The 62751-nt window shown below is 40.7% G+C and overlaps 1 protein-coding gene across 2 annotated transcripts; it reads left to right on the top strand.

Moving 5' to 3' along the window:
• The first annotated feature begins 3251 nt into the window (after positions 1 to 3251).
• On the top strand, positions 3252 to 60905 carry LOC117288814 (serine/threonine-protein phosphatase 4 regulatory subunit 1-like). 2 transcript variants are annotated; one of them, XM_033769662.1, is made up of 17 exons: positions 3252 to 3429; positions 15352 to 15478; positions 24028 to 24131; positions 28447 to 28589; positions 32022 to 32168; positions 36313 to 36417; positions 39929 to 39994; positions 40448 to 40606; positions 41610 to 42719; positions 43413 to 43598; positions 44442 to 44603; positions 44869 to 44969; positions 46260 to 46380; positions 46716 to 46831; positions 47931 to 48091; positions 57996 to 58132; positions 59290 to 60905. In XM_033769662.1, exons 1-17 carry the CDS (start codon positions 3372 to 3374, stop codon positions 59302 to 59304), a joined length of 3018 nt encoding a protein of 1005 aa, XP_033625553.1. In that variant the 5' UTR covers positions 3252 to 3371; the 3' UTR covers positions 59305 to 60905. The 2 variants fall into 2 exon arrangements, with proteins under 2 accessions (XP_033625553.1, XP_033625552.1); XM_033769661.1 differs by lacking the exon at positions 3252 to 3429 and adding an exon at positions 3860 to 3968.
• The last annotated feature ends 1846 nt before the right edge of the window (positions 60906 to 62751 follow it).

Here is a 62751-nt window from a genome sequence, read left to right as displayed (position 1 = left end):
CAATCATGATATAAAAGCATGAAGTTCCAGATCCTGTGTTAAAAAAAAAGAAATCACTCTTCAAAAAAATTAAAAATATAAACAAGAATTAGTCCATCACATACAAATTACTCCAACAGCAAAAAAACAAAAACTAACATTTACTCGAAGATAAAACTTAGAAAAACCAAAAAGGTGGGGCAAAACTTTACAGTAGAACTTCAAGTACATGTACATTGCACATAGTTCCCTCAAAAGTTGCTTACGTGTAAGACACCATTTTTTGTTAACTTCAACTGCTTTTGTTATTATACTTGTTAGTTTTGGTACACTTTTCTCTTGTGGTTTCATAGAAAAATACACCACGAAGACAGGAGAAGTTACAAACATATGATGGTATAAATCATCACTATAAATTTGGACCTTTCAATTTTATTTTAGTGAGATACATCGTTGATATTTGTGTTGGTGGGTGGCGGACAAGAAAATGTAACAAATATATGTATAGTGTTAATTATTGAAATTTTCAGGAGGTACTTCTAACAAGTGCTTTTGATCTTATACCAACAGATGTTTGCATATCATTTTAAAGTACTGTTTATAAGCCTAGATAACATTGAAAAGTATTTGCCTCTTATCAAATTAGCAATTAAAACTCACATCCATCAATTTAGCCATTATCTCGGCTATACGAATGAATCACTCTTACGGTGGATATAAATGACCACCACTGCACTAATGGACACCCTGTGTCGCTTAACACGCATGCGTCGGGATAAGATAGTCTGTTGATTAGATTAAAGATTGTCCAATAGGAGAAGTAGACAAGGTGTATGATGCGTGAGAATCCCATGCTGTTATAAGTGCCATATGGTCAGTGTCACACTGTCTTGTAAATTACAATATCATCTTAAAGGATGTTTTATCGGACTGTATCTATTCTCTACAAAAGTCAAAACAATGTATGTATGCCCGCAGTTAAATTCAGTTTTATGTAAAAGTTGTTTTTGAATAGAGAAACTGAGACTGAACATGTATTGTCAAACAATAAATCAGATCTTATTTTAAGACTGAAAGATCACCAGTCAGCATTTCATTTAAGATTTTACTTTTACTTTACTTTTATTTGAACACAAAAATGATAACATCTAAGAAAGAGCAGAGTTGAACTCCAGTCGGCCCACTTCTTGTGTTTTCATCAAAGTAAGATATTTAAATGAAAAACCTTTTTCCAAATATAAAAATTTACAGGCATTGAGCTTCATTCTTGAAGGGGCACAGCAATTTTCCTCTGGCAAGGGGCACTTCAACGAGAAAAAATGTAAATTTGTATTGGAACTTTGCAAAGGGCACCACAGTCAAAAGCATAGGGCACCAGAGCAATTGCTGCGGGTGCAGTGGGTTATTATGTGGCCTGAAATTAATCATAATAACAGTAGTAGGCCTAATTGGAATTTGTCTAAGAAACAAATACCGTACCAACCTTTTCTTCGATGGAGAATAGGGACCAATCGTTTGATTTAAGCCTTCCAAAACAAAACCTGCGCTCGTAGAATCGAGAGTAAAAACTAGATCTTATACAGTTGTAGCGCTAGCCACATGCACTCCGTGTCTGATATCGCGAATGATTTGGGCAATCATTTTATATCGTCTACAAATAATTGCATGACAGCTGAAGAGTTTGGGTAGCTATGGAATTACATTGACTGCATCCGACTGTTGGAGAGATTTCTAGAAGTGTCATGTTGGCCGGGGTATCAGGAGGCAGAGTTCAGTGAAAAACACAGAGGAGGGGAGGATACCGAGGCATTTTCTCTTTGGTAAAGGGCACCCTGTGAGGAAACTAAAAGGGCACCAAGGCAATGACCAGGGCACAATGAGGCAATCACATTCATTGCCTATATATACGTGAAGCGTCATGCCTCACTGTCAGAATTTCTTCAAGATGTCTCCGATATTCATGTTGTAATCTGTCTTATCTAATCATTCAGGGATGAGAAACTTCAGACTTTTATCTGAATTAAGACTTTTTAAAGTCGACCTGGTGAAGAAAATCAGTTTTTATTTTAATCCACCAACAATGTACAAGGAAATCTTTCCCTTTGATCTATTGTTCTGGTGCCGACAACACCATTCCTAAAAACCATGTGAAATGTCAACTGCAAGGGTTACCCAAAGGTGAAAATGTCATCATCAAAACATACCTTCTAAAAGTTGGATCCTAGTTTTAAGCATGTTGTCAGCAATGACTCTCATCCCTGATCATTATAAATTGAAGATTTTGTGCATGTCAATGAGCTTGAGCAGACTAAACATACATGAATGAATTTCATGTTGCCATAAATAACTCGGCACTTTGTCCAAACTCAGTGTGTACACAGATAATACATAGCAAGATCATGTTTGCTATTAGTCCAGTGTACTTCATGTATTATTCATTTCTATAATTTCACACCCCTCCCCTCAACCTTAAACATTTTGAAAGTGAAAATAAAAACATCCTCGCATTCCCTGAAGTAAACATGTAACAAACCATGCATATTTACTGATTCAATTCAAGCAACTACTAGCGCCTGTTAGTATCACAGTAAAAAAGAAACACCCACAGAATTCAATTTGATCAGTCCCACTCCTCTGGAAAAAATTTACTCCGGGGAAGGAAAAAAAAAACCTGGCGTCTGAAATTTGAATGCATAATTAAATGACAAAGATTTAATTATTGGTGTATTAAATCCTATGTAGTTGGACCACCCTATCGTATAAGGTAGCTCCTTGGAGTGGTCTTATCAGCTTGCTTTGCGTTCCACTGAGCACGAGATAGTTTAAAGCCCGGACTTGATTCCCCCGGAGAACGTAAATAAGGATTTTCATCTCCCTGGTGTCATCCTCATGACCAGTCAGTTAAGAGCTACTCTGTGCTACTCTGTGCTACTCTGTGCGCAGTCGGCCAGCATTCCAATGAGGTAAATTGCCTTGTGCTCTGGTGTACTGGAGGTGTATGATCAGACTAACCAAAGAGACGGGCTTGACATTCTGCTAACAAGATGCTTGTGTTTCCTCCGGTTGCGCACACAAACCGGGGCAATTGTCAACTCCTGGTCTCTCAGTGTACTGCAATCAGTTTGAGTCGATTTTCACCTCAATTTTGTTTGATAAGTTAAAATGGTGAGATGGAAACAATTCCAGCCGATTGTGCTGATGAGTTCTCAGTAGTGTTTCCCCACCTTTGAAGTTAATATTATTTTTATGAATACGATTTTGTTGTTGTGGCATTGGATGTCAATTTGGTACATCATCACTACCTACCAGAGAAAGGGACCTACCTACACAGTATAATTGCTTTTACAACTGGGCCTAGTGTATAGTGAGGAGAGACATTCACTGAGTGAAGGATGGATTACGTAGAGGCCTTCAATCAGAAATTGATGGTACTGGCCCACGTCACCATTGGTAAGCTCATAATATCTCCTTGTGATATGGTAACCTCATTTCCTACTTAACATTTTTTTTTTTTTTTTTCTCGAGGCTGGAGTTTTTCTGAACTGTAAAAGCCTAGAGTCTGACTATTTGAGATGGCCTCCATGGTATATTAAGACTGGACCAAGTTCCCAGTTGGTGTTCGTTTCATCCCAAGGCCCTGTTTCTTCCTGTTTTTTACCCTGTGGCCGCTGCAGGGACACGTGAAAAAAAATTCCTGCACGATTTATTGCTTATGGAGGCAATAAGAATGCAATGTGGGAATGTTATGTTGTGTGTGGTGTGGGGACTTTCAGCGGCTCTGTGAATATTCCATCTTGTCTTTCTTACTCGGTGACTTTTGAAGTCTTGAGATTGCGGGCAATGATTTGACAGGAAGTTGATGGGAAATATGGACAAAGAGATGCTGTATAAACCAGTGGATGATTGGAGAAGCACGGGCAAGAATCGAAGGAAAAAGCCACCTCCGTTTCCTCCACAACTGTCGCCCAAGCCCGTGGCTATAGTCCTTGGTAAAGTCTCACATTCTTTTCTCTAAATATTTCATCAAACATGGCTTCTATTTGGTGGCCAGTGGTGAATGTTAATATTAATTTCTAGTAATTAATAACAACTAGAACAGACTGAACATCGGGTTTAAAAAATAGATGATCGATGAACGAATTATAAATCTGTATCCACACTGTGAGAAATGGGAGTGTACATGTGTATTTTACTACTCTTCCCTACCCTGTGAAGGGTTTACTAGTCTCTCTCACATTCTTTTCTCTCCGTTTCACTTCTACCTCTTGGCGGCCAGTGGTAGTAACAAAATAAAAATCAACAGTGAGAAATAGGTGTGTATTTGACTGTACTCCCCCATAGCCTGTGAATAGTTGGTGTCTAGTCTCGCATTCTTTTCTGTGTTTCGAAGATGGCTTCTAACTGGTGGCGCCTGGTATCAATGTAAATTGCTAGTAATAAAATACAAATCTGTATCCTAAGTCAGAAATTGGTATATTTCATTTGACTGTACTCTTCCCTGCCGTATCATGTGAATAGTTACGATTTAGGAATTACTCTTTAGAGGTAATAAAACTGATTTTGATTTGTGTGAGCGAAGCAGACATCCGATGATTTATGAGGGATATTTTAAATGTAAACCTACATAGCGATAAATTGAAATGACATAAGGTGTGAAATGAAATGAAACTGTTTGACTAAATGTCAAAGGTCACGACCTTTATATGCTGAAATATGTGATGTGTTACAGCTGAAAGTGTATGAACTAAATAAACATAAAGTGTTCTATTAATATGTACACTTCTTGATAAGCAAAGTTAGTTTGTTAACATAGAGAGTGGATAGTTTTAATTCATGTTCACTTTAAGAACGTTTTCTAGAAAATAAAAAGTATTATCAACGACAGAAATCAGGTAAAAAGATAATTTTTTATATATATTTTTTTATGTATATTTTTTTTTTGCATTGTCACAAATGGGCTACTGAAAAAACTTGCAGGCGACCCAACATTTGTTCGTTGCCCTAAAATAGTTCAGGGAAACACAGTTTATGTATGTTCACCTCCCTCGACAAAAAATTTCAGTCTTTTTCATTTTTTTTCAGAATCTCATCCCTGATATTTTACCAAATTGGTCATTGTGATTTTGAGCAAAGGAATTTTTTTTAAACAAAAACAATTTTGACATGTTTTTTTTTTCTTTCAATGTGTGTTTTGAAATAAATGAAGAATTGTACAGCATTTGAGAAAGACTGGTTGAAATGTCAGGCCACCATCTATTTTTTCGGAATTTTTTTTTCAAATAAATTGACATTGTCCAATTTATCAAGCGGGTTATATCAGATTGGGAACACCTCCATGGACAGTTGTCATAGCATTACAGGCCTGTAACTACACGGCAACGACGACAGCCATGGCCGTCCATGCCCTTTTAACTGGCCCTGATGCCCCTCGCATGTTTTGCATACCTGAGCAAAGAATGTCGACTGAACGTATTGTGTGCATACTGAATGCTTACATTGAGTAGCAACTGGTAATTTTTGAGTAGTACAATGTAGTTATTGACATAATTTTTGTAGCATTTTGCTACGCTATAGTAGGGAAATCGTTCAGTGATGGTTATTTACTACAAATCACTAGTATTGTTGTCATCTCATCTCACATGTCTCATGTTGCTTTCGTCATCGTATACGGTGTTAGTAAGCGAGTAAATAATGAACTGCTGACGATTGAATATAACATCCATCTTCCCTAATCACCAATAAATCATATCCTCAGTGGTCTGGCACCCCACCTTCCATAACCACCATACATATGCTGAAGTCAATGGATTAACAGTCGGCCTACATGAAATGGGATCTTTCCAAATAAATAAGGCTGTGTGTGATTGGGTGGAGAGTAGTGATTGATATGAAAGGCTGTTTGTGATTGGGTGTTTGAGGTGTAGTGAAGAAGAGAGAGTGATACTGATAGAGTGACCTTTAAATGAGAAATATTTGAAGTACGTCGGTGATAAATTAACTCTGTCATATCCGCGATGGTTGATGCAGTATCATGCCATGCATTGTTTTGGGACTTTCTCTCTAATCAATTCTTTATGATACGTGTACCAAATACAAATTGCAGTTTAGTCAAAGATGTTCTGTATAGGACTTGATGGATTGATTTGTTAGGGAAACAACTACAAACTCTGTAATGTTGTTTTAGTATTATTTGTCAATCATAATCAAGTTTTTTTTTTTTTCTGAATGGAGCCAGTAAATCAATATAAATTCAATAGTCTGTTTTTATTATCACACATACATGTACACACAGTAAAAATCCATTCGGGTTTGTAAGTTTAAAGGAACACGTTGCCTTGGATCGGTCGAGTTGGTCTTTGAAAAGCGTTCTGTAACCGTTTGTTATCAAATCGATATGGTTAGAAAGATGTTGTAAAAGTAGAATACAATGATCTACACAAATATGCCTCGAAATTGCGTAGTTTTCTTTTTACCTCGTCGACTAACACGGTCTGCCATTTTTGGGAGTCAAATTTTTGACTCCCATAAATGGCCGACCGTGTTAGTTTGCGACCTAAAATGAAAACCGTGCAATTTTGAGTGATACTTGTGTGGATCATTATATCTACTTTTATTAAAACATCTTTCTAACCATATGCATTTCATAACAACGGTTTCAAACGCTCTTTATAGACCAACTAGACCAACACATACTACAACCACGTGATACACAGTAACAATTTGATCTTGAGGCACGCATTCAGAAAACACTGTCATTCACTAACTGAATATGCCATTCCTTCAGAATATGATTGGGTTTTCTACTTGAATCAAGATTCATGTTAACATGATGTTTCTTATTAGAATATTCATACTGATAATCATGATACACCTGTTCAGATGATTATCAATAATTGATTGATTTTCATTCAATTAAATATTGCAACTCCATTGTTGATGTTAGAAATTAAAACACTATAACACCCTGGCTTTTTGCATGATGTGATACAACAGCCGTATTACTTGTATGCTGTGAATCCCAAGTATGGCTTCCGGATTGAAAGAAGGGAATAATGAGTTTGTTTTATGAGATTACCAAGTTACCAAAGTCCACGTGTACAATCTATGTGTAGTGTACTGTATGGGTAGTGAGTACCAGGGACTGTAGTTTGTACACATGGGTGTAATGCAGCATTGCAGGCCCAGCACTACTCAGGGGTCAGTTAGGTCACATTGGGGTCAAAGAGTTATTTTCCTGTAGACTGTTCACACACACATGCAGAGGGGCATGTTAGGTCTCCTGTGAGTTGTGATGTGGCAAACCACATGGCATTATTTCACTCTACTACATCAGAATCTCACACAGTTTTTTTTTGACTGACCTCGCCGAAAAATAGACTGGAATTTGGTGAATTTTCAGTGGTTTTGGGTTGACCTTGGTCTGGAGTGGTTGAGCACTGGTGGAAGAGATCATGGATTGGACTATAACAGGTGTTGTCCATAGTAGTTTGTGTCCTGAGCTGAGGACAGGTTTTAATTAGGTAGTGTTGTTCATCAGAAAGCACAGTGGGGGTGTTGGGGTGGCTTGATGGTGGGTAGCCCACTCTCTCTCTGTGGCTGGTGGTCTGAGTTGCATCAATATGGTCAAGAGATGATCCAATGTGGCAGTGCTAACTTGGTGTTCATGACAATCTCTTGTTTTCCGCTAATTAACTGGTAAGTACTTGTATTAACACTATTATACTGTACTCCATAGATTTAGCCAGGATTTGGTCAAAGGGAGCCAGGGTTTGGTAAAAGGGTGTAACATTGAGAACATTTTTAAAAACTGAGTGTCCAAGTTGTTCTTTATGTTCATGTAAATGGCAGAAAAAACAGGGTGTCCGAATTTAAAACAGGGTGACCAAAAGACACCCGGACATCCCTCTAGCTAACACTATGCTGTACTCATGAGAGTTGCTTAATTACTGATATCTGATATGCTGTTATACTCTACTGGAGAAAGAAACGGGTGCTGATTTCTGATTTTGTTCCAAAGTTCCAAAATCTATATTTTTCTCGTAGAGTGCCCCTCGCCAGAGGGAAAAAATGCCATCCCTTCAAGAGTGAAGTTCAAGGCCTGTCCATGACCCTCCCATGAACATTCAATGATTTAACTGGACTGTTTTCAAAAAAGATATTTAAAACCACAGCATGAATTTCACTGCACCATTTTATAACAAGTTTGACATTCAAGTACCAACTATATGCACCCAAGTACTCATTATTCCGATGGCTTGCAGAGAGAGAGAGAGAGAGAGAGAGAGTCGAACCGCTCAAATCTGGAGCTACCTCAAAGAAATCACTAAGTGCACGTAGACCTGTCTATGTTGAGTTGACCCACATGAAATATAATATTCTCAATTGGACGGTCTCTTGTCATATTCAATTGGGCTCCCGTTGGATTTCTAATCAACTTAGACAAGAACATTCATTGCATGGGAATGAAAAAATTTGTAAGTCGTTTTGTGGTTTGATTTGTTACACAAGTTTGGGAGTGAGTGCAGCCAGTCTTGGGGATGGTGGTGTTACATTTCAGACTTATAATGTATTCGGGGCATTGAAGTGAAAGCAAGATACCTGGAAAGTGGAGCAAAGTCTGAAAACATATTCTATTTAAAGAGGGCATCTTTATTCATCAGGCATGGAACTTGTCAGCTGATCAGCTGATTTTTCTCTTTTTCTTTTTAAAACAGTGCCATAGAAAACTGAAAAACACTTTATGAAGTGTCTTCAGATTTTTAAAAGGTGAACAAAAATACGAACGTTTCTCAGCGTTTTTATTTTGTCATCTGATCGTTTTTATGAATTGAATGTGTACATCAGAAAGGGAGTGTTTTAAATGAAGCTGCATTTACTTGATTTGCACTCCCAATTAGTAAATTTAGACGGCTTAAATCAGGAATGTAGTGAATTAAGTTTAGAATTGCCCTTTAAGTCTAAATGTAATATTAACTGAAAATATTGTTCTATTTCTGAAGCGTAAAGGTCATAACGTGTGTGCAATTCAGCATGGCATGGTTCTGGCTTAACTGTTCCTGATGAATGGTCATTATCGGGAATTATCTCCTTAACTATCAAATGATAGAAAACCCAATTTTTGGCGGGTATCAAAGTTCATGGGAACACAGGCACCTGGTGTTCCCTCTATTGAAAAGCTGGATCCCTCACAATAGGAACATACCTAGCTGCCCGGGCTATGGCATTTTGTTGTCAAATATATCGCCTTTCTCTCTTGTTTTACTTGAATTCCAGCGGCTGTTATCGCTGATCAAGACTCTATTACCGACGACAGGGGTATACCACATTGGTATTTAGTTGGCTGAGACGTTATAGGTGTGTGCTTTTGACTCCATGCCGAGAGCCTCAGCCATCTAAGCTGTCCTGGGGGCTGGTATGGTAGGTTTCATCTACGATATCCACCAGCATTGACTACTCTTTTTTTTGCCTCAATTAATTGTAAGAAAACAGGGTCACGTTCCACCCACTGGGCGTCGATCGTACACGTATTACCTCCTTGTCTCCACCTACTTTCTTTGCAATGGCTGATGGGAAAGCGAGTCGCTGCACAGTGGTGGCGGAATGCTCAACGAAGGAAGTACCGGCGTGGTGGCTTATAAACGGGGCGACTCATCGTGTCTGTTAGACACAATGTGGATTGGATTGAGCAGGAAACAGACGAAGAGGTGTGTGGTTACAGGGTGTAGAGGGTCTTGTAAACAGGTGTATTGGTACAGGTGTTGATAGGAGACGAGTAGAGGGGAGTGTGTGTGTACAACAGAGACATCTTTTTTACCCAAGGAGATATTCAAGATGTTGGATATTGCGTGTAGGAGAGCCGATCCAGAGGAAATGAGAAATTGTTGTGTTTCGGCTGAGGCGGCGACCACTGCTACTAGTGCTGTGATTTGTTTCATAATGGTATGTATTTTTTGGATGGGTTGAAAATGCTTAACTTCAAGGAGACTGTCATGATTGAGTGAATTTTATCCATAAAGCAGCCAAAATTGTATCTGTAGTAGTTTTTTTTTAGTGAACAACCATGATCAGTGTAACGTACAATGTATACATACATTGTACATCACAAAGAACATGATAAGACTACTATTTTGTTAAACTACATTCCTCCCCCTTAAGACTGTAGCGGTTACCGTTTGTGGTCTTGCAGCTTTTCCAAAATTTATGACACTAATTTATAGCAAATGATCTTTGTGTGTGTGTTACTGGTAGTTTATATTTTAGTTGAAAATCCATGAGCAGTGTATGCGATGTACATCACAATGAACATCTTAAGGCCTTCTCAAGACTGACTGTTAGTCTTTCATGTAGGCCCAGACTGTTGCTATTATTGTGGTCCTGCAGCTTTGCAAAATTTGATGCCAGTGATTATAGCAAATCATCTTTGTGCATTGCACTGTGTCCATGTTTTGCAGAGATTTCATTTCATTGTAAACTTTAGTCCAAACTATCATCCCTTCTCTCTCATGAGCACTGTATCAAAATCGGATTCCTAATTGGTAGCAGTAACAGAAAACCTTGATTATTTTTCACACAAGAGCAATTAAGCAGGGGTCCCTTGCTAAATTGGAGCATGGCTGTACAATTTTACAAAAGTGTACTCGTGTGAAAGGGCATCAATTTTTTTCTGCTGTCCAAGTTCTCGTGCAAAATCTTGTCAAACATTGCTATATTTTACAACCATGCTAAAATGAAGCAAGGGACCTCAGTTAAATTGCTGTGGTGTGAATCAGGATCATGTCATACTTCTCCATGTTACCTTCATTCATTCAGTCATCTGTTGTAAACCATCATCTCTAGCTCAGCCGACATGACATTCCAAACCACACCACTTCCTCCAGCCATTGCCACATTCCGATCATGTATATTTATCCGCTTTCTTCGTGCCAATTTTTTCCGAGCCACAATGTGTGTGATTCTGAGGACCTGGTATTGATACGGGACACACAGGTGCGTAGGAGAAAGGTTGCTTCAAGTCAAAAATATTTATTTTATTACCCGTTGTTTAAGGTTGATGGTTATTCAAAGAAGACAGTGTGAAGTTTTCCATCATGTGGGATTTTTATTGAAAGGCAGTGGACACTATTGGTAATTACTCAAAATAATTATTGGCATAAAACCTTTCTTGGTGACGCGTAATGGGGAGAGGTTGATGGTATAAAACATTGTGAGAAACTGCTCCCTCTGAAGTGCCATAGTTTTCGAGAAAGAAGTAATTTTCCACGAATTTGATTTTGAGACCTCAAGTTTAGAACTTGAGGTCTCTAAATCAACCATCTAAACGCACACAACTTCGTGTGACAAGGGTTATTTTTTTTTCATTGTTATCTCGCAACTTCGATGACCGATTGAGCTCAAATTTTCACATGTTTGTTATTTTATGCATATGTTGAGATACACCAACTGTCTAGGCTAGTCTTTGACAATTACCAATAGTGTCCACTGCCTTTAAAAGAGTTGCAAAGTTCAGGGAAAAAAGAGACTCAATGATGGAAAGTAGTTGATGTGGGGTTGAACCATAGAGTTATATATAAGAACTAGAGGGCGCACTGGCCTATATATGCGACCCGGCATGCGCGCAGGCGGCCATTTTCTAAGTTGACAAAGCAGGCATTGCACAGCGTGTGTTAGTGCGGCCATTTTGTAAGTTGACAAAACAGCATCGCGTAGCATTCAATAAACACAAACTCCAGCGTGTGTTTCATATTCAACACGCGTACAGAATGGGCCGCTTTCTAAGGGCACCAAGGCAATGGAGACAAATGTAAAAGTACCGTCTTTTGCTCCTACAAAGAGTGCCATCATCAAATACATTTCATTGCAAGTTCACCGAGGGGGGTGGCAGCTTAAAGTAATCATTTTTAGCAGACCATGACTGAAGATGAGACTTAATTACCAAACGGTTACATCTTGGTTTTATGTGCGAGCCAAGAAATCTAAGATGTTTGTCGGACTCCATCATTAGGATACATTATTCCATTATTCAATGCTGTGTGTACTTTTAAGAAATGCATCTTAATAATATGCAATGACCATCTGAAAAGAGCAAGCTATTTTTGTGCGACCATTTTCTTGAATGTTGATATTGAAACAACAGCTGCTTCACTGTGAGGGATCTTGGACGTCTCTACAGAGACTAAAGTCTTTTTCTTGTAAATCGTTGAGATGGCGGTGGCTTGTCATTTCATTGAGAGAGGCATAGTTGGTAATGTGTACAATGTGTGTGGTACTGTACTGTCAATATCCTTGGACGATCGAATTCATATCAAGGATTGAACTACAGTACATGTAAACAGTTGTACCATACCGGAAATTAGTTTCTCTTGAATTCATTTGAGCATGAAAAGATATGTAAATATGCGTAGAGAAAAGGATCTGTGTCTAAATATATGCGTACCATTGAAACCTAAAAACTCCTTGATACAAATATTGTAATAATACGTCGTATTTCCTTGTGGAGATCTAGTGTACATGTCATGCATGAACAAGCTGAGTTTGTAGCAAAGAGCAGACTCGGGGCCTCAAATTAACCAATGGCACCAAGGGCAATTGCTGTGGTGCCCTGTGCTTTTGCTGCATTGCCCTTTGCAAAGTTTTGAAACATAATTTGTCCTCATACACTGTAGAAGTGCCCCTTACTAGAGAAAAATTGCTATGCCCCGGCAATAACCAATGGCACCAAGGGCAATTGCTGTGGTGCTCTGTGCTTTTGCTGCATTGCCCTTTGCAAAGTTTTGAAACATAAGTTGTCCTCATACACTGTACAAGTGCCCCTTACTAGAGAAAAATTGCTATGCTCCGGCAATAACCAATGGCACCAAGGGCAATTGATGTGGTGCTCTGTGCTTTTGCTGCATTGCCCTTTGCAAAGTTTTGAAACATAAGTTGTCCTCATACACTGTAGAAGTACCCCCTACTAGAGAAAAATTGCTATGCCCCGGCAAGAGTGAAGTTGAAGGCCTGCTGACTTTAATTTGAATTTATAGTAAATAGACTAACTTACAGCAGTGCATTTGTATTGCCCAAGCCGGTATGCTTCATATTTGAAAGGGCAAGGGCACCAAGGCATTTTCTCCTTGGTATGGTAAAGGGCACCCTATGAAGACATTTCTACTGGAGCATTTTAATGGCACTAAGGCAATGACCAGGGTGCATGGAGGCAATTGCCTTCCTTGCCTCCGTGAAGTATCAGGCCTTTAGTATCAGGCCTTTAGTATCAGGCCTTTAGTATCAGGCCTTTAGTATCAGGCCTTTAGTATCAGGCCTTTAGTATCAGGCCTTTAGTATCAGGCCTTTAGTATCAGGCCTTTAGTATCAGGCCTTTAGTATCAGGCCTTTAGAAATGTATGTGGACATGGTACTCTAAGACTTGTCACTGAAACTAAATGACTCATCTGTCTTTATGCAAGGAATTTTGCTGGACTGTAATTAGTGGCTAATATATTCATAAACAAGTTGAGTGAAGTGCTCATTGAGCTTAGATCTATCCAGCATTTATCCACTTGAGTCTTGACTTGAGTTCAACAACTTTGAAGCGATACGACTGTATTCAATTATTGAGGTTCAATTCTAAGCTATTCGTCCCTTGAGTTGACGAAGCGAACTGATAGTATTTCTCCCATGTGAGTTTTATAATTAAGTCAATCCTTCATGTGGTGTAATCTCAACCGCTCGGCATTCTATATCTTGTCTCATTGTTTTTTGTACTGATGTACACAACGCAGCGGGCGATGGAGAAAACTCAGATCTTGAATTTCAGTCTTGAATTTTTTTCTTGAGAAGGGCCAGCGATTTTACTCTGGTAAGGGGCACTTCTATGAGGTAAGCGGGCCTGATACTTCACGGAGGCAATGAAGGTGATTGCCTCCATGTCCCCTAGTCATTGCCTTGGTGCCCTTGAAATGCTCCAGTACAAAATTGCAATTTCATCATAGGGTGCCCTTTACCAAGGAGAAAATGCCATGGTGCCCTTGCCCTTTCAAAAACGAAGCAGACCAGCCTGAGAATGTCAACTTGTATTGAAACTTTGTGAAGGGCACTGCAGCAAAAGCTCAGGGCACAACAGCAAAAGCACAGGGCACCATGGCAAGTGCTGTGGGTGCCGTGGGTCATTTCACGGACATTGGTTTATGTTACCTTACAAAACCATACAACAGTTTGTGTTGTCTAGCGATTTCAAACTGTTGGCCTTAAATGCCTACTATGTATTCCACACAACAGAAATTTATCTGGTTTTTTTTGTTTTTTTTTAAGAAAGAAACAAATGAGATTTTGTTTTTTTTCCATTTCATAACATATGTATCTGTACAAATGATGTGTACAGTATGCATGTACCTGCATGGTCCATGCATTAATAATTCACTGTTATATTATCATTCAAAACCATCTGTTTATCAAATGAAACGTGTTGTACAAAGCTAGATGTACATTGGATCTTGGAGTGCTAGGGCAACACTTTGACCTCAAGGTTTTAGTGTCTGTAGGACACATCTTGGAATGGTAATAATTGGAATACAGCAACAGACGTCGTTGCATTCAAGTCGAATTCATAGTACTAAAAATAGACTGGTATGAGGTAGAAAATAGTCTGGCCCATTTCATGTACCGAGAAGTAGTGCATTAACTCTTGTCGGTGTATTCAGGGGACTAGATCCAGACTTATTCTTTGATCTGTTTACATACAGCATCTAAGGTGGATTTGAAACTTTGCATGGTGGGGAGTATAATTAGGTGAAATTTGTGCATGTGTAAAATTCGCTTCTGAGAAGAACCAGTGGTTGCCAACTCAACGTTTTGATCGGTATGCTCTGATCGTCTTGAGGAGAATGCTGGACTCTGTTGCTGAAGTACTTACTGCCTTGGAGATTTACTTGGAGTTGGGCTTCGCCCAATGCTGCTTGAAGGCTTCTCTAACCCTAGTCAGGGCTCGATTTAGACACTAGCCCGGTGTGCAATCACTAGTCAAGAGTGCTGCGAGCTAGTTAAGGAAAAGTGAACGCAAGGCCTGCCTGTTGGACAGGCTTCAAGTACAGGCCTCAAACTTCACAATTTTAAGGGAATACTCTGTTCCGGCGACCGGCGTGTGCTGTTAACCACCAAAATAAAAATAATTAATTTTGATCTAAAAAAAGGGCAATGGAGGTCAACAGAAAAAAAGGCCAAGGCATTTTTGGCCGTAAGAACGTAAGATTTTCTCGAAGTACCACAGCTAGTTAGAAGAGCACCAGCGGCCCTGGCCGTCATGGCCACAGGGAACTTTGAAGCCTTCAAGCAACTCCAAACATATTTATGAAATTTACAACTAACTTCTCTCTTTCATTTCTTTTCTTTTTGCAGTTGGAGATGAAGCTACCGATGATTTTCAGATGTTATCATCTGCCTTGGACTGTCAGATAGCAGATGAACTCCTGACTTCACTGGGAAGATTGCAGAAATACGCCTCTAATGACAATGGCTTCAATAGGTTAGTATACCAAAACAATAGCATTGCCTAATATACATTGTAAAACTTAAATGTTGGGAATGCTATGAACAAAACGCTCCGCCTGCGTACTGTGACAAAATTTAGGCAAGCAGAAAACCTGTGTACTGTGGCCAGTTCACTATGTGGGCAGGCACTGCAAGTCTGTGATGGTTTAAAAACAAAATCAAATTTCTGTTTAGTAAAGAAGTATATAAAAAAATTTGGCAGGCGTTTTTGCTGTGATTATTATCACTGTATTATATTACTCCATTTTTTGGGGGTTAAACAATCGAGTAAATTCAGGGTTCGAAATTAGCGGTTGCCCGGTCGCCAACTGTGAGCTGCGGGCGAGTCAAATCCCATCTTTACTAGTCTGCCAGGTCAAAAAAGTGTTCCTTGTCACCTAAAATGCGGGCTACGGTGGTGAAATCCAACATAGAGATTGGTTTTAAGTTTGTAAAATAGTTGGACTACTCTGGATTGTGCTAGATTTAAAGACACTGGACACTATTGGTAATTGTCAAAGACCAGTCTTTTCACTTGGTGTATCTCAACATATGTATAAAATAACAAACATGTGAAAATTTGAGCTCAAATGGTCGTTGAAGTTGCGAGATAATAATGAAGGGAAAAACACCCTTGTCACACAAAGTTGTGTGCTTTCAGATGCTTGATTTCGAGACCTCAAATTCTAAATCTGAGGTCTCAAAATCAAATTCGTGGAAAATTACTTCTTTCTCGAAAACTACGTCACTTCAGAGGAAGCCATTTCTCACAATGTTTCATGCTATCAACCTCTCCCCGTTACTCGTAATCAAGAAAGGTTTTATGATAATAATTATTTTGAGTAATTAACAATAGTGTCCACCGCCTTTAATGTGGCCTCGATTGCAATTGTGATCGTTATTTTCAGTATACAAACTTCAAAACATGCAAACTTCAAAACATGCATACAAATATAATTAGTCTGTCTCTCTTCTCTATGTTTCATACAGCGATATGTTTCATACAAACACACAAATTGTTTCAGGGATTAAACAAAAACTGAACAGTCATTGCTTTCTGCTACTAGAGCTTCTTCCATTTTTTATGGCCACAGATCTTTTTCTTACGCCGCACCGTTTCTTTGGAATAGTCTTCCTGTGCATATTTGCCAAGCTAATACTTTACAATGTTTTAAGTCCCTGTTGAAAACTCATTTGTTTAAAGCTTCTTTTTTGTAATTTGCCTATTTGTATCTTGTATCTTTCTCAAATTTTTTATTTTATTGTTTCTTTTATGCGCTTAGAGGCTTTTGCATTAGGCGCTTGTTTGTTTAAATTGAGCGAAATAGCTTGAGTATGACGTTGATCTTTGAGGAGGGTGTAGACATTGGTTTCAGGTCGGCTCTCTAACTAACAGACTCGGGCAAATTGATTGAAAACAAAAGCAATATCTAACCCGAATAAATGCGATGTCATGGCCATTGGGCTCATTTATATTGGTACTCCCATACTCCCCTCCACTGGGAACCTGCCCTCAGATAGCCCTAGAAAAACAACCCATTCAACATTGCTAGCCTTGTTACTACTATCTTATGTCAGGCTAGGTCAAAGGTCACAAGGTCAGATTTGGGCGGTAGGAGATGTTATTAGTTGCGGAGTGGCGGGTTTCATGACGTTTTGACTGGCGGGCATGCAGGTGCCAGATGTTGTGAATTGGATCACAAGATATCATTTGTGTGTGATATTATACAAAAGTCAAGCATGGAATGCACACATATGTTAACACCCATAGATATAAGATCGTGGTTGAGTTGTGGATGAGGGGGACATGTATGTATTAAAGTACTTCATTGATTGTGTGGAAACTTTCCTGGGATGATTATTTCGGTTGAGACAAGGGAGTTGGTAAATCGGGTCTGTGTAAGATACTCAAGTTGGTTAGAATGTGGACAAGGTGAGTATTTAATGTAATGTGTAATCAATCATTGCGGTTTGTCAGTCATTTCAAGGCACTGGACAGTATTCTCACCCCAATATATGCATAGAGTAACAAATCTGTGGAAATATGGGCTTAATTGATCATTGAAGTTGCAAGAGAATATTTCAGGGGAAAAAAAAAACACCCTTGTTGCACAACTTTGTTGTGCTTTCAGATGCCTTAAGAAAGCTTCAGGCCCGAAGTCTTCTTTATTTGAGTGAGTCATTGTACCTTTTCTTAAAAACTACATTATTTCAGAGGGAGCCTTTTCTCACCATGTTTTAAACTATCAACAGCTCTCCCTTGCTCATTACCAAGTAAGTTTTTATGCTAACAATTATTTTGACTAATTACACCAATAGGCCAGTGCCTTTAGAGATATTAATGAAAGAAAAAGACACCCATGTCGCACCATGGTCACACGAAGTTGTGTGCTTTCAGATGCTTGATTTCGAGACCTCAAATTCTAATTCTGAGGTCTCGAAATCAAATTCTTGGAAAATTACTTGTTTCTCGAAAACAGCGTCACTTCAGAGGGAGCTGTTTCTCACAATGTTTTATACTACCAACCTCTCCCCATTGCTTGTTACCAAGTAAGTTTTTATGCTAACAATTATTTTGCGTAATTACACCAATAGTGTCCGGTGTCTTTAAGCGAAAGGAAGTGGTGTGTGGACATTGGATTTGTTTTGAGTGTCCTGCTTAGCTGCAGATGGACCCGATGTGTTCACTACACCATGAGCTAAAAATGGTTAGAATGTCCACAAAGGAAGCAAAGCAGACATTACATCGTGGGAGTCTGTAGTAGGACTTCACACTGACTGACCTATCAGTTGCAATTATGAGAAAGATATCTTTATGGACACTATCTTTCATCTAGAAATTCTTAATTGATGAAGTTATTTTTATAGATCAGTGGTCCTTGAACAGCCAATCTGCCTCGCACAAAGTATTGCTTGTAAAGTCATTAATATCAGTTTGTTTGGTCACTTCATTCTATTACTTAAGCAAGATCTATCTTTGCTTTGTTCATTTGTGTGATGGGCAACTTAAAAAAGTGGAGTCTGGCTCTGCAAATGAGGCACTGGACACTTTCCTCAAAAAAAATTATTAACACAAAAACTTACTTGGTAACGAGCAATGGAGAGCTGTTGATAGTATAAAACATTGTGAGAAACGGCTCCCCCTGAGGTAACGTTAGTTAACCAGTCTCCAGCTGAAGCCTTTTAGTATGCATCTGAAAGCACCAAAAGTATTACAACAAGGATGTTTTTTTCTTTCATTAATCTCTTGCAAATTTTGATGAGCAATTGAGTCCAATTTTTCACAGGTTTGTAATTCTATGCATATGTTGGGATATACCAAGTGAGACTACTGGTCTTTGACAGTTACCAAACATGGCCAGTGGATTTTTAAAAAGCATTAAGCTGGGGTTGTTTGAAGTTGTTATTTTGTAATACTATGGAGCTACCAGCATGGTTTCGTCATGAAGGAGTCCAAGGGGGACCACGCTACCCCTACAGAGGGTTCACACTCGTCACACAAGGTCTTGGATATTAAGTCTTTGATGACCCTAGACAGGTGGCCTGACAAACATGGCCCAGTGCCCCTCCATTTCCCTCCCTTCCTCCCTCCCTGCGTGGCCAGCTAGTACTTTCCCATGGCCTGCTCTCTAAACCGAATACCGAGACGTACTGAGCAAATTTGAGTGTGAGACTTGTCGGAACAGGGGGGTGTCTGTCATGGGTGGTTGTTTGTCCATGTTTCGTCCTGGTACCCCATGGGTATTGGATTATAATGGACAGTATGAAAAAGTGCAGGCAACCAAGTTGACTGGGCGTTGATGTTGGAAGAGTCTGGTTGAGCAATACAGCAAATTTTGCTTAATGTGAATTTTGAAAATGATGAAAATGTACTGACCATTTTTGAGATTTTACTCTATTTTTGTTTTTTAAAGCCACAACTCTTTAAAAAAGATGGTGTTGCTAACCTCTCTAGATAGAGAGCCATTCCACCACAAACTCTTGAGGTATTTTTCATGGTGGTGCACAAATCTTACAGACCTGTAGCCGATTTCACAAATTTTACGCAACTGTGTAAGTCCACTTGCGCTATGTTTGTTGCATGAAATCGGCTGCTCAAATGGTTTTTATGCAAGAGAAGCAAAATGGTTGCAAGAAATGGCATGACAGGAAGATTTAGAACTATGAAATAAAATGTAGTAATCTTTAACTTGTATCTTTGTGGAGCTCATCAGGTTTCATAGAGTATGTTTTTATGCTATAATTGTCAATATTCATCTGAATTTAAATGACAAAATAGCATTTGCCAACCTTCAGTTTTGTTACGAAACCAAATACTATTTAGAGTATAGACGATGTGACCCATGTTTACATTTAAACCGCCCTCTGTTGGAAAAACACTGTATACGTCACGTTTCGCCGGGCAAAAAGACCCGTAGTCGTGGTAAGATTGCATACACTTTCTAGCTGGCTGCCAAAACACAAAGGTTTTGCCCGGCGGTATGCGCGCGAATCATGTTATCGTTTTTGTGTGACGTCAGAGGTCACATCGTCTTTAAGGTATAAAATTACCATCTGTACTTCCACCATGCAAAGTTTCAAATCCTACGTATAAAATCTAGTTGTGAAGAAAGTATTGCAGAACAAATTGTGGTTTTGGTGGAAGTAATTGCTGCATGTAAACTCAATTAAAAGGTGACTCATCTCTTGAAATTAATAAGCAAAGTGCAGTAAAAGTTCTGTGTGGCATTCTGTAAAAGAAAAAAAATTGAAATTTGTCCAAAGGCAGTGAATTGAAACAAGGTCTGCAGAATGTTTTCTACTCGTGCTTATCTTGCTTTTAAATGCCCCTATGTGCCATTATAGTTGGTTTTATCTTGATGTTTTTTGTAATATAAATTAATTTTAATTTTTTTTTGCCTATCAACCAAAATGTGCACGTTTCGGCACACAATTCTTGAGTATCAGCACAATACGTTTGCTTGTGCATGGTGAGAAAAGTGGCAATTTATACAAAAATATCACTCCAAAGAATACATTTTGCAATTGTTTATAGGATAATTTAGTTTACAAAATTAACTTTGTAAATCTATGCTACTTTAGGTTTATTAACCCCCTGCACTTGTAATTTTTCATTAAATTGTTATGAACATGTAAACCAAAGGTTGGCTGGATTAATTAATGAATTATAAACCCACGTCCGCTATAAAAACGTCCTGCTCATGAAATTAATATTTGAAAATCCGTCTCCAAAAATGGGAAAACAAAATATTTAAGGCACTTTTCTATATGGGTGTATATGACATGCATTATTTGCGCGATTCAGTTTGGTTAATTTATGACGGCAAGAAAGCTGAACATTTCAACCAAACAGTGCACACATCTTCACTTGTTTCTGAAATGTTTAATAATTAATCTCACCATAGTGCTTGTTTTGATTAAATTTTTCAGTAGGAAAGGAAATATTTGTATGTTGAAAGGGCTTTCTCCGTCGACGCTCAAATTTTAAAATGATTTTATTTTTACTGTATGTGTTTGCGTCAAACATGGGGCATTGCAAGGGATGTCTAATTAATAAGGGCTATTGGTTGATACATGACTCAAAAATAAATCCACTATGAACTGTCGTAGATCCAATACCAACATAACGCCCAGAGCACATCAGCAAAAAGTCATTTCAGACTCCCTTCTTTCACCCCAAGCTCACCCCAAGAGAAAAAAAAACTTAAGACTCATTTTTAATTTTTAATATCAAGGAGGGAGGAATATCTTTACATTGTGTTTTTTCCCTGAAGCTGAAATAGCTTGGCTGAATCATGGTAATATCGATAGCCGGAATAACAAAGCATCTGTTGGGGATTTTATTGCGTTTTACAGCGGCGTGTCTGGTTGGGATCGTTTTGTATACACACAATATGGACAATTAATATTCGGATTGTTTTGGGTAGATTTAGGGATAGATCTGTCATAGAAGAAGGTTGATGGACGGAGGTTGATAGTGGGAGGGTATGGAGGCAAGACCGGAGGGGTAAATAACAGCTACTTCACCAGCCCTTTATTAGCAAATCATGTAAGCTTTCTTAAAGTCATCGGCTAAATGTCCAATCAGTAAGAGAATCTACTTTGTTCAATGTTAGGATGACAGCATTTCATGTACATCTGAGGCAGGATTGGTTATGGCAGAGATTGGTCGGGGGAATTCAATTTTCTAGATTTCTTATAATACATGAACCAGAATTAAAAGGCTATATTTTGTTGCCTTTTTCCTTTTAACAATCTGGAAATGATACTTTTGTGTTATCTGTATAAAGTAGAACTTTGTGATCGCAGTCTAACTCTGAAGGCACTCAGGCCTGTTACTTCACGGAGGCAATGGAGGGCGATTGCCTCCATGCCCCCTGGTCATTGCCTTGGTGCCCTTGAAATGCTCCAGTAGAAACTTACAATTTTCCTCGTACATAGGGTGCCCTTTACCAAGAAAAAAAAATGCCTTACTGTCCTTGCCGTTTCAAACACGAAGAATACAGGCCTGGAAATGTTGCAAAACAAGCATTGAAGTTGTTTTATAGAGCATTAATAACGTCATGTATTGGAAGTGACAGATATGCCCAGACAACACTGTTCAGTCAGGCAGTTTAATTTCCTCTATTTTGTTTAGTATTACCCGTCCAGCTTCTTGCCTTTATAGGCCCTTTTCGAATCCACAGTTTCTGTGCCAGATTTGGCTCAGGCTAGCTTGGCCCCGCTGTTGTTTTGACAATTGCAAGTGCTTTGTGTACGTGCTTAGGGCTTCAGACGAGAGGACGGAGCCAGAAGCCAAAGCCGTGGTTTCGAAAAGGGCCATAGAGAGTTATACATTGTACACTGTTTCTTCAGTTGAGCTGCTGATATTATTAAACCTTGGGGGTTGAGGGTTAGGAGTGACTGGGAGAGGAAGTGGAGTAAGTGTCCGAGGGTTGACACAAACTTTGTATCATCTTTCATCTTGTCATCTCTGGCTTGTACTTCTGCTTGGATTCTGCTTGTATTTCTGTTTGCTAATGTCTCAGCTTGTAGGAAGAAACTATAAACAAATAGTAAACTTGCGGGTACAACCACGTGTATAAAATATCTCTTTAAAGGATTTGGGTACTTTTTGTTACACAAAACACAATGTCCACAGATTTACATTAAACTTGCACTTTTTGAAGATAATGATAGTGGAAAGCATACCTTAAAAATATTATTTGCTGAGGTGCTGTAGTATTTTAGAAATGAGTAAAACAATGTCATAAAATAAGAATGGACTTGCCCTCTCTAAGATGAAAATCCAGGCCTGTGCAGAGAATTAGCATGGAGAGCCTGGTGGCTGTTTTCATATAAAAGTCAACAAAGACGAAATTGTAGGACTGTTCTAAAAAAAATGTATTTCAGTTGTCTTTCCGATTGGAATCGAACTGAGTTGAATTGAATTGAGAAACTCATTCATCCTAACAAGCGATTTGAGAAAAAAAAAAAAAAAAAAAAAAAAAAACTGCGAGAGTTTGTCGTTGTGCGCACAATCCTGTGTGAGTCTTCTCACACTGAGGGCGACTATAGTGGAGTACAAAGGTTAACCCACACTCTGCTACCATAGCTCATGGTTGATTCCAACACCAGGACTAGCTAATATACTCTATGTTAAGTCGACAAATGCCTCCAGAGTGAGCCACTCTATTGAATTATGGAGTAATTTAATTGAAGAGTGGGCCAAGTGTGTATGAGGCTGACTGTAGTACTCTGACTACACCATAAATAAAGATGGATAAAGTATGGATTGGGCTGGAGATTTTTTTTTTTTTTTTGGCGGAGATTTTTTTAAGTTGGACTCGGATTAGGTTGCTCTTGATGTAGTGCTGTCAAAATGATACTTGTATCGGAATGTTGAGTATTTATGAAAGTTTGGAAATCAAACTCGTGTTGTTTTATAGGCAGAGATGGACATTGTGGTGTAATGGTGGATAGTAGATCTTGCTGGCCGCGCAAATGGGACAGAGTGACCAGTCAACCATTGTCATGGAACTACATGCATGACTTGGTCTAGCCCACCTTGTTGGGCTGTCTTTTAATTTGTCTTATTGCGACTTTGATAAGACCGATGTTAAAAAGAGAACCAGTAAGCCCGGTTTATACTTCCTGCGAATGCAATACAAATTGTTTCTGTTTTCGCAGCCGAAAGTTTTGCAGGAGTTGAGCACAAGTCAACTGACTCGAATTATTCATTGCGAATTTGTGACGTCAAAATTTGTTTCGCCTTCACATTCAAATTCGCGGGAAGTATGAACTGGGCAATAACAGCTCAACAAGGTAAGCTACACTGTTCCAAGTTCATGTTTCTTACACAGTGTATGAGCTATGAGCTGCGATTACCTTACATTGACCAACTTTCTAAACTTGAATTCGGGGATTGAATATCCCACCTCCATCTCAACAGTAATTACACTTTCCCAGGTGCACATTAATAACCCATTTCCTGCCACTGACCCCTATAATTTCGCTTCTCTGTTTTCATATTTAGCAATATTTTGTTTTGTTTGTTTGACCCAGGCAAATGGCAGCAAGGGGTCTACTGGACTCGTTGCGGACAATCTGTGACCCGGAGGACCGTGACATGGGGTTGGAGGTCATGCTTCGGCTATCGGAGGACCAGGGTAAGATATTTTTTAAGACATCGTACAACAAATTAATCTTGGTGTTACCTTTTTATTCTTGATATAATTTTTCATTGAGTTGACTAACCGTTTAAAACCATTCAACTACACTGTGTGGACGAAATCACGTCATGATATCACAATGCAGGCTGGCTAAATTTATCTCTCATTTAAAACCACAGTGGGTGGTATGGAGAGGGTCAAACAGTAGGAGGGTTGACTGTGTTATTGAATGGTCGAACAGTAGGAGGGTTTACTGTGTACTGTGTGGATGAATTCACCACATGATACTTTGTATTGCACGCTGACTGAGTTTACCTATCATTCATCGATATTGAATGGTCAGACAGTAAGAGGGTTAACTGTGTAGTGTGCAGGGATGTGATTCCTACGTTTTAAAACGGAATTCCATTTTTTTTTTTTTTTTTTTTTTTTTGAAAGATCAAAATCTTAAAAAAAAAAAAAAATTGAGATATAACCATAAATATAACGCCACAGATTGCAGAGTAAAGCTTTTAAAAATAAAGATAAATGTTATCAATTGGACTTTATGCCTGCAAGTTTTTGAGTTCGCATGCTTTGCGCTCAGTGTTCAGTTTTTTTCTTTCTCAATAGCCTATCATATCCGTGACGGTGTGGATGAATTCACCGCATGATATCCTATTGCAGGCTGGCTAAATTTATCTATCATTTAAAACAACAGTGAAATTGAATGGTCAGACATTATTATTAATTTTTTTTTTTTTTTTAACGTAAGGTTTTTAATCTCCACTTGAAGTTATCGATATCCAATACTGAAACCAATACAGTCTCAATCAAATTACAGTAACTCCGGTTCAAGTTTCAAGAATGTCTTTTTTTTGGGACCAAGAGAGAAATGTGTATTTTACGTTGCTATGTAAATGACAAGAGAGAGAGAGTCTCGCACAGAAATGCCCTGTGGGTGTCTTGCACATGGAGCGTCCTGAACTGCTCATAATTAAATAAAGGTTTGCTGTCGGCGTGGCGAGGTGTGCATTTTATGAGACGGAACAGCAGCTTATCTGTCTCTTTTATCTTGGTAGAGAGTACTCGGGCCCCTATTGTACCACGCTTCAGGGTTTAATTAGTGACTTACTACAGTTGCTGGTGGTAACGATGGAGTGCGTAGATGCACGCCTCCTGCTTCTTCTTTTTTGTCGCTGATCTCAAAAAACTTGTCCAATCAATTATGATCTGGAGGGATTGCTTTGTTTAGAAGGTTTTGATATTTTCTGCCCAATCGGTTGTTTTCACCAAGAAGTATTGTCATTGATGCTACTCATGAAATGTCTTTCTTTTTCATTAGAGCTCCCCGAAAGTATTTTTCTTAACATTTAATAATAAAAAAAAAGAAGGAGTTTATTGAAATTTTAAAATAGTTTGAAGGCAAAATTCTAGTTGATGAAATGGGCAGATTATTTTGTAGGGCAAGCTTCGAAATAAGCTCTGGCTCCCATAACTATTTCCGTGGTGCCCTTAGCTTTTGCTTTGTGCCCCCAGCAAGGTTCCAATACATTCCAACCAGAGGAATTACAGTCAAAGTTGTAACAGAACTACTGTAATCTATGGCCCTTTACGAATCCACGACTTTGGCTTTGGATTCCACTTCAGGCTCAATTGTCTGGTCTGAAGCCCTGAGCCCGTACGCAATGCCCGCGCACTTGCAAAAACAACTGCAAGCGCCAAGCTAGCCTGAGCCGTATTTTAAGCCGAAGCCGTGGTTTTAGATGAAAACGGCCTAGATGAAAACACTTAGATAAAAGGTATGGTTCCCTACTCATGTTGTCACTTATTGTCAATGCATGAGTGAAGGGAACCAGACAAGCCAGGTTTAACCTTTCCATTTATAACAATCTACTCAATGACCTGCAAGGTACGTACACTCCGCATCTCATTCAACCTGTGAAAACAACAACCCAAGGCCGATCAATTAATAAGACATTTGATAGTTTTCTTTTTTTGAAATAATGAGGTGAATCTGTTCTTTAATGAGGACCAATTCTCAGCCGAAAATACAACTCTACATACGTAGTTAAAGTTTGAACCACCTACATGTACGTATATATGTACAAATGATGCTTTCTGTGTGGCCTGAAGGCCTTCAGTTGTCTTAATTTGTCTTTATTGTAAGTTTGAATCTTCAAGAAGGGGGTATTGTTGTAGAGCTAGCACGAGTTTATACTTGGAAGTTACTTTGTAAGTTTGTGTGTTATGTATGTTTAATGTATGACGTCTCAGCAGTTGTACAGTGTAAGCCTGTTTCATTCTTCCTGCGAACGCAATACGAATTTCCACGCCACATGGCTGTTTTCGCAGCGAATGTCATTTCAACTGTTGCAAATTATTTTTTGTGAATTCGTGAAATTATTATTTGCTTATACCATAACCTGTCCTTTTGGTTGGAAAGAAGCCTGCGATGGATACCTATTAAATTCAAATGTCTTAGTGAGAAATTACCTCTTTCTCAAAAACGACATTACTTCAGAGGGAGCCGTTTTCTCACAATGTTTTATACTATCAACAGCTCTCCATCATTGCTTGTTACCAAGTAGGTTTTTATGCTAACAACTATGTTGAGTAATAGGGCCTATTTACCAATAGTGTCCAGTGCCTTTAACATCACATCACCCTGTACAGGATGACTGGGGCCTAAAGTTTCACAAAGAGTTGCTGTCAACATTCATGGGATTGGGTTCTAAGACGTCCTCAAAGAACTTGCTCCCTATGACCCGTTGAGGGCAACATACATGTTCGTCTTGCCAAATTATCCTTGGTACCCGGCATACATAGCACAAATAGGTAGTCACCAGTTTGAGTTGGGGGAGGGAGCAATAAAAGTAATTCCTGTGGATGAATCACGATTGATCGTCTGGAAGAGCGTCTTATAAGTTTCCCAAATTCATCCATTAATGTTTTAAGACGTACAAAGAGTTCTACTCTACTCCAGATGGATACAACGCTTACATATCTTGGTAAAAAAGTTCCTTCAAATTTCTTATTATTATTTTGGGGTTAGTTTCAGTTATGAGAAGTTACTTATAATTTCCAAATGATTATTTACAAGTACATGTAAAAAGAGATAAATGCGTCAGCCTTCTTGTCCCCTTTAAAGTTGTCTGAAGTTCTCGAATGTGTTTTGACTTCCTTAGTAGTTTAAGTCTCAAGTTAATACATAATGCATGTGGCATGACCTTTAAAGGCAGTGGACACTATTGGTAATCACTCAAAATAATTATTAGCATACAACCTTTCTTGGTGACCAGTAATGGGGAGAGGTTGATGGTATAAAACATTGTGAGAAATGGCTTCCTCTGAAGTGCCATAGTTTTCGAAAAAGAAGTAATTTTCCACGAATTTGATTGCGAGATCTCAGATTTAGAATTTGAGGTCTCGACATCAACCATCTAAATGCATACAACTTTGTGTGACAAGGGTGTTTTTTCTTTCATTATTATCTCGCAACTTAGTTGACCAATTGAGCTCAAATGTGCACAGGTTTGTTATTTTATGCATATACATGTATGTTGAGATATTGTACACCAAGTGAGAGCACTGGTCTTTGAAAATTACCGATAGTGTCCTCTGTCTTTAAGTTATGTAAGGATTTTAGGATGTTCATAACATTCATTAAGGGCCCTGACAAATCTGCGCTCCAAAAATATGATTTGTTGAATTCCTTCATCGTTCTGTTGTCTACACAAGAAGCTTCAAACCAGGCCCTGATTTAGACACTAGCCTGGCATGCAACACTAGCCTGGCATGCAAACACTAGTCATAGAGTTATACATAAGAACTAGAGGGCGCACTGGCCTATATACGCGCCCCGTATGCGCGCAGGCGGCCATTTTCTAAGTTGAACAAACAGGCATTGCTTAGCGTGTGTTTGTGCGGCCATTTTGTAAGTTGACAAAACAGCATCGCGTCAGCGTTCAATAAACACAAACTCCAATGTGTTCGTCATATTCAACGCGCGTGCAGAATGGCGCGCGTGTCTCCTTGCGGTCCCATCGCGTTTGTGCAAGACGCATCAACGGTGCGCCCTCTAGTTCTTATATACATTGTATATATATAACTCTATTTATATAACTCTATGACACTAGTCAAGATTGGTGAGGGCTAGTCAAATACTGTACTTGTCAGACATTAGTAACTTACACAATGTACCTGTATTAATATACTGTAAATGCTAGTCGAAATTTGATTGGGCTACTCAAATATACAGCTGACTAGTCTGGGCGTGCCAGACAAAAAGTAAGCGCATTTTCTTATTTTCTTTTCTATTTTTTCTTTTCAGAGCCTATGGTCCGAGCCGAGCTGATGGAACAAATACCCCACATAGCCATGTTATGTCAGGAGAATCGCAACTTCTTCCCCAACACTGTGCAGGATTACATCCTACCTACCGTGGTGCGCTACCTCACCGACTCCAATAATCAGGTAAAAATAAGCATCACTTTTTGATCCACTGTCTGGCTAGGCACACAAATCAAAAAGTTCAGGGCACAATTTCCCTGAGTGGCTCTGCTTACCACCGTATTCTGCGCTTATTATTACCATAATTTCTGCACTAGCTGTTGAGCATAGAAAGCCTAGTAATATGTACACACGCGCACAAGCCAAAATTCCCTGCTTACCCTGCGAAATACGCTTGAATTAAGCACAGAACTCTCTGCTTTTACAAGCGCCGATTCTTTGCTTGTGTTAAGCAGAGCCATGAAATTGGGCCCTGCTTAAGCACAAGAAGTATCTATGCACAACAAAATTGTGCTTAGCAGAATAAGGTTACCAAGAATATGGTTACTGGTTGCGAAACAATCTATGCTAATCTAAGCAGAATATAAAGCAGAATATCTAATCTAAGCAGAATATAAAGCACTTTCTGTTGAGAAACAGATCTTTATAATTACATTGTGTATAATTAACTGAATGGTTTCTTGAAGAATTCATGCAACACTCTTACTTTGCTTTATAATCTTAGAAGAGATGATTTACGTCAGACTTTAAAACGCCAAGATTTAACACAACGGTCTTCATAATGATGTCTTTGTTTGTCCGTGTCATCCGTTCTCGTTTCAATCATTCAATCATTGTTTGCTATCATCTGTTGAGTGGCATGATATTGTTTCCTTTTCTAAACAATAGCCGTCATTGTTACGGATGTCTATTGTTTTTAGCAGCAGCTGTTCCCGTGACCCTATTTCAGGGGGGCCTCAGATTATTTCATAAAAACAACATCGAGAGTCAAGTTTAAATAATTGAATAATCTTTTTCTCAATGGAGATATATTTTTGGGTGGATTGGGGAGGTTTCTTTTCTTGATGAGTCAGCTTGTTCTCACAGCTGGGTAGTCGAGACCCCAGGGTGGTAGCTCTGGTTGTTGGAATGTAGCATGGTGCACCTGTGACTTGTTGTTTAACAAGACCATCCATTGAGCACTATCTCAAACTTCTGGTGTTTTGGGATAACTTGGAGGGGAGTTTTAAAGCAATAGTGCATCAAGCGAGAGATGTCGTCATCAAAATGATTGAAAACGTCATCTTAAAGGCTCATCCTTTCGTTTTCATTCTTTCCTCTTAAAGGCAGTGGACACTATTGGTAATTGTCAAAGACCAGTCTTCTCACTTGGTGTATCTCAACCTATGCATAAACTAACAAACCTGTGAAAATTTGAGCTCGATTGGTCGTCAGAGTTGCAAGATAACTATAAAAGAAGAAAAAACACCCTTGTCACACGAAGTTGTGTGCTTTCAGATGCTTGATTTCGAGACCTCAAATTCTAAAAACTTCAAGGTCTCGAAATCAAATTTGTGGAAAATTACTTCTTTCTCGAAAACTATGTTACTTCAGAGGGAGCCGTTTCTCACAATGTCTTATACTATCAACCTCTCCCCGTTACTCGTTACCAAGTATGGTTTTATGCTAATAGTTATTTTGAGTAATTACCAATAGTGTCCACTGCCTTTAATAGAATCTACATTTTTGTAGCAAAAGAGTCCCGCATACTCCTGAAGACTATCTGAGGGCACTACTCGAAAGAGATTTACACATGGTGCTACCGCAAACCTCGCCATAGAACATGAAGAAAAAATGGTTCAAATATTCTCCATTTCAGTTCGCTTGAGTAAAACGCTTTTCAATTTACATCTGTAAAAGTCGAGAATTAGCCAACGTGTGCGGTATGAGTGAGTTAATCACTTGCTTAAAGGCAGTGGACACTATTGGTAATTGTCAAAGACTAGCCTTCACAGTTGGTGTATCTCAACATATGCATAATATAACAAACCTGTGAAAATTTTAATTTAATTGGTCGTCAAAGTTACAAGATAATAATGAAAGAAGAAAACACCCTTGTCAGACGAAGTTGTGTGCGTTAAGATGGTTGATTTCGAGACCTCAAGTTCTAAACTTGGGGTCTCGAAATCAAATTCGTGGAAAATTACTTCTTTCTCGAAAACTATGGTACTTCAGAGGGAGCTGTTTCTCACAATGTTTTATACCACCAACCTCTCCCCATTACTTGTCACCAAGAAAGGTTTTATGCTAATAGTTATTTTGAGTAATTACCAATAGTGTCCACTGCCTTTAAAGGCAGTCAGTCCGTCAAACAGTATCAGTTATATCATAGTCCAGAACTTTTTATGTTGAGATGTAATCAGTTCTGTTGGATAGTTCAATTTGAGATACATGTGGAGTAAGTTCCTTGTAGAGAAACAACAACTTTCCAAAAACCCAGGACAAATTGTAATACATGTCTTCTTTTCATTTGGAAGTAGGTCGATCAAAACGTAATATTTAGACAGAATTGTAATCGTTTTTTACATCCAAGTAGTTCACAAATAGCTGTCTTTAATTTGCACACCAGGAACCGTGTAGTTAAAGTGCATTCTAAGATTCTGTTTCTCATATCCTGCTCATATCCGCTGATTTCATGCAAATGTCTCTTGGTTTCCTACTGAGTCTATACTTAAACCATCTCTGTACGTATGCTGTATGCATACTACAATGTACATTAAAGGGGAATGTCAGGGGTTTTCCCTTTTTTTCTGAGAGAACTGTCTTGCTATATTAATTCTACTACCGTGGAGTAGATTTTTCGGGAGACTTCTCAGTTCTGAAAAGAACTGTCCTGCTTTTTAACTACTACCTTGGCGGAAGGTAGAAAATCGGTACAGTACTTTAGCTTATAGGATCGTTTTTAACTGCTCTACCATCGAGTGAGCTCTTAATTGGTTTGACTAGCTTGCTCTTATCATCGCAGGAGACTGAAGAGATATGAGAGAAGTGGGCCTATTTATAGGGATTCAAATGTTTTACTCGCTAATCAAAATGTTGGGTTTAGGCCTGGAATTACTTGCAGTCCACGGAGGCCATGGCCTCTGTTGCCCCTGGTTTTGGCCTTGGTGCCCCTTCATAAGTTTCCCATTGACTGGAAGATTTTCCAATGGAGGTGCCCTTTTCAAAATGACAAATTTAATTCCAGGCCTGTGGGTTGCTCTTACGTCTTTGTAAAATAACAAACCTGTGAAAATTTGAGCCCAATCGGTCGTCGAAGTTGCGAGATATTAATGAAAGAGAAAACACCCTTGTCACACCATGGTCACACGAAGTTGTGTGCTTTCAGATGCTTGATCTCGAGACCTCAAATTCTAAATCTGAGGTCTCGAAATCAAATGCATGGAAAATTACTTCTTTCTCGAAAAGTACGTCTCTTCAGAGGGAGCCGTTTCTCACAATGTTTTATACTATCAACCTCTCCCATTACTCGTAATCAAGAAAGCTTTTATGATAATAATTATTTTGAGTAACTACCAATAGTGTCCACTGCCTTTTTAAAACAACATCTTGGTATTTTATTTCCTTATTGTTTAGGTGCGCAAGACCAGCCAGGCAGCTCTACTGGTTCTCCTAGAACAAGATCTCCTAGATAAGAGAGACATTGAAGAGCAAGTCTGCCCCATCCTCATCCAATTATCTGGACAAGGAAGCTCGGAAGATTACCGAAATGAAGCTGTTGCTGTAAGTTTATCTTCATAATACTTCTAATAATAACAGCAATAATAACATAACAAGTCTCTGTGGTGGTTGATTAAAGACAGTGGACACTATTGGTAGTTGTCAAAGACCAGTCTTTTCACTGGGTGTATCTCAACATATATACATAAAATAACAAACCTGTGAAAATGTGAGCTCAATCGGTCGTCGAAGTTGTGAGATAATAATGACAGAAAAAACACCCTTGTCACACGAAGTTGTGTGCTTTCAGATGCTTGATTTCGAGACCTCAAATTCTAAACTTGAGGTCTCGAAATCAAATTCGTTGAAAATCACTTCTTTCTCGAAAACTATGTTACTTTAGAGGGAGCCATTTCTCACAGTGTTTTTTATACTATCAACCTCTCCCCATTACTCGTTACCAAGTAAGGTTTTATGCTTATAATTATTTTGAGTGTTCAGTAAATTACCAATAGTGTCCACTACCTTTAAATGACAGATTGAAAAGGTAAGTCTGGAGGTGTGCCCCTCAACTCGTCTGGCAAGGACTTCCAGAGACGCGGTGCACAGCTGGTAACGGCACGGTCATTGTAGCTTGCCAGGCGAGTTTTGGGAACATAGAGTATATTGTGTGATGTGTGTCTTTTATGTCACATCTCCATCCTCCTTCTCGCACACTAGAATCATCTTAGAGCTGCTCACTCTATAATTAATTATCTTGGTGATGGTCGCACTACACTTAAACTTTAACTATCATATTATTTTCTGTCAGTGGTTTATCTATCAAATGCTGTAGTGCATAGTACATGTTCGCCAGTGTCTCTGTTATGCGAAAAGGTACCACATGGTAATAATTTTATATTTGACCGGGTTTTTCTGTTTCCTTCCAAGATGAAAACACTGCAAACATAAACCAGCTGATAATAGTCACCTTTATTGTTCCACTGAAGAAATGGAACACATGTAGTAGGTTAATAACTACTCTACGAAAAGGCTTGGTCGGCAAAGCACAGTCCCTCAAAAACTTGTTTACTAAAAACTACGCAATGTGTATGATATTTTAAATGAAATTAATTGGTACTGTTTTGTGTACAGTGTGCTGAAATAATTGTATGTGGTGCACGTAGCATATTCCAAGTTCAATTAATGATTAACACTCTATTTCTATTCTTTTCCATTTTTCAATGGTCTATTTACAGGCCTAGTGATTATTTCTACCCTTAAAAGTTCCTAACAATTGAAGACTTATAAACATTTCATTGGTAGAGACTCTCCAACAAGTCTAGCGGCCTTCTTCATTGGTGGAAATAACGCTCTTACTCATCCTCAATGGTAAAAGGGCTTTCATTGAACCGGCCGATATTTCATCCAGCTACAATGGGAATACCTGTAATCCCATGTGATATTATTAACCAATCACGTCGCCAATCAAGCTGACTCCCAGATCACATGATCAGATTGTGATTTTGAGTGACGGCGCGTGATTACCATGGAATCTCACACGAATATAGTCCCTGTTGTCGACGCTAAGAGTCAAAGGTGCATACGAAATGTAATGAGCCTGAGGCGAATGAAATTAAGATGATTTCAAAATGAAAGGAAAGCAGAGGGTAATGTAGTTACCTGGAAGTGGATGTTGATCCCTTATCTTTGGCTAAAAGGTACACCAAGTCTAAATCAACCTACATGTAGAAATTATGGGAAACAATTAAAAGAACTTTGAAGGAATAAATATATATTTGTTGTTACCATTTGTTTGTTTGTTTTAATCCTATAAAAACGTAGATACAACAAAAATGTGAATCTGAAAAAAAAGTTGCACCCCCGCTTCCCAGGTTGTATCGTAATTTTGGGTGTGATCCCTGGCTACACGGCAGTTTGTATGGCTTCTGACTGGCAACGCCGAACAAAAATATTGACAAAATAAGGACACCGCCAATATAGGGCTAGATAGCTCAGTTGCTAGAGCGCCGGCACGTTAGTCCAGGGGTCGATTTCACAAAGAGTTAGGACTAGTCCTAGGAGGTATACAAATTGCATAGATAGTCCTAAGTTAGGACGAGTAACTGGTCCTAACTCGAGATAAGACTAGTCCTAACTCTTTGTGAAATCCACCCCAGAGGTCGTTGGTTCGAATCCCACTCTAGTCAGTTCAACCCCAAAACTCATTTAAAAAATAACCCAGTCAGTTTCCCTTGTGGTTTATATTGAATCTGACAGTTACGTTTCTCATGTTTGGGGGATGAAAACTGATAACCACATTTCTCAAGATGAAATTATTCTCAAATTGCATTATACTGTTACTGTCCAAAGCTGCTGCACTTCTTAATGAGTGAGTTTTGTTTGCCATTAATTTAAAGGGAAGGTACACAATTGTCAAAGACCTGTCCTCTCACTTGGTGTATCTCAACATATGCATCAAATAACAAACTTGTGAAAATTTGAGCTCAATTGGTCATCGGAGTTGGGAGAAAATGATGAAAGAAAAAAACACCCTAGTTGGACGAATTTGTGTGCTTTCAGATGGGAATAAAAGACTTCTAGCAAGAAGTCTTTTTTTATTTTAGTGAGAAATTACCGCTATTTCAAAATCTATGCTACTTCAGAGGGAGCCGTTTTTACAATGTGTTATACTATTAACAGCTCTCCAATGCTCGTTCCCAAGTCCGTTTTTTTAGTAAATATTTGTTTTGAGTTAGTATTTACCAAACGTGTACCTTCCCTTTAAGGAGTGATTAACAAACGTAAACTTCCCTTTAGGCTGCTTGCTAATGATATGCCTTCACATTTACCAATGTTCTATTGGTACAAATCAAATCTATGTTAAAATTAAATCTTTTAACCACCATAACGATGTGTTTAATAACACGTTGCAAACAAGGGAAAACTAACATTCTTCTAACAGTGTTAAAGCTATCTTCTATCTGTGTGCTTCCTAAGATGGCGTGGTGCCGATGTGCTTTCTCTCTCTCTCATGCAGTGTACTTTGTGAAAGACATGGGTAGTGAGATTGTAACGTTATAAGACTATCCCGCTACTCTGTCTCTCACCAAGGTATACTTGCTCCTTCTTCTACGGGATGCAAGATGGTTGCGCTAACAAGACTTCAAGATGTTGTGTGTATTTATAACATTATTTCAGATCCGAGACTTCAGTGGATTTTAAAGTATTGTGTGAACAATGTCCTTGCCACCCCAACAGTCAGTCCCAAGGTATACTTGCTCCTTCTAGGGGACGCAAGGTGGTTGCTCTAACATCCAAGACGTCAAGACTTTGTGTGTATTTAACATTATTTCAGATCTGAGACGATTTCTGGCATGGAGAGTTGAATCAATCAAAATCTAGGGTAGATCGAGAGGTGGATTTTAGAGTATTGTATGAATAATGTCCTCGACCATACATTATTATCAAAAATCATCTTTCACAGAAATCAACTAACTTTGTTAAAGCCATTATACACTTTTGGTAAACAGTATTGTCCAAGTCCCACACTTCGTGTAGCACAATTTATATATAAAATAACAAACCTGTGATAATTTAGGCTCAATCGGTCATCGGAGTCTGGAGAAAATAACGGGAAACCTACCCTTGTTTCTGCACGTTTTGCCGTGTCATTACATGTGTTTAAAATAAATCCGTAATTCTCGCTATCGAGAATTGATATTGTTTTAATGTTTTCTCAAAAAGTAAAGCATTTCATGGAATAATATTTCAAGAGAAGTCTTTCACCATTACCTTCTGTAAACCCTGTAAATTATTTGTAAATCTGTGAACTTTTTTTTTTTTTTTTTTTCCTGTACCGAAAGTGTATAATGGCTTTAATGCTTCACTTTTGTTATTTTAAGTTATTCTCACCTCCGTGTTTTACATAATCAGGCGTGATGTTCTTCCTACTTTGGTCTGATTTTTGAAGGAAAAAATTGCCCTTGGAAAAATGAGAAGAACTGATTTAAAAATAACATGAAAAGTCTATTAGAGCCTACAACCATGTGTACATGTAGAGCAGCCCTTGTACTTGTGATGAAATGTTCCTACCTTTTTTTGGAAGGGCCAAATTAATATCATACCTGCATAATAGACACCATTCATTCAGTCGATGCGGAGCATCGGATGATGGCCCTCCAAACACTCATCTATAAATTCTATTTGTTGTCCTTTTTCTTTACAGCTGATGAGTAAAGTTGCCCCATTGGTTGGACGAGACATTACATTAAAACTTGTGCTTCCACAGTTCTCGGAGCTGTGTTCGGACAGTATGTTCCATATACGCAAGGTTAGTCGGACTGCACTGGGGATCAATTATTCAAATGAAGATCAAATATTTACTGTGTTCCGTTGAGTTTGATGTTTAGTTTTAGTTTTAGTTTAAATTAGACTTTACACTGGCAGCCCTGATACTACGGCTTTTAAGGGGGACGGCAGTTTTGCCTTGACTTTTTGTAAAAATTTAGGGCACCAAGGCAATTTTCAAAAATTTGGAAGGGCATCACGGCAATCATAAAAAGTTGCGAAGGGCACGACGGCAGTTTGAGAAAAAACCTCTGAGAATGCCTGTAAAAAATAGTTCTTCCAATTTTTCCATTTTTTAACTGTGAAAAAAGAAAGTATTCATCTAACTCAACAAAATAAAGAACAACTACTTACAATACACAATAAATAATTTTTGTTCATACGTAATCCTACTATTGGTCATGCACGTTGTGTAGTTTTTCGTAGAGACGCTAAAATTCCCACGTAACTGCTCCATTTTGACACGATGTTGACAGAATAAATGCATGCGGTGCGCGACGACTATGCTGTACATGATGGTACATCACATGTACCAAGCATGGGGAAAACCACTATCCCAGCATGCAAAGACACGTCGAGTCTTTTTCTCAAGGCGTTTAGCGTTGGTTCGCGAATTTTACCACTAGAGGGCGTTTAATCTCACGCTATCGCTCTGTTCCGAAACGCCCTCTAGCGTTCGATGTTTCGAGTATTTTTTTGTCGCACGCAAAGAACAACGACTAACGGGCCTGAAATCTGCTGTTATGCCTTACGTGCGTGAAATTGGGGTCTATTGCGTTGCGTGAAACTTACACAGACAGCGGGACTTTTTGGCTTATTTTCGAACTTTGACAACGTTGAATATAATTTGTTTTCGGGAGGAAGGGCACGGCGGCAATGATGAGAAAAGGGCACGGCAACCATTGCCGTGAAAAATTGGGTTTTTGAAGGGCATTGCGGCAATCGGTAGGGGCAACGACGGCAATTGCTGTCGTTGCCGTCGTGAAGTATCAGGGCTGCACTGGCATAAAAATATAAATATACAAATCGATACATAAAGAAACAAAGAATCAAAATAGCTTAAAAATACCAAGCCAGTGAGTGGCGAGGAGGAACAGGTGACCAGCACCTCTACAAAGCCGTCCTGCCACAAAGAATGTCCCCTAAAACCCACCCCACAGTTAAAAACCACCCATCCCACTAAAAAAAAAAAAAAAAAAAAAAAGGGGGGGGGGGGGCGCTTGAAGGCGGGATTGACAATTGCAGACGACAACAAAAGCAGTGGCAATGCGACACAATGTACTTCTGTTAGCTCACGTAGTAATAATCTAAGTCATGATTTCACATCCTTTTGGACAATCAAATAACTCTAGGAATTGACATCTATGGTGTTCATGGCATGCCTGGAATTTCGTCTTTGAGAGGGCAAGGCAAGTTTCATATCGCAAGGGCACTTCCGTTGGAAAAATCTCAAAGTCTATGGGAAACTTTGGAAGGGGCACCAGGGGCCACGGAGGCCATGGCCAACGTCACGCCTGCATGTAATTTCAGGCCTGCACCGCTATTAGAGGCTGGGCCCAATTTCATAGAGCTGCTTTAGCAAAAAAAAATTTGCTTAAGCAAAAAAAATCATTGCCTAGTGAAATCAGACTACCAGCCAAGACTCCACTCAATTGTTATGCTAAGTAAACAACAGCTAAATACCCTGTCACAAGCAATGTATATGTGGCATGAAATTTTGGCCAGTAACATGTGTAAAATGAGCGAGCTATTTTCGTGCTTAAGTGAATTTTTTGCTTAAGCAGCTCTATGAAATTGGCCCCAGGTCACCAGCAGGTCATACATGTATAGCTGTGTACATGTAGGTCATTTATTGCAGTGAAAGGAATTTTGTTCAAAGTAATTGAAATACAAGCCAATAAAGTTCACTGCATTCCGATACTTGAAAGTATTCCAATCACAACAGGCAGGATCTAGTGTACAGTCTCTTTCATGTCAAAACTTCGTGTAAACTTGAACAGGCCTGATGTACTTCATGAAGGCAATGAAGGCGACTGCCTCGACACCCCCTGGTTATCGGCTTGGTGTCCTAACAATTTCCTCATAGGGTGCCCTTAACCACAGGAGGAGAAAACGCCTTGGTGCTCTTGCCCTTTCAAAAACGAAGCGTACTGGTCTGATTGTAAATATTGCTACCAACAATAATATCTAGCTCGGTGTCCGATTAATAGAGGTGAAAGTTGTGTGTCTACAAAGCCTGCGCCAATAATTGAGTTTTCATCTCTTTACCTTCCCCCCCCCCTTTCTCTTCTCACAAATTACTTCTTCACCTTCTGTATCCCAAGGCAGACATCGATATGAAATCACATTATCCACTGCGCTAATGACCTAATTCACATGCCACGAAAGCTGCTAATCTAATGGTTGCGTGGCGAAAGGGACTGAGCCGCAAAAGGCTACAAGCTGAGGTTGAGTCACACCGCGGCCTGTCGGGGTCTGTCGGGCCTGGGTCCGGGGTAGCCAAATATCCCCTGGCTATCTCAGAAATGGTACTGACCACGGGGCAATGTGTGCTTGAAAAACCTTAAAAAAAAAAAAAAAAACGAGAGCATCTGACCTGAAGAAGGGGTTGTGTTAGAGTGTGTGAAACATTGACATGGCTCCGGGGTATACTGGTTTAAAGAAATCGCTGTAGGGTAGTAATTCAACCTTTACCAGTCCCAGCTGTATTGCAAGACGCTGAATTAGTAATCGCAGTCGGCAAAATTGATGCAGATTTGCAGAAGTGGAGCAGCACAATGAAAATAAGCTTACAGTGATATGCATGAGATAGTTCAAGATACATCCATCTTAATCTTACATTTGTTAGTAAACCAAAATACCAAACAAGTTATTGGTCAATGAGTAAGGTAGAAGGCCTTTAGCTTTAGCTTTCGATTCAAACCTTTTTCCGAGGAATAAGAAAAAGTACAAACAAGTGATTGTTTCATGTAAAGGTATCCCAGGCCTGATACTTCATGGGGCAACGAAGGCGATTGCCTCCTTGCTTCCTTGCCGTGTTCTTGAAAAATGCTCCAGTAGAAATGTACAATTTCCTCATAGGGTGCCCTTTAGTAAGGAGGAAACGCCTTCTTTGTGCCCTTGCCCTTTCAAAAACGAAGGGATACAGGCCTGCAGCTGATTTCACGAAACTTTACGCAACTGCGTAGGTCCACTTGCGCAACGTTTATGATGCAAGTTGCTCCATAAACGTTGTGCAAGTGGACTTACGCAGTTGCGTAAAGTTACGTGAAATCGACTGCTGGTATCCTAGCGTTTTACCAGAGAAAATTACACTAATGTCAGGTCGTACTTTCAAGCACTAAAGAATTCATGTGAAAAAAATACCCACAAGATACGAGCTGTGTTGGTGTCAGTCACTTTCCTATAACTATGGTTCTACATAAGTTCTTGTAATTAAGGGTACAAAGAGTACTACTATATAACAGCTATGGATATTTGTTATCTCTTAACAGGTTTGTGCTGCTAACTTTGGGGATATATGTAATGTGGTTGGAGAAGAGCCGACAGAAAAATTATTGGTGAGTGCAAATAACTTAGCGATTATTTAAAGGCTATGAACAAGATATATCTATGATATTAGTATCATTTGAATCCTGGTCCCAGTTCCATAGAGCTGCTTAAGGACAAAAAGTATCTTAGCACAACAAAATTATGCTTACCAGAATACGGTTACCAGCTAAAGTACCTTGCACATGTACAATTTGTGATTGGTATCCTGCTAATTTTGGCTAAGCACAAAATTTGTAAGCAAATTGAAAGCCAAAAAAAAAAAAAAAAAAAAAAAAAAAAAAGGGACAAATTTCTGCTTAGCAGATATGAGCAGTATACCAGTGACAGATTGTAGTTTGTTGATAACATTATTCTGGTAAGCATATTGTTTTAGTGCTTAGCTTCTTTTTTTGCTAAAGCAGCTGTATGAAGTTGGGCCCTGTTCCACTAAATAATAACAAGTACTTTCATTTCATCTACAGCTACCTAAATTTGAAGACCTATGTGAGGATAGTGTTTGGGGAGTACGTAAAGCATGCGCGGAGTGCTTCATGGCGGTATCGTGGGCAGTGTCGAGGACTGTACGCAAGGATAACCTCTCACCTCTCTTTGTCAAACTCTTATGTGATCCATCAAGATGGGTAGGTTATCTTAAAGACATAATGTGTCAATCTGTGATTGGTCGAACTGTAATTGGTCGATCTGTGATTGGTCGATCTGTGATTGGTCGATCTTTGATTGGTCAATCTGTGATTGGTCGATCTGTGATTGGTTGATCTGTGATTGGTCAATCTGTGATTGGTCAATCTGTGATTGGTCGATCTGTGGTTGGTCTATCTGTGATTGGTCGATCTGTGATTGGTTAAGCTGTAATTGGTCAATAGGTAATTGGTCAATCTGTGGTTGGTCAATCTGTAATTGGTCAATCTGTGATTGGTCAATCTGTATTTGGTCCATCTATAGTTTGAATAAAGGTTGTACAAAGTATGTTGACAGCAGGTCTTGAACTTTGTTCTTGAAGGGGCACAGTAATTTTCCTCTGGCAAGGGGCACTTCTATGTGAATTTGTATTGGAATTTTCCAGAGGGCACAACAGCCAAAGATTGGGGCACCACAGCAATTGCTGTGGGTGCCGTGGGTAATTTTGAGGCGTGCGACAGCATAAGTGAACTAGGTACCTACTGGTGTCTCATAGTGAGTAACTTGACCATGTGAGTTATAACTCAGTACAGTTACGTAATTGATGAACCATCATTCTAGTGTCTCAGAATGGTGAACTCAACTACATTTGACAAGTAGTGAGGAAATGACAAGAATTTTTAGTATTTAAAGATAAGCGCATAATGGGTGCGTTCGATTAGCTTCCCTGTGTCGACCCCGTGTTACTCACTCGGGTGAGTCCCTGCCAAGAGCTAATCGCTCGATCACACTGGCCCTCGTGGTGACGTCATGCACCTCGGGTCACCCTCAAGTGACCCACTCCACAAGCAGGGCACTGGGGGCTGACCCGGTTGAGCCCCTGGAATGACGTCAAAGCTATTCGAACGCACCGGGGGCAGCAGACCGGGGTCGACCCAGGGAAGCTAAACGAACGCACCCAATGTCTAACTTACATCTTGTGTTTATTTGTTGTTTATCCTGTAGGTACGAATGGCTGCTTTCCAAACTTTAGGCCCTTTCATCTCAACCTTTGCTGATCCAGCCGTCTCAGGTGTTCAAGTCGTTTACAATCCCGACGGATCGGTTCAAATCGCGAGTGTAGTCGATAACAATGATTCAGAATCTGACGAAATCCCTTCCTTAGTTTTCTCGGAATCGTCAAATCAGTCTTCCTCAACAACAGAGCAATCCGGAGCCGAACAAAGAACTCATTATACGAGCGAAACCGTCGCTATGGAGGTTGATGAAACCCTCGGAGCCTCGGGAACGATCATTCTCGGCCAAGGAGCAGGCCCTCTAGAGGCCGATTCAAACCAGGCATCGCATGCCTCTAGTAACATTCACCAGGGTATCGGACATGTAGAATTCACAATGGATGCAAGGGCTGTTGAATATAAGCCTGAAATCTCATCAGATTTTAACTCGTTCCTGTTCTGGCGGAACCCGATCCCGGTGATAGACGCTCGACCGAAATGCACCGAGGACGATGAGGAATCGTCATCAACGGAACGATTCACAACGATGGCTGAGCTTACCTTAGAGACCAACAATCCACCCAATGAGAATAGCCAACAACAAGAATCACCCGACTCGGGTATCAATAGTCCAGCGGGGGCTCCCGGATCCCCTGCCGGTAGCGACGGCGAAGGTCCCTCATCAGATGGTGAACAGAGTAAAGAGATTAAAGATGACACACAGAATGTCACGGAAGACATCAGCGGGCAGATGTCTGACGTACATCTAGAGGAAGCAACAAATCCCGAGCCGGAAGAAATTGACAATAATGCAAATGTAAACACGTCTAGTGAGAGTAAAGGGGAATCCCCACCCCAGGGGGAATCCCCTGCCCAAGGTGAATCATCAGGTGGTATGGAGCTCCATAAAGCTAATCTGACAGAAGCCGATCAGGTCTTAGAGACAGTGTCTAACATCTGCAGCACGCATGTGATTGGTCAGCGTTTAAACGAGAAGACGTTGACGTTTGTCAATGGGATTGTGGAAGAGGAGGTTGTTCCTGAATGGTCCGACTCGGATCCGTCTGCGAATACATCCACCGAGGCGCGTACACCGGAACGTATTCCAAGACAAATGCAGGTCAGTTGAAGATACACTCTGTCTCAAGTAATATTACACGCATTAAGGGAAGACTTTTACAGGGATAAGATTTTTTAGTTTTTAACCGGCAATCAGGTTATAGGACGCCCCAGAATGTACAGTAGGACTTTCAAAATCAAAGATCAATGTATATAAGCAGGGTTTGCGCTCACAGTTCAGTTTGTTTTTTCCAACAGCCTACCACATCCCTGCTTTAAGTATAAGGAGGTTTTGTTTGAACACTTTCCTTTTCAAGACTACAGGAGCCAATTTCATAGAGCTGCTTAAGCAAAAAATGTAGCTCGCTTATTTTACACATGTTACTGGCCGTAATTTCATGCCACAACATTGCTTGTGACTAGTATCAAGCTGTTGTTTACTTTAGCATAACAATTCAGTGGAGTCTTGGCCAGTAATCTGATTTTACTAAGCAATGATTTTTTGCTTAAGCAAAATTTTGTGCTTAAGCAGCTCTATGAAATTGGGCCCAGGTCTTTGCATCTTTCAAAAAGTGCTTATCTTTTTAGCATTTTCGAAAAATGCAAATATTTTAAAGTTTAACTTAAAATTAAGATACGTCTTGCTGATTGTATCAGGAATTTGTAACCAATCTTCAGAAATTCAATCAAGAAGACGATTTTCAATGAGAGTGATTTAATTTTGTTTAAACCTTTTTTTTTTTTTTTTTGACAGGATGTGATTCCAGCTGAGTTACTAGATCTCTACCTCTCCATGACGGACTCGAGTCGAGCCCAAACTGTAGATACTGAGATAGCGAGGCACTGTGCTTTCAGTCTGCCTGGCGTGGCGTTAACAATGGGACGTAAGAATTGGATGTGCCTCAAGGAAGTCTATGAGATACTGGCATCAGACATGCAGGTACAAAATAAATACACTGTAGTACACCAAAGGGAAAGAAGACTTTGTGCGCCTCCCTAAAGCCCGGTTCATACTTCCTGCGAATGCGAATGCGATACAGACGTTGACGTCACAAATTCACAACGAATAATTCGCAGCAGTTCAACTCTGCTCAACTCACTTGTGAATATCGCTGCGAAAGGAGGGTTGTGACGTCAAATTCACGTCAAATTCGCTTTGCATTCCCATTCGCACGAAGTATGAACCGGGCTTTAGTCTCGGCTCAAGAATAGCTTTTTAGTAAAGTGCCCTCTCTTGGTGGCATGGGACGATGCCAAGTAAAATGGGACATAACGCTTACGAAAAATGAACAACAACGGCTTTAGATCAAAGACTAACGCGAAGCTTTTTACTAGGTCTAGGCCCCGTCTCATGTGTCAAAATCAAATCTAAATTGCTTCCAGATGGCTGGTATTTAGATGCACAGCTATTTGATGATCGATGTTGGACAGGGAACTTTTTTTGCCAGTAACGGCAGAGACAGGCAAAAAGCGGAGCCCGCAGTTTCGCAACTAAATTATTATGTTGTTGAATAGCCGTGTTTGACACAATAGGTTCACCAAGCAGGTAGTCGCGACTTTTTTTGTAGTAGTCTTGGCAGCACGATTAACTGAGTAGTTGAAAAACGGTAGTCGCGACTCGACTATACTATCAATAGTTGCGAACACTGGTCCCACTAGCCGCCCAGCACCATTACTGAGTGACGAATATGAGCATTCTTATTAAGCACACTTGATCTTGAAACAATTCGATCCAGTCAACCTAGCCTGACCCTTTCTCTTCTATTCTTCTCCTCTCCCCTAGTGGAAGGTTCGTCGTACCCTGGCGTTCTCAATCCATGAGATGGCCCTCATCCTCGGTGATGAGGTCACTACAGTCGACCTGGTACCCATCTTCAATGGGTTCCTTCGAGATTTGGATGAAGTACGCATCGGAGTACTCAAACATTTTGCCGACTTTGTTAAGGTAAGTTTTTCTCAAGATCAAATCGAGAGAAGACGTTTCAGTTCATTTAACTTTAAGACGTTTATTTCCATTCCAACAAATAATCATTCTGAAAAATAGAACAGTAATTTTTTTAACAACGTCTTACAACCCAAGAAGAAAATGTGTCCATCCAAATGAGAATTCCTGTTTCTTCTTAGCAATCGCCTGGAACTGTTGCCTGTAAATTGCCTTGTGTGTCAAAACTTTGTACTAATAATCTTTAAATCTGATTGTTTTTCTGTAGTTATTGAAGCCAGACCTTCGTAGACAGTATCTGAGCAGAATGACTGATTTCTTGACAACGGATAACACTCGCAACTGGAGGTTTCGTCTTGAACTTGCTGAGTAAGTTGGACTGGTGTACTCTATCTAAGCTCATAGATGAAAATTCCAGAATAGTGTTAATGCTGAGCATATCTTTGTGGCGTGTCGTGGCCGAGCGGTCTAAATCCAAGCTCTGCTGTAGTCAGCAACAGAGTGTGGTTCCTAAGTGTGTCTTTGTGGTGTGTCGTGGCCGAGCGGTCTAAATCCAAGCTCTGCTATAGTCAGCAACAGAGCATGGTTTCTAAGCGTGTCTTTGTGGCCTGTCATGGCCGAGCGGTGTAGTTCACAGGACCAAAGTGTTGTCAGCAGCAGAGTGTGGGTTCCAATCCCGGTCATGACACTTGCGCCGTTGAGCAAGGCACTTAACCAAAATAAGGGAATAAAAGGGTAGCGACAAGCTCTTAAACGGCCGTTTAAAATCGGTAGGGTTGTTGCCGTGTGATAAAGGACATGCCGAAGGCGAGGGCTTTTGTCACACGGCAACGACACGGCAAGGTTTTAAACGGCCACTAAAGAACGAGTCACTACTCTTTTATTCCCATTCATGAATGCCTTTTTGGTTAAAAGGCGTATTAAAGTAAGAAACTCTGTAAAACTTATCCATTTCCGACGTGCTTGAGCTCTGTACGTCCATGTGTTGCATTGTTATGACTGAGACGACAGTTTCCGGATCCGTTCGTGAGCGCATAGTCTTGGTGCAAGACAATCTCATTTTCCTTCCACACACGGCGCGGCCAACTCACCGACAGCGCCCGCATCGCCCGTAACAAGAAATGTCTCGCACCAAGACTAGCGCGCAGTATCCAAAAACACCCGGTTGTAAACAGTCCAGCTGGTCATTATCAACCTTTTTAATACCCCATGTGACGCGCTCTCCACCAATAGGACTAGCGAAACTGTCTGAGGTATTTATGAATGGTTCGTTAAGCATTGGGAAGGTAGTGCATTCTGCTCTACTAACCAAGCTCCTGGTGGATGATACCCATGCCTAAATCCTTATGGACTGTGGCGTGTCGTGGTCAAGCGTTCAAGTTCACCTAACCCAAGCTTTGGTGTTTTCAGCAGCAGAGTATGGGTTCGAATCCTAACTATGGCACATCTTAAATACTTTCTGCTAAGATGTTGTTAAATTGATCTAGTTAATATTCAGCATATTTTTGTTTGTGTGTAATTTATATGTATCCTAGGAAATTTTCCTCCATGGTAGAATCATTTCACTGAATTGATTTGAATTGAATCTGCAGGAATCTGATTGGTTAAAGTAGGTCACCAATCTAAAGTCTTATTCCTCTGTTTCATTTCCCCATACAGACAACTGATCTTACTGTGTGATATGTACGACCCCGGAGATGTTTGTGAACATCTGTTCCCGATCGCGTTATCGTTGGCTGGAGATAGAGTTGCTGATGTAAGATTCACTGCTTATAGATTGGTAAGTCTCTCTGACTGGTTAGATTCACTGCTTAGTGATTGGTGAGTCTCTCTGACTGGTTAGATTCACTGCTTAGTGATTGGTGAGTCTCTCTGATTGGTTAGATTCACTGCTTCGTGATTGGTAAGTCTCTCTGATTGGTGAAAGCTAGTAACAAGCACTATGCAACAAATGGAACTTTGGCTGGTAGTCCTGTTTTTATCAAGGAAGAAACTTCATGCTTAGCAAATTGTTGTGCTTAGCAGCTCTATGAAATTGGATTGAATGATATAGTTCACTGGTAATATAGAAAGTAGTCTGATTTAATCTCCTCTAATCCCATCTTAATATTTTAGCTTGGTGTGATCATGAAGAGGATTAACATGTCCGGTAATCCTGTGTTGCGTCAAAATTCCATCGATGGTATCATCAATAAATACGCCAAGAGTGATCGCTGGTTTGGACGACAAACGTAAGTCAATTCTTACAGCTCGTCAATAGACCGAATCCATTAGGCTCCGCCCACTCCTCTCCAATGCCATCCTACACAACTCTGCCACACGGGCCAAGCATACATGCATGTACGTCGGACCTTAATTTGTCGGAACTTTTGGCTGCGATATGGGTTGTGATTGGTCAATACGTAATGGGGCAGGGCTCCTTGGATCGGTCTTTTAGTTGTTGTATTATAACAAGTATGAAGCCCGGTATGTACTTTCGCGAATGTGAATGCGAAGAGAATTGTGACGTCACATGGCTGTGTTAGCAGCGAATGTTTCGCTCGAGTTGAACACAGTTCAACTTTGGCGAATTGTTTGTTGCAAATTTGTGATGTCTACATTTGTATTACATTAGCAGGATGTATGAGTTGGGCTTTACTATGCATAGCAATAGATCGATCCATTAGGCTCTGCCCATGACGCACGTGCGAGCAAGAACACGCGAGCCTCGCCAATGCCTTTCTGCACAACTCTGCCGCGCACGCCAAGCATATGCGCGCACGCATGTCGGATCTTATTTTGTCGGACCTTCGTGTGAGTGGTCAATACGCAGTGGGGCGACGCTTAATGGATCGGTCTATAGCCAGAGGGGTGTGTAGGTGTCACACCCACCTTGTTATAAAAGTTGACAACCTTTTTTATCTGTCATTTACAATACATGTAAATGTTTAGTAAGTAACAAATTTGGCCACCCAGTTCTTAAATTTCGAGACCTCAGATTTTAAATTTGAGGTCTCGAAATCAACCATCTAAACACACACAACTTCGTGTGACAAGGGTTTTTTTTTCTTTCTTTATTATCTCGCAACTTCAACGACCGATTGAGCTCAAATTTTCACAGGTTTGTTATTTTATGCATATTTTGAGATACACCAAGTGAGAAGACTGGTCTTTGACAATTACCAATAGTGTCCAGTGTCTTTAAAAACAGAAGGCTAGTCTCACTCGTCCTAACTCGAGATAAGACTAGTCTTAACCCGTTGTGAAATCCACCCAAGTTCCTTTATGAAGACTGTTTTAAATTTTCTAAAGGTTTTAAATATCTGTATCTGTCTGTTTATTTTCCCTTAGGTTTGCTCATCTGTGTCAGAGCCTGATAGACGTACAGTCGATAGACAACGAGCAATTCGCTCGTGATTTATTACCGAGTCTACTCCTCCTAGCAAACGACTCTGTACCTAATGTCCGTATCACGCTAGCAAGATTATTAACTCAATATGTACTGCCTATAGGTAAGTTAAGTCAGTTAGTGGCCAACTTTAAAGGGTTTTGGACACAAAAAAAACAATTTCACAGATTTACACTAAACTTGCACGGTGTGAAGAAAATAATGGTAGAAAGCTTCCTTTAAAATATTACTTGCTGAGGTGCTGTAGTTTTTGAGATACCAGTAAAACAAGTCGGGCCATTATTTTAGCATGTGAAAGGATACGTTTTACATGCTAAAACTGAGAAGAAAATTAATTTTGTGACATTGTTTTGTTCATTTCTCATAAACTATATCACCTCAGCAAGATATATTTTAAGGGAAGCTTTCTACAGAAAAAGAACCCAAAGCCTCTAAAGGGTTCTGGTTCCTTTTGTGGATCAAGTTTTTTTCCTTTCTTTTTTCCCTTTTTTCTATGCAAGTCGCCTGACACACAAGGCCTGAAGGCCACTTCGAGGTGTGGGCTACAATTATTTTTTTCCAGAGGCTGTTGCCACCTACTCCTAGGATGAAACAGGGTTACCCCTTTCACAGTCCATACGAATGTAGGCTTGGGTATCATCAGTCCGAAGCCTGGTCGGTAGAGCAGAAAGCACTACCTTCCTCAATTTTATGTAGCAAGCGTCACGACCGGGATTCGAACCCACACTCTGCTGATCAAACACCAGTGCTTGAATCCGTTGCTCTTAAACCCTCGGCCATGACACTGCCACACCAGCATGAAGATGTGTGTCATATAATTTACCTAGAATTTAGAAGTTTCAGCCTCATTAGTAAATTATTTGCACCGCTGTGTTCGTCCCGGGCTCCGGTCTCTACATGGATTGAGGACTGGGTAGAAAAGGTTCTAAACGTAGAAACCAGACCCGGGCGCGAAAAGGGGTAGGGTGGGTGGGGTAAAAAGGAACTCCCAAAACCCCAAAACCCAAAATACAAAAAGGGAGGGGGGGGCCCCGCCGGACAGTCCCACCGCTATTGACGCCCTCACCTTAGCCCAGCCAGAATCGCGACTGACAAGGAGTCAGTCGCCCTCAACGCCCACAGCGGTGCAAATAGTAAATTATTTGCACCGCTGTGTTCGTCCCGGGCTCCGGTCTCTACATGGATTGAGGACTGGGTAGAAAAGGTTCCTCACCCGCACCCAGGATCCGCACGCCACTGTCCCCCACTGTCCACCCATATCTCATCCAACTCTCACACCGTCGCTGCCTGTCCTGCTGGAGATTTAAAGGCCTTCTCAGCCTTGAAGCCGGAGTTTAGGGCACGATAGAACTCCCCAGCCTGGTCTGCTGGAGATGGCCGCCCCTCTCCTTCATCCTCAACGGCCTTCCTTATCAAAAGAACCGTGGTGCGGCGCCTGGTTACTCTTTCCATCTGAGTGTAGTGTCTGTACGTCCGCTGTGTCGCCCATCCGCAGTGATCCATCACTTCTTGGTCCGTGGCTCCCAGCAACCGCAGAGTGGCTGCTACTCCCGCCCTTCCACCGTGGGGTCTTAAGACGCGGTCACCCGGATCTGACGAAGCTGAGAAATATAGTTTAAGGCGATTCGTCGGGCCGTTTCCTGTGAACGGCTTGTTAATCAACGACCTGTGATCCGGCGAAGAGGGACGAAAGAGATAACCATCTTCTAAATCGTGTCCGTTTTCCCGTGCGAACCTGACCATGTCTTCCAAAGCCCCTGCCGGGTCCATTTCACTGCTATCTAATTTGGGGATTACAACGAGAGACGAGCCACCTTGCCGCACAGTTTTACCAATAGTGTGGTTGAGAAGAAGATCTCTGCCATCAATCATAGTGACTTCACTGGTCTTCGATCGCCCTAGGTCTGCCGACCTATCTCCTGCCCACCATAGACACAAGAAGAAAGCCAAGTCCCTGTACAAAATGAACTGCCCCACGAAGTGCACATGGTCGGTCTGCTGAAGCTTTGTTATTCGCTTCCTGATTTCGTTTGCGAGCCACCTGATCTTGTCCGAGAAAATGGGGACTGCTTGTCTGGGCGTCACCCGGGCTTCAGCTTGCTCAAGCCTCGTTGCCTTTAAATATTTCTGCACTCGGAAGGAAATACAAGGGTTACCCCATTGTGAGTTCTGCCGCCAAGGGAGTGTCTTTCCACATGTGTTGAAATAGGCCCTGAGCTGACCAATGTATGAATCGACTGTTCCGGCTGAAAGATGTCGCTCACACCCACAGTCAAAAGGCCCACTTTTCCCAAAATGTTTGCAACCCAAGACATGAACCTGTGTTCGCCCCTTGGAGTCTCGATCCACTAAAAACTTAGCCACATCCTCTGGTGTCGCTGAATCGAGCTCTCCGCCGTCAGTGTAATAGCCTGAGTTATGATTGCTCCGAAGGAAAGTCGACAAGCTGCTTACCAAACTGCTTTTCTGCTTATTGTATGCCAACTTGTCAAAACGATTGTCCAACTCTTTAAGCCTTGCCTTGACCCGGTCGAGCTTGAGAGACAAGGAAAGAAAACAATAAGGTTACCAAAACTTGCTGAGGGTAAAAGGAACCTGAGCTAAATGTCTAAGTCCACGTGCACTCCGGTACGCAAGACCAAAACTGACCTGAGTAGCCTTTGCAGTCGTCTCTGTAATTTCATACTCCCCCAAACCGTTAAATGAACCTGATCTCCTAGGTCTGACTGAGTTATACAATCGTTGGAGAGGAAAAACCAGCCAAACTCTTTGCACATGTCACGCAAAGCTGTGTTAGCAAGCGCCACCGACCGGTTCATCACGCCGCTCTTGGTCTGACAGATCCCCGAAAATACAAACTTCACCCCCTGACACTGGTTTTGCAAACGTTTACCCGCCGAGGCAAAAACTCTCAGCAACTCCTCTACTCCTGCATCGCCAGCCTTGCTGATGTCGTTTACACCCCCGTGTAGAACCGCCACCTCCGGCTTCTCTGCTCGACAGGACTGTGCCAAAACGCTGCACAAGGCTCCTAATCTTGCTCCGCCATTTACGCTCAACCTGACGCCCAGCGACGCTGGCCAACCAAAACCCCTCATACCCTTGAACATCGAATCAGATACTAGAAGCACTGGGTGCTGAGCGGGCAAACAAACCTCCCTCGAAATCCGACTATCTGCAGGAAAACGACACTCGCATGCCCAAAGCTCGAATCGAAGGCCCTCTGAGCTTTTTCCATATCCTCGCCTCGTCGGAAATTCCAGGACGCCTGTCTGACCGAGTTCCGCTAGGCGCAAAGACCGTGTCGCAAAAGACACTAACCGTGGCCACCAGGACCTTGGATGGTGGTGCTTCGGCACTACTATTGTCACCGACACATTTCCCCATTCGATGAATAGCTTGATCAGAGCTGGAATTAGCACAAAGGGAGGGAAAACATACAGCTTCTCACCCCGAGGGCATGACTGTGCAAACACGTTCACCCCTGACGAGCCTGGAACTGGGAATCTTGAGAAGAACTTTAAGGTTTTTCCATCACGGCCTTTCGGAACGTTGGAGGGTAGTGCCATGAGATCCCATGAAAACCCCGAACTTCCACCCAGCTCCCTTTGCAGGAAATGCCACATCGATGCTGTAAGACGAGCGTCCGCTCTAGAAAGCTCCCTGGACGGAAAATCTGCCTGGTTCTCCCCACTTGGGACCCACTCCAACTTTAGGTCGAAATTAGCTTCTAGGGTGAGAGCAAAAATCATCTTTAATACCTCTGCGAGAGCTCGGGACCTTGCTCTCAACTTTGACCACGCATGGAAGAGACTTTGCGAATCCACCTGCACGTCGACTCTTCTGTCCCAGAGTGTATCTATTACTGACAGCAAAACAAAATACAAAGCCAGGGCCTCTTTGTAACAGATGTCTGTTATAACTTGCACATTGGATGACCAATAATCGCCGAAGGTGATGGCGTCTTGACCGGGAAGTGACAAAACCCCACCCCATTTATGACCAGAGGCATCCGACGCCAACCTTACTGTCAAGTGCCGCTCTTTCCTCCATGGGATAGGCTCTGAAAATGAGTCGACAAAACGCCAAAAGAGCACTTCATCGCGTACCGGTTGAGTTAAAACAACAGGTGTGACCTCATCCAACTTGACCATAAAGGAGCAACACTCCCGGACAAAAAGGGAAGCCGCAGGGAACACTAAAATGAAGCTTTGGCATTTCCCTACAAAGCGCTGCATCTCTTTCAGAAGCACCGAGCCCGCTTTCAACATGTCCTCCCTAACCCGGGCGAATGAGCACTTCTTCTTATCCGGTATCCAAAAAGATAGGGAGTCTGAGCAAACCCCTAGACCCAAATGCACCATCCGTGAAACCGGCTGCAATTGGCTCTTCCTCAGGTTGATGAAGTATCCAAGGCGTGACTGCATGTAACAGACTACATACAACGCTCTAGCAGCCCTTGTACAAGCCATTTGACTCGAATCGTTGATCGAGCCCTGCAAACAAACAAAAACAAACATTCTGCTTTTAGGAACAAGACTTCCCCTCTCCACCACACTCTCCAATGAAACGGTCATCGATCCAAACTTCTGTGTGAATGCCCCTGTTTTTTAACCAGGTTGAGAGACAAAACCCAAGTGAGGAATATATGTAGGCACTGTTTTTGAAACCGAAAGGGAGAGTAGTGTCAACAAAATAGAATCCCGCCCATTCAAAACCACAGAAGGTCCTAGACCTCTCATTTAGAAGGATTTGTTTGTATCCCTGAGCGTCGTCGGTTCCCGAGAACTTTCCACCCCGACCAATCGATTTCACAATTTCCCCCAATGGAACTAATTTGAAAGGTGTATCCTTACACCAGAGGTTTGGCCCCTTCATCGACAAAACTAATCTGGGTTTGTTGGGTTCGATGGTGAGCGCATTGACACACCTCGGCGGTCTTGTACTTTTTACCGCCCCAATAAGCTCCACTGACCCCTCTACAAGGCGCTTCAAAATTGTCTCATTAATGAAAGGGATGAATTCCTTGCAAATAGGGGCGTTAGAAAAGTACATGGGTGGCGGGATAGCCGAGTCAAAGGTTCTACCCCGGTATTCTCCTCTAAAGTGTTGGAAAAACTCAAACAAGTCTACGCCTTGACGCAACCATTGCCCTATCTGCTGACCGGCGTGAGGGCACTCAGCCAATATGTCATCCCACGCCTGGGGATGATCGTGGAGACCTCCAGCTACAAATACATCTGGGTCTCGAAAACGCAGGGCTTGAAAATTAGGCCGGCAAACACCTGAAAGAACTTCAGCCGGAGTTGGCTCTGATCCATCGGGGGGCCCTGCAGCAGCTCCGGATATATCTACCCAGATACACGAACCTTGGCGCCGCCTGGCCGCCTGAGCTGCAACAGGATCAAAGGGGTAGCAAGATGAGCTCTCCCACACATGGGTTCCCAATATCTTCAAGTACCGCCTATACTCCTAGGTTTAATCAAGAGAGAAACCGTTTAAAGCACAGCTTGTAAAACATTTCCAACGGCCAATGAACGGTCTATAAAATATATAAAAGGGAAAAGAAAACTCGGACAATAAGTCATGAATACAACTCACTCACAAATGTAATTTCTTAGCGTCAAACTGCCAACCGCTCATATCGTTTTATTTGAGCCACTAAACCACAACACCATAAACGATACAGTACTCTACGTGATATTTTTTATTTTTTTATTTTTTTTTTTTTTTTTTTTTTTTTTTTTTTTTTTTTTTTTTTTTTTTTTTTTTTTTTTTTTTTTTTTTTTTGGAAGTAGGGCGAGGCATTCCTCGAACAAACCTGAATATCTTATGATCCCCCCCTAGAGCATGCACATATAAACCCGAGATATCACCCCGAGGCCCCTTTCCCCCGCCGTACGTTGACTAAAAGTCCACCATGGCAAACCGATTCGGGAGAACTTAAAGTATTTCCTTGCAGTCTCGAGAAAAATGACCCCTTTTACGGCATCGGAAACAGACATCCCTGTCTCTCGGCACACCCGGCTGACGGAATTGTCTGAAACCCTGTCGCTGAGGCTGCCCGGCTCTGAAGGCTGTGCCACTCTGGGCCGCTGAGCGAGGTTTGACATCACCAGGAGGGACGATGTGACCAAGATGCTTTCTTGCAAAGCGCAGACGCTTGTCCGAATCTTCCCCAGTAATTGACTTATAGATGTACATTGCTATGCCAGGCGTCTTGGCCTCAACGTGCTTGTTGCAATCAGACAGAAGGTTGACATACAACTGTTTCTCTTTGATGTCCTCGGGTGATAGAGGAACGAACTCGGAGACGTACTTACGAAGGAGAGCCATGACATAGGCTACGTTACGATCGTAACCGGTCTCGGTGCAAGCCTTGAGTAACTGAAGCCTGCCAGGTTTATGGACTTCCAGAGCCGATTTTGCCTGCGGTGAACAAATATAACGTGATACGAGTGCAAACAAACTGCTAACCCTTCTTTAAGGAGCTAATTTTATTGAGCTCTAGTCTTATATAGCAACCCCTTGTAACGGGCAAAATACGTCTATACGTAGGGGATGCACTCCCCACATTTCCTTAACTTCCAAGGCCCAAGCAAAACGGGGGACGCCCCAGTGCCGACCAAGACCACAAGAGAGGGGCACTCCCCTTCTAGAAACACCCATTTTCTGGGTTCATTTCTCAGGGCACTCCCCTTTTATTTATGGGGTCACTCCCCTATGTAAAACCAAAGATGGGCACTCCCCATTTTTTCCCGGCTCAATTCTTGGGACTCTCCCCGATGAAAAGCTAAACCTTACTAACCGCCGATTAAAACACCCATTTTTCTGGGCTCATTCCCTGGGGCCCTCCCCTAAGGTAAGCTAGCTAGAAATAGGCACTCCCCATTGAAAACACCCGATTTTCCGGGTTCAATACTCGGGGCACTCCCCAAAGGGAAGCTAACCAAAGATGGGAACTCCCCATTTAAAACACAAATTTTCGGGTTTATTAATTGGGACACCCCCCCCCCCCGAAGGAAAACTAACCAAAGATGGGCACTCCCCATTTAAAACACACGATTTTCCGGGTTCCATACTTGGGGCACTCCCCGAAGGAAAACTAAACAAAGATGGGCACTCCCCATTTAAAACACCGGATTTTTCCGGGTTCCGTACTTGGGTCACTCCCCGAAGGAAAACTAAACAACGATGGGCACTTCCCATTTAAAACACACGATTTTCCGGGTTCCATACTTGGGGCACTCCCCGAAGGAAAACTAAACAAAGATGGGCACTCCCCATTTAAAACACCGGATTTTTCCGGGTTCCGTACTTGGGTCACTCCACGAAGGAAAACTAAACAACGATGGGCACTCCCCGTTTAAAACACCCGATTTTACGGGTTCCTTAATTGGGGCACTCTTCGAAGGAAAACTAACCAAAAATGGCCACTCCCCGTTTAAAACACACGATTTGTTCCGGTTCATAACTTGGGGCACTCCCTGAAGGAAAACTAAAGAAAGATGGGCACTCCCTTTTTTTTTTTTTTTTTTTTTTTTTTTTTTTTTTTTGGGGGGGGGGCATTAACTGGGGCACTTCCCCTAAGGAAAACCCAAAAAAAAATGGGCACTCCCCATTTAAGACACCCGATTTTTTTTTTTTTTTTTTTTTTTTTTTTTTTTTTTTTTTTTTTTACCGGGTTCATTACTTAGGGCACTCCCCGAATTAACACTTACCAAAGATGGGCGCTCCCCATTTAAAACACCCGATTTTCCGGGAACATACTTGGGGCACTCCCCGAAGGAAACTAAGGCTAACCAGAGATGGGCACTCCTCATTTAAAACACCCGATTTTCCGGGCTCAATACTTGGGGTATTCCGAGTACAAACCTAACCAAGGATGGGCACTCCCCATTTACACCCGATTTTTCCGGGTTAATTATACTTGGGGCACTGCCCGATGTAAAGCTAAACAAAAGGGGGCGCTACCAATTTAAAACCCCCACTTTCCATGTTCATTACTAGGGCACTACCCTTATGCAAGGCTCACAAAAAATAGGCACTCCCATTTAAAACACCAACTCTTTTACGGGTTTATCTAATACATGGATGCAAAGCTTCAAATTAAAAGGGAATCTTCCCCATTTGGACACTGAACTCCCGAACCATTATCTAGGGTACAGAAGCACCGAATATATTAACTAACTAGTACGACCCCCAATGGTGCATCAGGTCAGCTCAACACACCACCATACCTCGATGGTCCTCTCTACCATGATAAAATAGGTTTAGTCAACTGCTGCAAAGCAATCTTAACGCAATACTAATGAAGTACCGCAGCCCCCCTCTGCCTACAGCGATACACCCCTTGCGACCGACTGCAACCAAACAGTGACCAAATCCAAATTTAAATAGATTCATACCCCACTTCTATATATTGTGAACAAAGCTTCTGAGAGCAGCAAACAATGAGCAACAGATAGAATGCAAAATAGTCAAGGAGCCTATTAATATTGCATGACATATGGGGCTACACAAATTAAGGAAATACCTGTGGGGAAGCGGACTCCTTTGCAACCGCTGCCTCTGGTGCATGCGCACCGGTGGAACTGCCGGGACGTTCCTCAAAAGGGACGACGACCGCTGCGTCCTTCCGGCCGGCTGGAACGTCGAACTCTTTGGCCGCCAGCTGCAGAACACGTCGCCTCTTTGGTGCTGGCCCGTCGAGAGGCCCTGCATCCACACGGTCGAGCAGAAGCTCCAAGTTCCGCTTCTGACCCCCATTTGGTGCCAATGCCAAAACCTGGCTGCGCCAGTCAGCCGACAAGTTCATTAGTTGATCCGGATCGTCCCAGCCATCATCAAGAAGGGAGTTAAAGCATTCCACTGAAACCCGAAAGGTAGAGCATAGACCTCGGAAAAGGGGGGCGGCTTTGTCGGCCGCCACGTCGCCGTAGGCGTCCGCTTTCTCCTCAACAGCAGTGTACTCGTCCATCTTTAAGAATTGTACCGGTAAAGCATGGAGGTAGAAACACAGGGTAGGTTGCAACGTACATGCATATAATGAAACACTCTTATATTATGCCTGCGTGCCCGCTGGCACCTGCACTTTAACTCATGTACCCACTCATGCGACACCCATGTACCCACTCATGCAATCCACTGACCACCATGGACCCCTGATACCATCAAGGAACGTGCCATTGTTAACCACTAAACGATTAACAAAGGCACCATTTATGTCCCTTATACAAATGCGCCCAAGCGCAAAGACCGGCCGCCATTGTGCCCGGCAAGTGAAACACATTTTCCCACACATGGGTCTAAACGGTCGAAAATAAGAAAACTTAATTTTCCCCCGAAGGCAAAGATACTACCTTGGTCTTAGGCCATCGACGCCAGTGGTTTCACCATTGCCGTCCACTCCCGATTTCCCGATGGTAATTCGGTCACGAGGAACATATCTTTTTAAAACTTTGGGACCTGCCGCCCAAAACGTCCATCCGGTGGACACCAGAATCGCGACTGACAAGGAGTCAGTCGCCCTCAACGCCCACAGCGGTGCAAATAGTCGTCACGTTTTTGACAAAAAAATGTGAAAATCACAGAGGTTCTCCAGAGGTTGAATCAACAACTCATCCTAAGCATAGTCTGAAGTCGAAATACAAATCACTTAGTCACTATAAAGATTTGTATTGCGGCATCATACTTCAGCAATTAAGATTGATACACGGTGAAGATCTATCTTGGCTCTTTTTGAAATTTTATTTTATTTATTTATTAATTATTTATTTATTTTCAGGCAAACAGAACATACAAAGAATAGGCAATACAAATAAGACTACACAGAGAACAAGCCTGCGGATAACCAAAAAGCGGAAAATAATCACTATCTAAAGGCGATCCAGACAATAAAAATAACAAAGGCACAAAAGGGCACAAGGACAAAAACGGCTCCAGTTTTGTTTTTGTCGCCATCATCAGTTAACATAACTCACTAATACTCTTGAATTATTCCGCAGAATTTTACCAAACTATGGCGAATCCATGCTATGAGAAGATGATTGAAGTTCTGACCGAGTTGCAGAAAGATTTAGACCAAGACGTGCGTTATTTCAGTAGCTGTAGTCTTTCCAACAATCTCCACAACATACAAGTAGTAAGTATACTTATTTAACCCTATGGGTTTTTTGTAAATTTGTTTTAGCCCATTTGTACTATTTTATAGCCTACACCATGTGTACATATATGTCAGCCCTTTAAAATTATGAAATATTTATACTTTTTTTTTTCTAGGACCAAATATCATGTCTGTTTTGATGAGTGTTTTCTATCTGTATTATGTAGTTGATGATTTTTGTTTTGTTTTGTGAAGCGCTTTAAGGCCTTGGTTAAGGCGCTATAAATAAATGCTTATTGATATTATGATGTTGTTATACTTCATTACCATCTACTCTGTGACTTATTCATTTCCTTCACAAAAATGTCCATCAACAAGAAAGATTTCAACCATGACAGTCAGACAAATCAAACGGTGAATTTAAATTCAGAGAAAGTTTAAAACATATCTGTTTTTGCAAGAGCCTTCAGTATTTCTTTCTGTATCAACTCAATTTTGCTTTTGTAATTACCTCATCTGTATTAACTTTAACTTCTATTTTGTTTTCATCTCAAAGTGCATAGAGACAGCTCTGTGGTTGTGATATGCGTTATACAAGAATAGTTAATTATTATTAATACCAAGGGAATCAATGTGTGGTGAATCGGTTTTCAACTAGTGGTTTAATCCCAACGAGGCCTGGTTCTTGATAAATTACAAAGAACCAGGCCTCGGCGGGTTTAACCCACTAGTTGAAAACCAACACACTTTGATTCCCATTCATTAATACCTTTCGGTCAAAAACATCATCACTTTTTGGTCAAAAAGTAAAATAAATGCAAAAATTATAATTGTTAAATGATTTCTTTCAACACAACACCCCTCCAGCTATGAAATGGTAAAGCCCTCCGCCACCCTCAGGTAAACAACTCCTTATAAGGGAATGCTGTGCTCGTATAGCGTGATGTGGCACAACTGTTTCAGCAGTTGCTCTCGACCAATAGGAATGCAGAAACTGTCTTATAAGAACAGGTGCAAGGTCGCGTGTCACGCCCATGAATTGACACTTTTTACCGGTCATAAACAAAGGTTTATACACACCCACGTGACGCGCTCTCCACCAATAGGAATAGCGAAACTGTCTGAGGTATTTATGAATAACCAATTATGATGCCTTCAACTCTCCCTAATTAACCAATACTTTTGTTTTTTTGCAGGAACCACCAGTTTAAAGCTTCAGTGACCTGACACCATAGCTAGACACCAACGCCTCCATGAGTCGCTGTTGATTTATAAGTAATTCTAACAAAGAGGGTAACTTGTTTCAGCTTAATTTTTGTAATCCAACCGTCCAGTTATCACCAGGTTTTAGTATCGGACGCTATCAATGTTACTGAAGGATATTTCAAAAGTGTGGAGGAATTGTGTTCATAATTTTTTGTTCATGGAATTTCTTCCCAAACAAGACTAAAGGCCACTTTATAGGCGGTCGCACGGTAGTTGCGCAATGGAAATCTTGACGCGTGATCCTAAAAGTCATCGCCAAGGCATATAAACTGTTTTTTTTTTAATGATCGACGCATCAAGATTTCCATTGTGTGACCATCGTGCGCCTGACTTTAACCCATCACTCTTGCTAGGGGCAACAAGAAAAACATCTACGATTGATGTAAAGTTGAACTTTCTGAAGTTGAGTGATATTCATTCGGTATTATTACTGACTTTTACCTTCCGTCAAAGAACAATATTGTTAAATTTGGTTTTACCCATATACACCGATATGTGTTAGCACTGTACAAGCATTCTCAGTACTTTCCAGAGCTCTGTCAACAAAATTACAGGCATATGAGTAAAGCCAAAATTAATATTCTTTATTCCTGATGAAAACTTCCATCTATTAAACAATAGTTGATTTCGTCATTTGTAAAATTTTTGTCCAGGAACTTTTAAGAGATTCTACAAAAAGCAATACTTGGCCTGACAATGACTTGCAGTAGGGATTGGTGATAACACACTGTTTGTGAGCATGGGGCTAATGACACCTTAAGGACAAAAATTACCCACTCAAAATAAACAATATCACAATATTATCTGCAATATTTATACTGTCTGTTATTATTTGAACTAAGCAGTCGGTTGATGATATTTTCAGGCAATCTCTGAACATCGTGTTGAGTATTTGGGCGGTAAACTGACACGATCTCAACTCTTAAACCTCATTTTCTCATCAGGGATTTATTTAATATTATTTTGTAGAGTTCAAAACAAAATACGTCCCCACCTTTTGCAGCATTTTGTTTGTTCCCAGTGTTTATACAAATTAAGTTTAAATCGTCATATCTATTAAGACTTCTTTGATCAAAGTAAGAGAAAGTTATAGATGAGTAAACAAAAGAAATAAGTTATCGACGAGTACGAAAACTGATCAATGTTCACTGATCGTGATTTGTGTAAACAATGCCAAATCTTTCTGGGTCTGAATTTGGCTATACCGGGCAGGCAATCTTCCTACTTTTAGTCCGATTTCCGATTCGTTTGCTCTTGGGAAAAATCTTAATATTTTTGATTTAGTAGCCTTAAATTCTATTAAAGACTACACCGTGTGAAGAGGTAGGTCTACCCTTGAACTCAATAAAATGTTCCTCCCTTTTTTTCTCCCAAGGTTCAAATATCATGCCTGCCATACATTTGAACAACGTTGAGAACTTCCTTATTTAGTTTGATTTCCGATTTTGTTTGCCCATGGAAAAGTGTTTTGATTAAATACAGTGGACACTATTGGTAATTGTTAAAGACCAGTCTTTTTACTTGGTGTATCGGAACATATGCATGAAATAACAAACCTGAGCTCAATTAAGCGTCGAAGTTGGGAGATAATAATGAAAGAAAAAACACCCTTATCACACCAAGTTGTGTGCGTTTAGATGGTTGATTTCAACTAAAATTGAGGTCTCAAAATCAAATTCGTGGAAAATTACTTTTTTCTCGAAAACTACGGCACTTCAGAGGGATCAGTTTTTCCACAATGTTTTGTACCATCAACCTCTCCCCATTACCAAAGGAGGTTTTATGCTAATGATTATTTTGAGTAATTACTAATAGTGTCCACTGCCTTGAAATAGTCCCACTGTTTACAAGTAGGTCTGCTCTTGAACTCAATACAATATTCCTACTTTTTTTTTAAGGTGCCCATGTCATGTCTGTACTACAATTTAATCATTGTCAGTGAGTTGTTAGGATTTGTGGAGTAAGTTGCTCCAAGCCTTGTCTTTGATTATTTCACTTTGGATCTTTCACCATAAGCAGTTTGTGCGGATGGGATGATGTTTTGCACACATGTGTAGAACACAGATAATTAATTAACCTGTTGATGTTTTTATTAACAATCGTGCCTTCAGAACTGTATAAATCCAGTCGTTGATATGCATTATGATGTCCTTACCAAGTAGATCAACATCAATGCGATTTTGTTCATATTAAAAAGGAAAACAGATAAACGTAAAGTTGTGATATAGGCACTTTTCGAAACCTCGGCTTTGGATTCGGCTCGGCTAGCTTGGCCCCCGGTTGTGTTGACATTTGCCCGTGCTTTGTGTACGCGCTCAGGGCTTCAGACGAGTGGACGGAGCCTGAAGCCAAGTCCAAAGACGGAAGCCGTGGATTCGAAAAGGGCCATAGTAAACAGTGCATGACAATAACCAGCCTCTGGAAAGAGAACTGGATCTTTTTATCTTTCATTGTGCAGTAATATTTGTAAGTTTTTCTTTTACGGTGGTGCTTTTTTTTTTTTTTTATCTGGCATTTCAAGATGCTGCATTCAAATAATGATTGGAAGGCTGAGTAAAGGAATTGGATTCGCGAGTGAAGATGATTGGACTTAAAGACACTGGACACCTTCTGTAATTGTCAAAGACCCGTATTCTCACTTGGTGTATCCCAACATATGCACACATATGCACAGAATAACAAACCTGTAGAAATTTGTGCTCAATTGTTCATCAAATTTTGCAAGAGAATAATGAAAGAAAAAACACACCTTTTACTTTACTTTGTGTGCTTTCCATATGCATAATAAAAGGCTTCAGCTTAAGTATTTTATTATTTGAGTGAGAAAGTACCACTTTCTAAAAAAAACTACGGTACTTCAGAGGGAGCAGTTTCTCACAATGTTTTATACTTACCAACAGCTCTCCATTGCTCGTTACCAAATTAAGTTTTTACGCTTACAGCTATTTTGAATAATTACCAATAGTGTCCAGTGCCTTTAAGAAAAAGCGATTTGGTGTGATGCCACTAATTACTGCCATTTTATCATAACAATACAGGGAATGTTTTAAGTGCAAACTGGCGCCATTTTGTCTGAGTGGTCAGTTGTTATATTTTATAGTAATAGGATGACATGTAATGTGGGAAACTCCAGCCTTATAACCAGATGATACCAAGTCTTTCAAAAACTGAGGACGGTTAGTTTTTTTGGTTGTTTCTTTGATTATGTAAATGCCACTTTTTTTTTTGCGAGATAGTGACGAGCAAGTTGGATGAGATTGGAAATTTGTTGTCCTTTGTCTTTAATACTCGGGCCGTGTCCAACTGACGGCTACGGCTACGGCTAGAATTCTGCATTATCATGTGTTGAAGTATAGGACGTCCCTTAGCAACTCCATTATCACCAGCCGTAG

This window comes from Asterias rubens, chromosome 4 (assembly GCF_902459465.1).
Source record: "Asterias rubens chromosome 4, eAstRub1.3, whole genome shotgun sequence".
NCBI lineage: Eukaryota > Metazoa > Echinodermata > Asteroidea > Forcipulatida > Asteriidae > Asterias > Asterias rubens.
Note: the sequence above shows the minus strand (reverse complement) of the source record. Positions and strands in the feature narration are given on the sequence as shown.

Coding starts and splice junctions, on each gene's coding strand:
- LOC117288814 (XM_033769661.1), top strand. CDS start 3,860: ATGCTGTATAAACCAGTGGATGATTGGAGAAGCACGGGCAAGAATCGA. Junction 46,832..47,930: donor CGCTGGTTTGGACGACAAAC/GTAAGTCAATTC, acceptor ATTTTCCCTTAG/GTTTGCTCATCTGTGTCAGA. Junction 48,092..57,995: donor TCAATATGTACTGCCTATAG/GTAAGTTAAGTC, acceptor ATTATTCCGCAG/AATTTTACCAAACTATGGCG.